Source organism: Phodopus roborovskii, unplaced genomic scaffold, assembly GCF_943737965.1.
Source record: "Phodopus roborovskii unplaced genomic scaffold, PHOROB, whole genome shotgun sequence".
NCBI classification, from domain to species: Eukaryota; Metazoa; Chordata; class Mammalia; order Rodentia; family Cricetidae; genus Phodopus; species Phodopus roborovskii.
Window position 1 is genome coordinate 4,358,509 of NW_026125562.1, and position 65,649 is coordinate 4,424,157.

General features: G+C 42.3%; 1 protein-coding gene across 1 annotated transcript; it reads left to right on the forward strand.

Annotated features, from left to right (window-relative positions):
* The first annotated feature begins 48,444 nt into the window (after positions 1-48,444).
* Rbm15 (RNA binding motif protein 15) lies at positions 48,445-55,893 on the forward strand. The gene is made up of 2 exons (XM_051177766.1): positions 48,445-51,641; positions 55,527-55,893. Exons 1-2 carry the CDS (start codon positions 48,779-48,781, stop codon positions 55,547-55,549), a joined length of 2,886 nt encoding a protein of 961 aa, XP_051033723.1. The 5' UTR covers positions 48,445-48,778; the 3' UTR covers positions 55,550-55,893.
* The last annotated feature ends 9,756 nt before the right edge of the window (positions 55,894-65,649 follow it).

Consider the following 65,649-nt stretch of genomic DNA (forward strand, 5'->3'; position numbering starts at 1 on the left):
GAATGAATAGAGCTGGGAAGCCACAGGCCATTTGGGGGTTTCCAAGACCTTCTTCAGATACAGAGAGATGGAAAAAGGATATAGCCTTTGGTCAAGAGCCTATAAATTGAGGAAGACAGGAAGGAGGCCAGAGGCTAGAAGAGGAAGAGCTCACTCACAAATATATACATGTAATCATGCACATCCATGTGCCTGTCCTCCCTCCCTCTCTCCCTCCCTCTCCTCTTCCTCCATCCCTTTCCTCCCTCCTTCTTTACCTCCCTCCCTTCCGCCCTCCCTCCCTCTCCCTTCCCTCCCTCCCACTTAGGGTCACCATGACTGCCTTCCTGGTCTAGGTATACCAGTCAAGTCCCCTGTCTCAGGCTGTTTCCTCACTTTCAACCTTACATAGAATTGCTGGGATTTCTGAGTCTGATATTTCCACCTATGGACTCCCTGAAGGTAAGGGCATGGCTTCAATCTCATATGTGCCTAATCCTCCTAGAACTCAGCCTCAAGGAGGATCCAGCAACGATGTGTTTTGCTGTTGCTGCTATCCCTAGACCTAGAGGTCAACCACAAAACCAGAGCCCATGAGCTATGGGCTATCCAGCTGCTCTGTACAAAGCTGGATTCCTAAGCAGACATGACCCCCATGACCATGATAGTGCCTTTGGGCCAGCCTGGGAGGCAGGGCAGAGGATGGAAACACATCTGGCAGGTATCTCCCAAGGTCCTACCTTGCCCCTCAAGGCATTCACAGACTCAGAGCCACTGTGAATGTCTTTCAATTGAGCCTAATTAAGCCATCTGCTCACATTAAATGGTAAATTATCTCAATCACTCTCCAGATCCCAGAGGAGAGAAAGATAAAAGGAAAATGTCATCCCATGTGGATCTGGAGGATCCTGCCCTTGCCAGGGATGGATGACTCCTCCCTTGGGGAGAGCCAGCCTCCAGTATTTACAGATTCTTCTTTGTCCTCGAACACTAACTTAGCCCACTGTCTCACTGCTTCCTTCTCTCGCTAGGGGGAGCATCAAGACTCACATTTGGCCATGGGCGGAAAACAGATTCCAGTGTTGGTTTCCTTCTGGGATGCTTACTAACTGTGATGGCAGTCTCTTCCAATGAGCCACCTTTAGTTCTTATGTCTGTGCCCAGGAAGCTGTGCCCTCACTGGCATGCCCAGCAGACCTCGCTCTCCTCTGCAGCTCTGCTGGGCAGTGACAGCAGTGTGACCAGAGGCTGAAGGGTAGAATGATCTTGTTCTTGACATCTGTCAGTGGTAGAGGTAGGAGAATCTCTTTGGCAGGATTGCTGTGGGCCAAGAGATGGCCCTTGCCTGGCTTTGTACTACAAGACATTAACCAGATTAACAAACATGCTTGCAGCGGAAGAGCACGAGGCAAAAGGAAAACAGGTAACAAGTACCGGGTACCTGGTCCTTCTGGGGGGGGGGGACCTAGTCCTGAGAAAGGTGCTTTTGAGTTGAAAACATGGGCTAGAATATGGTGACAAACTGTCCTGGGAATCGTCTCTCTCAGGTAGAGCTGGAGACAGGCTGATTGAATTCTTGGAATGCCCTGTTTACAGATTTTCAGTTGCCATGACCTTCCTTCAGCCTCACAGGAGCTATTGATCATCTTGAAATGTCTAGCTGCCTGTCACTTGCTTTGGACTTGGGTATTTCCCAGTCTCTTCAGTATGCATCCCACAGCATTGTTTACGGTGGCTCTTTTCAAGAAATGACTAAGTACAGCCATTATTCATTAATTCATAGCAGCTTTGCTTTTTTGAAAATGACTTAAGCTGAAAAGTTCTGGGAATGTCTGGAGCTCCCTCTGTACACTGTATCCTAATGAGTCAGGCCACCTGATCCCAGACAGGATTCTTCCATAGGAGGCACTTGGGCCTCCCCTGGAAGCTTAGCTTAGTCACTTGCTAGCTGTGTTGTTACTTCCAGTGTGTCTTGGTGCCCTTGGGAGCTGTGGGTTGCTTATCCTTAGAGGACTTGAAGATCAAAAGAGACTTCCAACAGCCAGTGTTATCTCAAAGCATGTGTCAGAACTCACTGTGGCCTCTTTATGGTGACTATTCGATCTGTCAAGGGAGCTTTCAATCAGTCTTGGGAAAGTGCTTAGTTCACTTATTCAAGTGCCTAATGCATGACAAACATGGGACTCACCCCAGTAGATGAAGTTTTCTTTCAGGAAGGGATGAGAGTTGAGACAAGGTCTCATCTTGTAGTCTAGGGTAGCTTACAAATCACTGTACACCCCAAGCTGGCCTTGAACTTGCAGTCAAACTCCTGTGTCACTCTCCCAAATTCTGGGATGGTAGACATTAGCCATCATGCCAGGCTGTAGAATAAATTATGACATGCTTTTATTTTTTTCTTCAGTACTTCAAATTGAATCTGGGGTCTCACACATGCTGAGCAGGGTCTCACACATGACCCTGTCATGGATATGTGTCCTGTCATGGAGATGCACCCCCAGGCTAATTCCACTTTCTTAAATGCTGAAGTAACTACTTTACCATGGGAGGTGAGGGTAGTGTTGTGAACTTATTGTGCACCAGGCAGAATACTTATTGTAAACATCATTTTATTTAAAGCACACAATGTCTGATGACTTTTGTTTTGTTTTTGTTTGTTTTTCTTATTTGTTTGAGTCAGGGTCTCACTATGTAGCTCTGGCTGTTCTGGAACTCACATGTAGACCAGGCTGGCCTCAAACTCACAGAGATCTGTTTGTCTCTGCCTCCTGAGTGCTGGGATTAAAGGTGTTCACCCTTATGCCTGGCTTCCAATGACTTTTTAAAAATTGTTCTGGCCTTCCAAATTAGCATACCAAGGCTGAGAATCATTAAGGGCAAAGAACTTGTATGTGATATAAATGGAATTCTGGTCTGAGAAGTTACAAAGACCATACCCCTAAGAAGGTTTGTTATGATGTATATAATTCTTCTCTCGTGGTTATTAACTTTAGAGTGCCATATTAAAATATGACAGTGAAGTTGCTGGAGAGATAGCTCATCCATTAAGATCACTTGTTGCTTTTCGAGAGAACCCGAGTTCCACTGCCAGCACCCATGTTGGTCAGCTTGCAACTTCCTGTAAGTCCAGCTCCAAGGGATATGATGTCTTACAGGTTAGAGCTGCAACATTTGGGTGAGTGGACAGCTGAAGAAAACTCCTGTTCATTTATGTAAATAATGAAGAAATTCATAATGGAGACAAAAGGCATTCTCAGAGCAGAGCACAGGAGGAAGGATTCCATGAGTAGGTATGGCCTCCGGGGAGGGAAGGAGGTACAAAGTTAACACCTGCTACTTGGAAGCTAGCAGGAATCAGAAAGGGGGCAGAAATGATGAGCAGAATACCAGCTATTCAGCAAGACCCCAGGACTGCTGGCACAGATCAGAGCTAGAATACTTGCAGTCACGGGGCCCTAGGTTCAGTAGGTGACACTAGAACACAAACAAAAACACAAACAGGCCTCAAAACCACCAGCAATGTGAGAAGTCCTAAGCCTCGCTGCGTCTGTCTCAGGGTTTCTTACTCTTTGGTAATGACTTACTGTCTCTCCCATGAGACTATTCTTAAAAGTGTAGCCCAAGATGGGGCATAGCATCCCATGCTTAAAGCCTATCACCAAGAGGACAGGGTGCCTTGTCATGATGATTTGTGGTCCTATTTCATATGAAGGTTTGTTTATTTTTTTTTATTATTCCAGAGATAGGCAAAGGAGAAGATCTTACATTCAGGACCTACCTGGTATAGTAAAAGAATTGTAGCCTCTCTGAAGCTTTGCTGAGAGAACACTTTCCAGATCTGAATGTTGCCTCTTCAGTAGACACACCGGGATAGCCTCCTGAACATAGTGCAACCAAGAAGGTTGTGAAGTCCTCTCTTCCAATCTCAGACCCACAGCAGCTGCTCCTCTTCTCCAATACCATTGTAATTCTAGCTGAAGACTTTTATCCAGTGCCTTGCTTCCCAACTGCCTACTACTACAGGAACTAGAAGCCCATGATGAGCTTGTAAATGCTGCAATGTCTCAGAACAATGGAAACCTGTAAACTCAAGTGGCATTTCAACCACATTCCCATGTGGTTCATATGTACATTGAAAGGTATTCATATAAGGTAGGAGCTTGTAGCTTGGATCCATTATCACTAGTCACTAATCCCAACCCAGCATTTCCTTCCATTTTGGACCTAGCAACACATATGACCTTGTCACTGGCAGAAATAATGATGTTTTTTATGATGCACTACAGTTGCTTCTTATATCTTGAAATATCATACATCTCTACTTCAAAATTATATATAACACTGTTAGAACTGAAGCTCAATTATATTATTAGGATAATAGTTCTCTATCCCAGCACTTGGGAAGCTAAAGCAGGAAGATCATTGCAAGTTTGAGACAGTGTAATTCAAGGCCAGCCTGGTATATAGCAAAACCCTGTTTCAAAACAACAGCAATAAATATATATACTAATACATGTGTATTACCACATCCCACATTTAAAAAGTTGGTAACTATTTCAAATAAACAAATTTCCTTTTTAATCCTACCAATGTTCCTTTCTGGCCTCACCAAATTGTTGAGTGGCCCATTACACTAAAAAGATAGAATCCTGCCCTAAGGGTCAAAGGCATAGGTAGAGCGGAGTGTCCTTCAAACTAGAAGCCCCAAACTGGAAGTCCCTCACATGCTTCCACATCAGGCAACTTTGGAGGAGAGGTCTGCCCCACATCTTTTTTTATTCTTGTTTTAAAATGTGGGCTAGATGGATTCTAAGTAAAGGGTTGTAGTTACTATCCCAGAAAGACAGCCAGGGGCCCAAATGAAAGAATACATTAACAGTTTTTTGAGCTTTGAAATGTCCACAACACATAACTGTTATCCACCCTTCTCCATGTCCTTTCAGCGAGCTTCGATAAAAAACTTAAAAGGAAAATGGGCTGGAAAGGTTGAGGCCATTGGGACCACTGGTCCCCTTTGCAGCCAGCTCAGTGGATAGGAAAATTCCAGGGGATGAGTAGGTGGTGAGAGTGTTTGATAAAGAGAACCTTTGGAGATAGAGTGTTCCCGTAGCTAGAAGGAATGTGTGTGTGTGTGGGGGGGGGGAGTCATAAGGCCAACAGCAGGACCAGGCAGGTCTCCAGTAGTCTCTGAGCAGAAGGATGTGGCCACCCTTGGAGAAGCACCTCTGGCCTGAGGGTCACAAGGGAAATAGGGCAGAAGCCTAAGTCAGTGTCTCCCCTTGGGTCCTGAGCTTGGCGTGGCAGGTCAAGAAGTAGTTCCATATTCTTCAGCATCATGGAAGCAGTGCCCTATAGAGCTGGTGGTCTCGCTGCTTCCTGACAAGGATCAGCTGAAACCACAGGGTGTCTGAGGATAATGGCATGTTGTGATTCCTGAGTAAAGATAATAATATCACAAACTGCATCTCATACCTTTCAAAACTGACTTAAGGCATCTTGATAGGACTGTGAAAAGAGCCCCAAACTTAGGTTATTTTGCTCATAAAAAATGAAACCAAATCATAAGTGAAATCCCCTTGCCTGTCTTGGGTTTCAGGGTTGTCTTTTTGTTGTTGTTGCTTTGTTTTTGCTTTTTTTTTTTTTTTTTTTTTTTTTTCTGAGACAGTGTTTCTCTTTGTGTCCCTGGCTGTCCCGGAACTCACTCTGTAGGCCAGGCTGGCCTTGAACTCAGAGATCTGCCTGTTTCTGACTCCCTAGTGCAGGGATTAAATGTGTGTGCCACCACCATAGCTGGTTTTCAGTTCTTACCTGTGTGGTAGAGACAAAGGTAACTGAAGAACCTATCTCACTGAGCTGACTGAGGTACTGATGGCACCTAGGTCTGAAAGGGGAGGCCTTTGCAAGGTAATGAAAAATATTTTTTTGTTTGGTACAGTTTTTATTCCCTATATGAGTTTGTTACAGCTGATGTAACAAAATTCTTCAAGCTCAATGGCATAAATAACAGATATTTGTTGTCTCGTCATTCTATAAGCCACGAGCCCTGACTTAAGATGTTTTTTTCCAAAGGCTGTGAGTTAGAATCAACTCCATGCCTCTCTATAGCTCTGGGGTTCTTGCCAAATAGAGGCATCGCCCTGATCTCTGCTTTCCTCTCCATATATATTTTTTTTTTTCCTGTTGGACGTCTTCTACACCCAAACTTCCCCTTTGTTATAAGGACACCAGTCAGATTGCAGTAGAGTGCCATCCTTCTCCAATAGCTGCCCCCTTAACTAATTATATCACATCAACCTTTCTTTCCAAGTAAGGCCTCATTCTGATCATTGTGTATTGGGAGTACAAAATATGAGTCTTGGGGAGAAGTCCACAAAAGAGGAATGTCAAAACTACAATGCCAGTGATAGTATAATACCATCAGGTCTCTTGAAGATGCAGACACTTCCTTAATGCATATGTGTGGAGAAATGCCCTGGTGCCTTAGTTTGGGACACAGCAGGAACAACCTAACTGTAACTTCAAGGTTGTTTAAGTACAAAGGGGGCATTCTGACAACCAGGAGACATAAATATCAAGATCCAACTATAGTTTCCATCAGCTACCTCATATATAGCTTTTTGCCTAACTACTTATCAGATGTAGACGGTGAACCCAGATGCTAGCATCATGCACATAGTAGGCAGTCAATACGTAGTTGATAAATATGTGAATGAAAGAAAGGTTTATAAACAAGGTAGTATCAGTGTGGCTTTCATTCTAGTTTAGGGTGGAGAAGGTGAAAATACGGATATATTTGCATGTATGAGCCTTAAGGATACAATTAAGGGGGCTGCTGCCTATTGACTTTCATCATCTCTGTGGGATGACCTCTGAGGGACAAGGGATGTAGGTGACCCTCTTTGGTTGAGGGACATTATGAACAGCAAAGAGCAGCAATAACACACACACACACACACATACATACATACATACACACACAGAGAGATATACAGACACACACACACACACACACAGAGAGAGAGAGAGAGAGAAAGTGCTGAGCTCATTTATACCAAGGTCAAAGGGCGATGCTCAATTGTGGTTGTGGACCAGCCTTGGGGATTTGGAAGGCAGGCACTATAGGATAATAGGGTCAGCCAAAGAAACACATTCTGGCCCTGAAGCCAGAACCAAAGAAACACACCCTGGCCCTGAAACTAGAATCAAAAGGTTAAAAGGGGCCAGTGAAAGAAACAGGCATCCACCCTGAAACAAGAGCTAAAGAAATACACTCTGTCCCTGACCAACTCAGCACAAAAACCAACCAATCTCTGAGCACAAAATCCAGCTAATCTTATCCAAGCTCAGGGATTGAAATACAACCAATTCCCACCCTGGAAAAACTCTGCCCCTAAGAAGCCCTATATAAGCCCTGTGCCTGTTCAGTTGGGAGCTACCTTTTCCCACCCTGACAGAGGCAGCCACTCTCCCAATAAATATCCTGAATGGGTTTTGGATGAAGACCTTCTTTCACCAGAGCAGAGGGGAGCAGAGAACCAACGGAAGTTTCTGTTGGTTGGAGTGGAGCAGAGCTGAGCTGTAAAGGCTCTCTTGGAGAGGAGAATGATTGCTTTATTCCTGTGGGGAAACCATCCCCCACCCGAACACAGCTATAGGCAGGTGGCTCCCGACAATCGGGATACCTTTCCCTTCAGAGCTGTAACTCTTGCAGGTATATCAGAAGGACAAGGGGAAGGGGGGGTCTGTAATGTGTTATTATTTTATTTTTAGTGTATATATTTGTGTGTGGGCATGTGTGTGTAGGTACCTAATCATGTATGTATCTGGAGGCCAGATGTTGACACTGGATGTCTTTCTTGATCACTCTTGCTGAAGCTAGAATTCATTGACTCTACTTAGTCTAGATATCCAGCTCACTCTGGGGACCTGGTATCTACTTTCCCAGTGCTGGAATTACATACAACATTTATGTGGATGCAGAGGATATGCTTTTTAACTTCTGAGACACCTCCTTAGCCCTTCCACCCAGAACCTCCTATTATAACCTCATTTGGAAATAGAGTCTTTGCAGATATTACTAAAATAAAAATCAAGATGAGATCATAGTGGATTTGAGTAGGCCCAGAATCCAATGATTGATGCAATTGTAAAAGTCAGAAAGGGACATGGACAGAGGGAAGAAGGCCTTGGAAAGATGGCGACAGAGCCTAGACCTGTACTGCCACCAGTCTAGGAATACCAGACGCTACCAGCACCTACAAGAAACAAAGATAGGCTTTCCCTTCAAGACTTCAGAGGAGTGTGATCCTTGAGTTGGCTCCCAGAACTATGAGAGAATAAATCTCCCATCGTGTTAAGCCTCCCAGCTTTGGTATTTATGATGGCAGCCTCAAGAATCTAATCCACAAGAAGCTGGTGAGAGGAGGTCAAAAAGTCAAACTTGGAGAGGAGCCATAAGTAGGAGACCAAGGTGGGGGGGGGGGGCTGGGACTTAAAGTTGACAGTCTTGAGGAGGGATAACAGGTTGAGGGGAAGCTTAAAGGACAAGAACGAGTTTATAAGCAAGTAGTGGCAGGTTTAAGATGAAGATTTCAGAGATGAACAGTTATGGGTGATTGTAGGGAAGTCAGCTGGGTGTCTCTTAAAGGAGAAAAGTTAACTGATACACAGATTCACCCGCAAGTCAATTTCCCCTCCTTGGAGCCTAACTGTGAATGCAAGGGTTAAGAGAAGCCCTTATGCTTCGGGGGAAGTCCTATAGCTCTCTCTACATCTTGTGGCATTTCAGATATGCTGCTGTGAGTTTGCATTCTGGGGAGGCTGGTGAGTAGACTGTGAGAGCAGGGTCCAACCCTATCAGTCTGAAGAGGACAGAGCTCTCCAGTCCTGGCCTCGGCTTTCAGAGAGAAGCCTCCCTGCTCTGGTGATTTTCCAAAAAGCTTCCTTCTCTGGGGACCCTTGGAAACTAGGTAGCAGATAAAGAAAACACACCGAAACGGTGGGGTAAAGCTGGGCCATTTGAGGAAATTCGGAAGGAAAAAGCCCAATCAGAATCTCAAGGCAATTAAGTGCTGCCTCCAGCTCAAGCCAGACAAACTCTCCCCAGTTGCCTCAGGGCCAGGAATTACTCAATTAAATAGCAAAAGCCCAAAGGGAGTTGAGGGGACAGTGTCTCTTCCAGTTCAGCCGCAGGCTCTGCTCCCTGTTCATTTCACCCCACTTGCCCTCTGCAGCGACTGCTCTCCCCAGGCCCCACTCTGCCTCCCAGATGTCTGGAAGAGTCTCCCTCCCTTGCCTGATCGCTCCTGGCCCCTCTGTCTCTGCACTGGCCCTTTCTTCTCACTTCAATCTGGAGCTTTGCAGCTGAGCTGCTGAGGAGCTGGCTCTCGGTTCTTTTTTCCCTTCAAGGCAGCGTCCTGTAAGATTTAAACAAGTAGAGTCTGAGGAGAAAGAGGCAGGCAGGGGGAAGCTAGGTTTCCTCCCGCACACAAAGCCCCTGACATTCCCTCTCCTCACTGTCTCTCTTTAACTTTCACACCCCAGTGTGAGGATCAGCTAAGAGCTATTCCAAGGATGGTGTTTTCCAGAACAGAGTATATTTAATCAACGGAGGTGCTTCTCTCCAAGCAGACACATTCGTCTTCTCTTGGTTTTGACATAGATGGGAGAGGCAGCTCCTCTCTCTCTCTTTCTCTCCTTGCCTGGAGCCCTGTTTTTCCTCTTCCCACCAGATTCCCCAAGCACAACTAGGAACAGGAGCTTGCAGCCAGCTCTCTTGGGTGAGAAAAGCCAGAGGTGGGTGAGAGGATGAGAACTCGGGTAGGCAAAGTGGTAGATATGTCAAAGAGTGGTGACAGTTTCTAGGTTATAAGCTGTCTGTGATGGCACTGGTGGTGGGAATATGTTGAGTTGCACAGATGAAATACTTACTGAGCTGTGGAAGAAAAAAATCCCAAAGCAAAGCTAAAAAAACGATGACTACCTTAAGACGCAAGAGTTCAGGCTCAACCGGTAAAGGCTGACAAGCCTAACAACCCGAGTTCCATCCCCAGAACCCACATAGTGGAGAGAACCAACTCCCAAGTTGTCCTCTGATTTCCACATGTGTGCTGTGACATGGGTGCTCCCATGCATACATACATGCACTCACATAAAAATAGGTAAATAAATATTTTTAAAAATCATACAGGGATTCACGTCTATATCATTGTTACGTTATACACGGGCTGCAAACCCTGTGCCCTCTCTGGGGGCTAGCTTACAGCTTTGGGGCCCTGAAGATAGAAAATTGGGCCTGCAGTGACTAAGATGTTAACAAGTTTCAATCTCAGGTAGACAGATGCAGAGATAGCATCAAGAGCCAACCTCTGGACCTATCTGACCAACAACAAAGCCATGGCCCTTACTTCCAAGTAGCTACAGGAGGGCAGCTTCAGATGACTGTGTAGAGGTATGGTCAGATCCATCTGCTAGGGGATGGATGTTTAGATGGGGCTATGAGGGCAACTGGATATAGGGACCACTTTCATACTATGTCAAGGTTAAAGGACTCAAAAAGGAATGTTGAGACAGCTAATGAGTTATTGACAGCAGGGAGCTATTGTTGCTCCTTAGCCCATGGAAGAAACCAAGTTCCCAGGAATAAATACCCTGAGGACTCTGACCTCCTGTAGAAGTTTACTATTAATCTAGTTCAAGCTAGGAACCAGAGTACAAGAGTGCCCTTGGATGCCATCCACAGAGACCAGTCTCCAGCCGCATGGACTGAGCTCAAAGATGGATGTTGTGCTGGGAGCAAAGTAAAACCACAAAGCTGGCCCAGGGAGCTACAGCCAGTCCTCAGGAGCCATATGATTCCCGAGTCTACTACTTACTAGCTCTTGATCTTACCTATTTATCTACTTACTTATTTACTTACTTTGCCGCTCACTATACCTACTTAGTGGAGTACTTATGAGGATTGATGAAGATGCCAAGGGCTAAGCACATACTAGGTACTTATGAAAGTTCATTTGCCTTCTTTCAGCATCTCCCTTTAAGCTCTACTGAATTGACATGTTTGGGATAGGAAGGAGTATAAGAAATAAATGGGCTTCAGATCATGAACTGCTCAGCTACCACCTGCCCCGGGGAGCCACTCATCCTCTCTAATTCTGTTTTCTTAATGGGAGAAAGAGAATGCCTGCCTCATAAGGTTGTGCAAATTATTATGGCTTAAGGAACGGTACCTAGTAAAGTGAAAGACTCATGGTAGGTAGGGCCTGGAGTCACAATAAGTTCAAATTCCACAACCCTACTTGCTAAGCAGGAGATGTTGGACACTTCTCTTGGGATTATGAGACTAGAATGGAATAATAGATGCAAACATGTCAGACATAAAGATGGCTCAAAAGTTTGTTATTGTTGTTGCTATTATCAGTTTTGTAGTATTTCTTATGTCTCTTTCCCAAATCAGGCATGCTGCCCTCCATCCCAAGCCCGGAATTTTACCTGAGAAAAGCAAGAGGCAAAAGGCTAGGCTTCCTCTAAGGCTAGAGAGAAAGGAAATGGCTCGCCCAGATGTGATGGGTTCCAGGCATCGGGGTGATGCCACCTGTTGGCTGACTCTGGTGCCCAGCACAGGCATAGGGACACTTGACTTGTGATTCCCCCTCTACCAGCCATCCACACAATGGAGAAGACTGTCTTTCAGCTCTGCTATAGCAACCCTGGGTAGCCTCATGACTTGCTGAGGTTTTGGCTGAACACATAGGGGAAAAGGAAGTGCACAGTATAACCAGACCTGACATTGTGTTCTCCCTAGCAAAAATTTACTGAATATTTACTGTGTCCTCACATCAATTTGAACAATATGCTGAAATTAGCTAAATTGAAATAGTGACATTAGTAATATTGGGGGCTGAAGTCCAGAGAAATTTGGGAATGTGGCCAGCACCATATAGACAGTAATTGGCAGAGTCCACGTTTGTGAAATCAGGTCTGATTGTTCTCAAAGCCCAGGCTTGGGCAGCCATGCCAGGTGGCTTCCTGGAAGGTGGATCCACATGTTAAATTTCAGTGGAGGGGACTATGGGTGGGGAGCCCAAATAGACTTGCTGTCATAGATCATCTTTCTGGATGGACTGGATACTGAATATCTCTGGGGGATCGCCCCTCTGACACTCTATGAGCCAGATCTAGGCTGCTAGGCTCCTGGACAAGACAATGAATATTGTCCCTTCCCAGGCCCAAGAGTATGATTCATTTTCTCCTTCCTACTATAGGACCCAAAGACGGAAGTCACTCTGACTATCTGAGCTATAGAAAACCTTGCAGCTGGTGGTATAGTGTGTTCCTCTTCCCAAGGAATGACTCTGTGGGTACCTGGAGAGCAGTGGAGGACTCCCAGACAGTAATGGAAGTGGGGCTTTTCCTTACATTACAGTGCCTGGGTGCATCTGAGCCATGACTCTGCCAGCCTACAGCTGAGCCTGTGATCCCAAAATGCTCTGGACAGTGACAGCTGGCTTCCCATAGTCTCATTTTGCCTTCATAGCTCAGGATCAGTTCTTAGGACAACAGGGCAAAATAAGGTAAAAGGTTCCCACCATGGAGTTGCATGGTAGGGCAGCACTCAGCCCTGGATGTCTCTTGTAACTGGATCCCAGGGACAAACTATTTCTTTGGTTACTTCACAGTTGGAGAGCTTACTTGAGTGTGAACCCTACCTAGACTGAATCTATGGCATCATGCCCTCTCACTGCTTAGATCACATGAAGGGGGGGTCTCTATCTACACAGATATAGCAAAGCCATGGCAAGCTATCCAATCTTCCTTTTGGATTTAATGAGTGCTCCAAGGGAAAGGCAGCCAGTGGGACCCAGTGTACTTACATAGCATTTACTGTGACCCTGTCACACTGCAAGCATAAACTCTCAAGATCTCCACAACCATCTTGTCACAATACAGATCAGTGGATGGGAAGAGAGAGGTTGAATCACTTTCGCAAGGGTCCCCAACAAAGGACGCAGCACTGATAAGTGGAGATGGCACAGGTCATATGGCTTGACCCACAGGTTGTCCCATGTACCCCGGTCCTGCCCTCATGTCTTATCACCTTATTGAGAAAATGAAATTTTAAAAAATTAGCACTACTGTCCCTATTGGTACTATGCTCAGTAGTTAAAAAGCAGTGCATTTGCAACATGATCCTACGTGTTACTGTTAGATTATAAACTACAAAGAAACTCATTCAGCCACACTTATTGAGTGTCTGCCAACAGCCAGATACTGTTGTAATGGTTTTTCGAATATTCTAGGTCAATTTTCTTCTTGCAACAGCCTTGGGAAATAGGTAGCAATTTCCCTTGTGCACTGGAGGAGGGAAATGAGAAACAAGAAAGAGAATTGCTTCACTAGTAACTTGTGGGACTAGGCTTTAGATACCTCGTGTAACACCAGTTACTGATTTTAGTTTTAAAGATTAACAGCAATACTGTTGGTCCTGATTAGGTAGGACAGGGTAGCCTGAAAGGAGTATCTATCTCTTTCTTTCATTTGCTTTTTGAAGTTGGGGACAGGGTCTTTTGTAGCCCAGATTGGCCTAGAACTATGCTGCCAAGTTCCTCCTGCTTCAACCTCCCAAATGCTTGGATTACAGATCTATGCCCCATGCCTGCCTTTTGTTGTAAGGTACGTTTTACTTTTCTTCCTTTTTCTTTTTCTCTTCCTTCTTCCCTACCCCCTCTCTCTTCCTTCTTCCTTTCCTTGCTTCCTCCTTTCCTTCTTTCCTTCCCTTCCTCCCTTCCTCCTCCCTGCCCCTCTCTCGTAATAGTGCCTTTCCTCCTAATGTTAAAAGGCATGGATAATGGACTTTGGATTTAGTTTGAGTTTTCTGACACTGTCAAGTATGTAAAGTTGGGCAAATTCTTCAAACCTCTGCATCCCAGTCTCCTCACCTCACCTATAAAATGGGAACTATACTATCTAACCCCACCAGGCCTACATTAAATGGGGATTACCTTAAATAGCATACAGAAAGTGTCAAACATGGACTCTGGTCCCATCCAGCCTTCTCAGTAAACAGTAGCTTTCTGTATGGAAAGCCACACAGCAAGAGTTCAGTATATGAGTGGGTATGATGGCCTTTGCACAATTACTCTACCACACAACCCCATTTCCCCTTCTGTGTCCTTGGAAGACAGACATTCCCATTTCAGTGGTAAACAGCCACACAAAGTAATTGGCAGAACAGAATCCCAGATGCTGTGTCACACGACTTTCTAAGGCCTTCTCTACCTTCTCTCAGTGGTGCTTTGGGACATTTGAGGGAAGTTGGAGGTATTCAGGATAGAGCAGATGCCCAGAGATGCCTTATGAACAGAAGGACTAGTTGAATGTGGTGGCAGATGCCTAGAATTCCAGCACTTGGAAGGCTGGGACAGAAGGATCATGAGTTCAAGGCTAACATGAGCTACATAGTAAGTTACAAGCTAGCCTGAGTTCGAATTGCAAGATGGTGTCAACAAGCAAATACATCCATACATATTTGTAAAAGTTCTATGGGTGTCTGTTGACTGCATATGGGTGTAATGTGTGTTAAGGTGCAGGCCCATGTGTGGTGGTCAGAGGACAACCTCCAGTGTCCATCCTTGCTTTCCACATTATTTAAGAAAGAGTCTCATTGTTACTCACTGCTGTGTACTCTGGATACATTGACCCTTGAGCGCACAATGATTCTCCTGTCTCTGCCTCTCATCTTAACTGAGCACTGGGATTACAAATACAGACTACCATGTTTGGTAGACCTTAACCTTGCAGAGAAAGTCCTAGGTCTCTAGCTGAGTTAGACACTCAGTGTTTGTGCAATCTGGCGGTTCAGGCCAGGTGTGTGATGGTTTTGGTGAAGCTTCATTGGTTGATACTGGCTGAACAGCCTACCTGGCCCCACCTCCTTTCAAGGAGATAAAACCTGAGAGGCAAGGACCCATGGCAAGAATTAACTCACTTCTCCAGATGAGGTCCCGCAGGGTTAGCTGGGTAGGTTCCCATCCAGTGCACCTTGGTGAGACTGGCTTCACTTGTTGATCATGGCCTAGTCTCTGCCCTAACTTGTTGCCACCTCTTCTTTACCATTTGAGCGCTAATCTTAGGATCCTGTATCTACTGTTTCTGCCCCCACAGGGGTCTTGGGCTCCCACATCTTCCTTCTTAGGAAATCACAGCACACATAAACATATTAGGGCTTTAAGAAGTAGCTTTTAGTTGATCATGAGTCTCTCAACCCTCCAATACCTACACTTTGAGATGTTCTAATGAGAGAGAACCCAAGTTCTCTTGCCTAATGGAACCCAAGCTTCACAAATCCCTAATGATCTTGCACTTGCAAAGAATCAATAAGGAGCCATTAAAGCTTACCTTGAACAAGGGCTTATGGGAGAATGTGGAGAATGTGGGAGGCACAGAGCTGTTCTTAGCCCAAGCCTGCTCTTAAGGAATGCACCACAAACGAGAGGGTGGGGTAAAACACACCCACATAATTGTAGTTCAAGGAGGCTGGGTGTGGTTTAGTGCAGCAGGACAGTGTATGTAGGGCACCAACAAGGGCTCCAGGAGACGCCCTAGGGAGGGGTCAAGGTAAAAGAAAACTTGGGTTAGTGAGTTGGTGATGGCCCTGCTACCATGGGTGTTCTTTCAAACAAGGGAACACAGCCGTGCTTGGAACCACATAAAGCAATCCTGAGTGTGGCTGAGAACCTAGCCAGGTACACCATCAGGTGTGGAGGAGGAGGCTTGGCAGGGCCCTGGCTGAGCAAGCGGTGGAGGAGCAGCCACTGTCAAAGCTCTGCACAGAAGGAGCATCCATGAATAAATGCTTTGGCTGGTGGGCTGCTCATGGGGATGGGAAGGGTCATGGGAGGTGGTCTCAAGAGAGCAGTCCAAAGATGGGAGAGAGCACACTGGCCCCAGTTTTGAAGCCTCTGACTCCAGATTCAGAAAGCACTTGGTGAGCATGGAAAAGCAGTTTCCACGAATTGCTGAGACTGTCTGCATGCTAGAAACCAACAAAGACCGAAACAATAGCAAAGAAACCAAAGTGTTTCCTGTGAGCTGGGTGCTGAAAATGTATCATCCAATCACTAGGTATGCGGCACCAGCTCCTCGAAAAAAACCACACTGGCTGTAACTGGGTCTTTGCTTTTCCATCAAGGGTACCTGTGGGAAACAACTGCCTTCCGCAGCAGACAGTTCATCAAGAGTTCTTGATAGCCTACCCACTGTGGGTCCTAAGTTCATTTTCTCACCTTTTTAAGATGGAAGTAAGCTTTCCAAGTCTTCCATCCATCTAAGCAGCTGGTCTAAATGAGCCCAATGGGATGCTGTGTGCCCAGGTTAAAAAACAAAAACAAAAAACAAAACAACAACAACAAAACTAACATCATGAAACCTCGATGGCTGCTTAAATAGGACTGAGAGGGAACTGTCAGAACTCTTCTGCCTGGCACTGGGAAGAGAAAGAATGTTGTACAGAAGTGGTACCTGAGCCAGGCAGAAGAGTTTTGACAGTGGCTTCTCAGTCCTATTTAAGCAGCCATTGAGGTGATGCAGAGAAAGGGACTTATTTCTTAGGCAGAACAGACATGAGCAGACTTGGACCACATTCATAGGCATTGCAAATGAACTTGGCTTTGTCGGGAGAACCAGGCTTCCAAATGCCCATGAGATCTCCCAAATGAAAAAAGGAAAGTGGTCGGCCTGGCCTAAGGAGGAACAGAGACATGCCTTCCCAGTTGTGCTAAGGCATCTGGCCTCTTGGGAGCCACCGAGGACCCGTTGGAAGATATCACACAGATGGGAGACTGTTAGCTATGTGCTTTAGGGAAGGTTCTCTGGTGCTTGCACTAAGGAACCTGGGAGTCCCACTGAGAGGCAGAGCCATGAGTAAAGCCTGCATGTGGGGCTTGAGGAAATCAGTTCTGATAGAGAGAAACGAGGAGGAAAGTCTGAGTTTAAGGGAAGCCCAGCCCTGCACATAGAAGGTTCCATGACACTGCTCATTCTTACTCCTGTAATGCCCTTTCACCAGCCGACTCTGTCTCCCAGAGAGAACGAAAGCCAGCTTTCCCATAGTGGAAGATAACTGAGAGTAAGGGAGAAATCAGCATATCTCTGCCCTCATGGTGGGTGAGGGGGTTCTGCAGGAAAGAGTAAACTCCAGGGATTTGGGTGTTGGCTCTGGAGCTCTGGTGGGGAGGGGAGTCCCAGGCCTTGGGCCCCAAGGAAAACAAAAATGGAGATTCATGTCTATTGCTCATGCTCTCCTGAAGAGAAAGGGAATGGTCCTGCTCATCTGAGCAGGTAAAAAGATGTTCTATATCCACAGTGATGTTGGGAAAGGGCTGCAGGGATCGCAGACACCAAATGCTCAGCATTTAGACAGTCTGGGCATGGACCAGTGGATTTGACATTGTAGGCATAGAACAGGAGAGTGGCACCTTCCCTGAGCATCCTTCAGAACACTAGCACATCAGCCACACCTCAGTGGCTCAGACCTTCCTTCCAGCAAAGAAACTATGACCTAAGCCCAGTGTTTTGAAGCCAAAGGCAGAGAATGTGAGGTCCAAGCCCCCTTTAGGACTTGAGAACTCATTCAGTTCTGACTGCACACTGCTCCACTTCAGCCTCTCCTCTCCATGTTAATGTGCCTCGGAATTCCTCTGGAAGACAAAGGAATCCCAGAGACCGAGGCCAAAGCATGCCCAAGCCTGAGGGTGAAGCCAGCCTGCCATTTATCTGGGCGTTCCTATAGGGCCAAGGATAATGACAGGCAAATCCTGAGGAACTGTGGCTCACACCCTACCCTCCTTACATGGGGCTGTGCGCGTACTCTGTCCAGCAATCACTAGCCACAGGCGGCGATCTAGGCTTACCTTAATTAAAATGGAATGTGACATAATTCAGTTCCCAAGTCACTCTAGCCACACCTGAGGTGCTCTATAGCCACATGTAGCTAGTGGTTTCCATATTGGGCAGTACAGAGAACATTCCTAGTGCAACAGAAAGTGCTGTTGAATAGGTCTGTAGCACCCAGGATAAACAAACACTAAAATCAGTCTGTCTCTTATGCCATGTGTGGAATGGACTTTGCTCCTGGCTGTTTCTCTCTTTTCCCATAAAACTCACCTCCTTTCTTTGAGCCCCTCCTCCTAGACCCTAGCCCTATAGCCCCTTCTACACAGACGAGCGACAGGAGAAACGCCCACGGGCACTGCAGTATGGGGTATGGGTTCTTGATCGTTGCCTTCCTTCTGACCTGGTGACCTGAGTTGCCTCTAAGTTTCTCTGAGGCTTTCCCACCTGAGTCTAAAGCTTTCCCTGACTGACCAGACCCCCACCCTCTGTTCAGAGCATACTTTAGGCCACCACAGCACCCCAGGCAAGAGCTCCCCCTCCCCAGTTCAGGGAGCTTTCCATTGTGAATCTCGCCTGTTTGTTCCTACCATTTCTTCTCTTCAGCATACCTTTGTCCTGAGGCAAGGAAGTGGGTGCCTCTAGGGCTACCAGGGAGGATGGTATTCAAAGTCTTTCCTGACTTGTCAATCTGCTTAGTTCCCTGTTGCTTCTTTGCAATCACCTATCACCAAACATTCCCCATGCTCTAGACCTGTGGCAGAGATTGCTGACTAGTCACTGTTCATTTCCGTCTCCTTCCTGGATGCTCAGATATACTTGGTTTCCCAGCTTCTTTTCCAATTTGATTGTGTTCTCAGACAGAGTTCTGAGCAGTGGAATGAGGTGATGTGTTCTACTTCTAGTTCTGCCCACAAAAACACCCAGCAGTTGACCCCACATTTTCCCCTACTTGCAAAATATTGAACTTCATTACAGTCTTGATTGGAGATGGCTAAACATGGCCACTTGGACCTTCAGGTAGAGCCTGTCTGCCTAGGTCCTCTGGGTGAAAACAAATATATATATATATATATACATATATATATATATATATGTGTGTGTATATATATGTATGTATGTATGTATGTATGTATGTATGTATGTATGTATGCACACACACACACCAGCTTTTAAGTTAGTCTGCAGATTGCTCTGGATAATCTCACTTAGATCCTAAAGCCAGAAAAGATTCTGTCCCTGTGGGCTGGATAATGGCTGCCCAAGCCCCTTCCTTGGAGCCTATGGAGAAAGGAGTCAGAATTTCAGAAGAGACCAGACAGCTACTTTTACATTATCTCAGCCCCCATCCCAACAGCTTGCAGATAGAAATAACTGTGCCAGTAAGGTTTTGATTTAAGGTGCAGAAATTTTATTTGATGCTCACAGAAGACCTTTCTTGATTTGCTAAAGAGGCCCAGGGCCCTGCAGAAAGAGGCTTCCTCCATATATGGTAGTTTTCTGATGCCCTCCCCCAGGATAAATGGGGCTCACCCCACCCCCACCCCCGCCTGTGTTCAGGGGCCCCGTGTCCTTTCATTGCTCTTGACTCCTCCTGGTTAGTTTTCAGTAATTCCCATGCCCCATCAAGAGACATCTCAGTCTAAACTGCATTCGAAGTGCTTTCTTAAACTGGCTAAGAGCTTTGTCAAGTGCTCATCAAGCCGTAAAAGAACAGCTGCCTCTCTCCTTGAGCCTGATGCCTGGATTATTCATATTTTTTTGGCTTTCAGATCATCCTTTTGGATCTAGGCAGATATTGCTCCTTCCACAGTCACTTTATACTGTAATTCCCTTCTGACCTCTTCCTCCCCACACCCAGTCATTTTCTCGGTTTTGAATGATGAGTCTCTTCTACAGGCCTCTTTCATCCTAAGCATCTGGGATGCTGCTCCAGGCTTCTCTCCTTGTTCAGTCCTCTTCTCTCATGTCCAAGTGGCCTTACACTCATTTTGTTGGCTCTGCTCTGTGTTTTTGAACTTTCTTTAAAACACCTTCTTCATTTTTGTGTACCTCTGTTCCACTATCCCCTAGGACACTAGCAACTCTGGTCCTTAGTTCTGTCCCTGATTCTCCAAGTCTCCCAGAGTAGCTCTTATTTTCCTCATTGTGGCAATCTTGCCTTATCAAGTATATATAAACAGGTCCCACTGTGGCTGAATATATGATCTGTGCCAGGTACTGTGCAAATGCTGTGCCTGGATTTTTCCATTTCTTTTATTTCCTCAAAACAATCCCATGTGGAACATATTGTCATCCCATTTCACAGTGAGTATGCTGAAGGAAAAGGATTAAGCCACTGGCCTAGAGCCCTGAGTCAGTGGAAACAGGAGTTTCAACCTGGTCTTCATGCTCAGTTCACTCTGGCTAACACATGTCTCAAGACAACAGGTGTTGGCCAAAGGCCCACTGTATGCAGAGTCCTGGAAAGAAACTAAAGAGAAGCATAATAAGATTCTGTACATGCCCCCAAAAGAGGATCTGCATAGTGTAGGGAATAGACACACAGAGGTAACACATGGAAAATGAAAGTGAAAAACATAACTATGGTGTTCTTAGGAGATGTGTTACCTAGTAACACAAGGGATACAAAGCTCCCCATAGCCTTCTGACATCATCATCATCCTCGTTGTTGTTGTTATTATTATTATTATTACTTATTATAAACAGAGTTGGGCTGGGCTTGTTACCACAGAACTTGATGCTAAGGCAGAAAAATGGTGAGCCTAGGAAATAATCCTGCTTCATAAAAAAACCAACAAAAAATTAAAAATGGCCTGGGTAAACTCCTGCAGTTATCACAGGAAAGCAAGAATTGTGTAATTTTAAATGTTCAGCTCATGAGTGTAGGGGGTGAGGGAAGCCTTCAGTGTGTGAAATCCTGAATGAATGTGTACTGTTGACATGGGCATTGCCTTATCAAGGACTCAGACCCTCAGACCTTCAGAGGAACGGAAAAACCTTCCCCCAAGGATGAATCTCAGAGGAAAATGGTAAAGCCTTCCTCTAGTCCATGTGTGGATATTGATAGTGTGTGCATATCAAACCATCTACTATAGCTTTCTGCATGCCTCTGCCATGGCCTGAAGACTATTCCCCCATGGAGACTTCTCCTACCAAGACCAGTTAAACCTGTCTCTTTCATCCAGCTGATACCATAAATCATTTTTCATTGTTTATCTGCATATAATAATGCTACTCCTTGTTCAGCTGTATGAAAAACAAAACAAAAAAAAAAAAAAAAAAAAAAAAAAAAAAAAACTGCCTCAAAGTTCAATGCTGAGCTTCTGGGGTCCAGCAATTTCTCCAGCAGAGAGCCCAGACTGCTCAATCCCTGTGTGTCTATGTTTGCTTCTTTTTTCATCCCCTGAACACTCCAGTCAGGTCCAAGTCTCTGGAGCTATGCATGGATCAGGTGCTTCGAGAACCTTGACCTTGAATGACAACCCTAACCATTCAGAGCCTCAGTTTCTTTATCTGCAAAATGGGGAATATATACTACCTGCTCCATAGGAGTTGAGGTTAGTTGAGATCATATAAGAAATAAGGAACTGAAAGCAACCAGCGTATTGTAGGTGTTCAGGTATTATTCTCATATTTTTTCTATGCCATAAAAATAGCATATTGAATATCCTCTAATAGGTATGTGACTTTATATGCATTAACACACTCAATTCTCATAGCAAAACTGTATGCTTTGTTTGATGTGGGTGGTTGTCATTGTTTTGAGAAATGCACATGTCCAGACCCTAAAGGTTTGAAAACTTCCTCAAGGCTATCTGACTGGGAGGATGAAAGGCTTTAGCAGGGTTCCAGGGCAGTACCTATGCAAGGCCAGGATGTCACTTCTTTGTGAGTCCCCAGAAGTTCTGGAGTGACCAAGCAGAAATGGAGACATCAAGTGCCAATATGAAATGTGCAGGAGGAGTCAAATGACACTAAGGGCCACTGGCTACTTGTTTGGAAATCCTATGAACAACCAAAACATCTGGTTTTCCCTAAATGTGTTTACATTTCTGCCAAAATCTGACCATTTTGCATGGGTGGAGTTGGGGTGTTGTCCATCCTTGTAGTGAGGCTATTGAAAAATGTGGGGTTCGCATTCTGTTGGAATGGGTGCAGGACTTAAAGACAGATGGCAGTGGGCCTCTGCTCCAAGCTTCAGCAGCTGGGTGACTATGGGTGTGCACTGATTTTTAACTCTTGGTCTTCTATCTTCAAGCACAGAAGATCATAATCATACCAGCCTCTTCTGGTTGCAGAGGGGTCATTAGATTCAATAAGTTAACAACATTTATGTACACTTCCCAGAGTAAGGATCAGGTATTTGGGAGAGCTCCCTGCCTAATTGAGGAAGACTACACATCCCCTGGCTGACAGACCCAGCTCTAGAACACCTCCTAGGAGCCCTTGCAGCCCTCTGAGGTTAAGTCTTTCCCACTCTTACCTACTTCATATTTACATTCTAAACCACACCATGTTTCATAAGTAATCCTAGCAAGCTTTGCCTGAATTCTCTGATGACACCCAAGCTGTCGCCCAAGGCTACATACCATCACACCTGATACTGATTCACTCCTTATTGACTGACTGAATCAGAGATGGGGTATTTGCTTTCCCTGTAGTAGTCTACCGCTATATCCAAGCGGAATTCATTTCTTACCCAGGTCATTTCAAATGGGAAACTTCCCAGAACATTGTTTCTTTTCAGGGATTCATCATTTCCCAGGTGGCTGAGGTTGGAGGCTTCAGAGCAAGACCACAGAATGTGAGCTCTGGGTTATTTTTCACCACTTTACCAGCCTTATTGTTTGTCCTCATCTTTCCTTGAAAATCTTTGGCTAGAAACACATGCCAAAAGGCCAAAGTTCCTGTTGCCTGGCCCTTTGCAGCTTCAAACCAGTAAACCAGGGGCTTCCCTGGGGCCTGGTGACCACCTCAGGGAAGCAAGCCAGAGCACCATGCAAGTGCTCCCTCCTCAGCTGCTGAGGCCTGGCCAAATCCCAGGAAACAAGAGGCTGGCTCACTAACTGAGTCTTAGCAGGTACAGGCTGTAGGACCTTCAAGGTCAGTGTGCTCTGCTTGTCCATAGAGAACTTGAAGGCACTATGAAGCTCAGTGGCTGGGATATGGTCACATAGCAACCGGGGAGCACAGACCTGCCAGGCTCTGGCCCTGTTTCCCGCGTTCAGATTATTTCTTCTAATCATCAGTTCCCAGAACTTGCATTAGAAGATTACAGGGACTATCTCCATCTCTTACCTTTTGGATCCTGCTGTTTGACTTTTCAAGAGAGAGAGAAAAAAAAGCACTCAACAGTATATACTTGCTTCTAATTTAATTAAGACAGTAGTTTTCAACTTGGGGGACGTGACCCCTTGGGGTCGAACAACCCTTTTACGGGGGTTACATATCAGATATTTACATTGTGATTTGTAACAGTAGCAAAACTATAACTCTCAAAGTTGGTCCTTAAAAAAACTATACATATTTATGAAGTACAATGTGATACTTGTAATACAAGTATACAATGTTTATCGATTGGATTAAGGCAATTAGCGTATCTGTCAACTCAAACGTTCATCACTTCTTTGTGTTGGAAACATTCAAAATCCTTTCTTTTAGCTATTTTGTATTGTATATTGTATACATTGAAATATATTGAAATATACAATAAATTACTGTAAATTATCTTCTCCCTACTGTGATTATAGAACATCAGAATGTTTCCTCCTGCGTAATACTATCCATTGGCCAACTCTTTCCTATGTTCTTTTCCCTCCCCTCCCCAGCGTCTGGTAGTCACTATTCTATTTTCTTTTCCAATGAGATCAACTTTATATCTTCCTCATATGAAAGCACGCAGTATTTGTCTTTCTATGGCTGATGTGTCCCCCTTAACATAATGTCTTCCAGGCTCACTCATATCACCAGTCCTTGACTATGTATTCAGATGGCCCTTCTAACCATCTCAGAGTTCACAAAAAGACCCAGAGTCTGATTCTGTCTCTAAGTTCCCTCTCATTCCAGACCATTCCAACTTACTAATATCTCAGCCCCCAAATATTTTATGATTTGTGGGACCAGAGACACATTCTCCCCAGACTCCCACATCTTTTTGTAGCAGGGTGCTCTGTGCTTAGGTGGAGAGGAGCCCACTGGCTCTACCCTAGCAGTGTTCCTGCAGGATGAGATCACTTGAAGGACTAATAAATAGCCTAGTGGGTATCCCTTCTTCCCGTCCTGCTCAAGAGGTACTGGTCACAGATGTGATTCTAGTACATGGGAGGGCAGAAGGGGAGGAGACCCAACAACACTTTGACACACTGGACATTCCTTCCTCTTCATCTTTTTAACAGCCCTACCAGCTTCCAGAAGAGAAAAATAAGGTCAGAAAATGAAATGACTGGCTCAAGGTTCCATGACATCTGGATGGCAAGCCTAAGAGAAGAAGCCAATCTGACTCCAAGTCTGCCTCTTAACCATTAAGAAATATGATCTGGCACTCACCTATTCACATCCATCCACTTAGCCCTCCCCCAACCTCCAAATGGAAGTTTCCTTCCAGCCTAAAGAGGGCCCTGAAGCTTCTGTAAACTGTCTTGAGGCAATCTGCCCCATCTGTCAGTGATTTGTAGGGTCTGGCCCAGCCTCAGGAGAGCCCAGACCCTACTGCTTGATTGCTGGGAAAGTGCTCGATAGCTTTCTTGCCCCAACCCTGAGCCCCTGTAGTGGTGCACCCCTGTAATCCCAGCATCTCAAGGCAGAAGGACCTTGCTTGGAGTGCATAGTGAGAACTTGTCTTAAACACCAAGCAAGTGCTACAACAAGCTGCTCCAAGCAAAATAAACCAAACAAACCAAGTCTTGCTGTCTGTCTCATCCTCCTGTAAAGGGGGCGATTTCTGCAAGCCCAGAGGTGGGAATGCTCCAGTAGCCTTGGCAGAGTGGTGTGGGAGGCCTCATTGTTCCTGTAGTGAACCCCAATGTGTCCACCCTGACAGTGTTGGCTCTTGGCAGGACCAAGTGACCCAGTTTCCCCACACGGGGAAGCTAGGCCAGGCCGTGGGCCGAGCAAAGTTTGGCATCTGCGTGTCTCTTCTGCCCTCTGCTGGTTGCTAGGCAGGAGGCTCGCCAAGGCTGGTAATCCCACGTGGGTGCACTGCGGGGAATTCACTCTCAGGCCTGCAAATGTTTGCTGAGTTAACTGAGTAAGTGGATTGTGTGTTGTTCTAGGCTCTGGGGCCTGAAGCAGCCAGAGACAAGACTCAGCTACACAAGCTGGTTACATTCAGGCCTCGGGACCCAGCCCACCTCCTGCTTTGCTTTCCTCGTTTTTTTTTTTTTTTTTTTTTATCTCCCCTCAAGCTCCTCCTCTTCCCTCCCTCAAGGCCTGGTGCCTTACAAGGGAGGAGCCTTTCTCAAGCAAGGCCAGCAAATTGTTCCGCCACCTGTGGCCTTACCAGTTCCTCTGATAAGTCCCTAAAAATGATCTGAAGTTCCTTCTAGCAGAGTAGCTGCTTCAATTTTCTGGCGCCATCTTCAAAAGAATACACTCTCTTTTTACTTGATATTGAATCTGTCCCAGACACCTCTGCTAGAAGTCCTGGTTCTTGCCCAGGTAGGTCACCATTCAGAAGTTTGACTGTCTACCTTCCAGACCACCTTTCAGAAGCTTGACTTCAGCTGTCATCTCTCTGAAACTTTCGTTTCCCCAAACACATGTGGAACGCCCACTTTGGGGCCTCTATTTTTTGAGAGATTTGCCTTGCTAAAGAGACCTTGAAATCAGAAGGTTTAGAAGACTCACAAAGGACCTTTTCCAGTTAAAGATTCTGTAAGTCTGAAGGCCTTCCGAGGGAGCCTTGTGAACTGTCTTGGTAATAGAATCAGAAAGGCTTTTAAGTTCTGTGTATACTGTGTATACTGTACACAGCTTTTTCATAGGCTCTATCTCAGGGAGTGAAAGTCTTTTGCACTAATTTTAAGGATGAGGAAAGTGAGGACACAGAGAAGAAAATACTTCTTTTGTGATTGCACAGGAGAGGAAATGCAGTGGTGTTCACACTGGATCTTCTAATCCCCAAATCCTGGATGTTTCCTCCAACACCACTGCTGATCCTACATCTTGAGAAGGTGAAAGAACAGATACAAAGTCAAAATAAAGTGGAGAAAAAGACTCAAACATTTATGCACTGCAGTTTAACTTACTGTACAGCTGTACAAGGCACGGGCCAGTCTTCTTCCCATTTAGCTCTCCACGGTTAGTAAATCAAAACTCCATTTAGGGAAGGGGAAATGGCCTGGTCAGTAAAGTACTTGTGGTGCAAACAAGAGAGCCTGAGTTTAGAGACCCAGGTAAAGTCAGTCATTCATGGCAGCATGTCTGGAAGGGTAGTGTGGGGTGTGTATCAGGGAGTAGATATTGGGTGGATCCCTGGAGATCATTAGCCAGCCAGTCCAGGGGAATCAAGGAGCTCCAGATTCTGTTTCCTATCTATTGCTATGATAATCACTCTGAACATAAAAAACTTACGGAGAGAAGGGTTTGTTTGGCTTACACCTAAATGAACTCACACAACACTACCTAGCTAATAATTCACCATTGAGGGAAGTCAAGACAGGAACCTGAAAGCAGGACTGCATACTATTTTTTGTAGCATTATGTCTAACTGGAGAACTCACTCACAGCCAAGGAAGTATGCCAGAAACCACTGGAGGATGATGTTTGCTAGTTTGCTAGCTCATAGGCTCATGTGTAGGCTTCTTACACAGCCTAAGACTATCTTCCCAGAAAATGGTACTGTCCACACTGGACTGGGCCCTCATACATCAAATCATAATCAAGACAGTCTTAGGCATGCCGGGCTGATCTAGGGAATTCCTCAGTCACAACTGTCCTCCTCAGGCAACCCTGGACTGTATTTAATTAATAATCAAAACTAACTAGGACAGACATCCTGTCCCCAAAATTAAGCTGGAAAACTAATATTGACCTCTGGCTTCCATATCTACACACAAATGCCCATACCTACATGGATATGTATATTACATAACACACATGCACAAGAATACACACACAAAGAAATTCATTCAAGCATAAAACCCTGTGCCTCTCAATTGCAGAGCTGACTCTAGCCGTACCACACTTGCCTGAGTGGAGTGTGTGCACACATCTTTGTGGATGTCTCCATTAGCCTTTCATTTGGTACTGTGAGGGAGCTAAAAGAGACTTTCCTCGAGGAATAGGAGTGGGAGAATGTCCTTCAAAAGCAGTCTAGAGTGATTGTCAAGGGGTAGTCCAGAGGCTAGTTTAAATCCTGGCTCTACTGAGTAACCCTAGACACACTCCTCAACCTCTCTTCTCCCTCAGTTTTGTCTGTAAAATTAAGGTACCAACTTCATTTCATTCTTTTGTGGTGTTGTTGAATGAGACAGAGTTTGCGGTTTTTGTTGTTGTTGATGATGTTGTTTTGTTTGTTTGTTTTCATCTCAGATTGGACATGAATCCTGATCCTCCTGTCCTCACACCCTAAGGATCACAGACATGCACTACAGGGTCTGGCTTTTTAGTGTGACTCAAGTTAACATTGCTATTCCCAGGGAGGTAAATATTATGTGATCTTTGGCCTTTTGAAATAACAGTGACAAACTGGACAGTTAGATACGATGGTGGCCATCCTATGGAGCCACAATATCCAGATGAAGATGGGGATTAAGGTGAAGTTGGGAAGAGCGGAACTAACTGATACAGGACATCAATGACTTGCTGTGGGACTTGGCGTTTGTGTAAAATCAGTTTCTTGGAATCAAAAGGATTTTTCTGGAGCATATAATGCATCCAGGAAGCCAATCAAGCAGGCATTTCACCAGAGGCATCAAAAGACCAGGAGTTCTCTGCTTCCCAAGAGGTTGCATTGCACTGAATGAATGACATTTGGGGGTGGGAAATGGGAAGCCTCTCTGTGGCCTCTTGAGGAAAGTGTACAGCAGAGATATAAGACCTAGAAGTCATCATACCTGACCTTCATTTCCTCTCCTATCCTGTTCTCGGGGACAACAAAAGTCTGTAGCAGACCTGACTGATCCCAAGCTGATAGCACCCTGTTAGGAATAGCCAAGAAATGTGGGGAGATCCTGCAGACCAGATCTAGTTTTGAAGACTCTGGATGACTCATTTGATATTTTACCATTGCTTTGACAATGGGGAAATGAACACACAAGGTTCCAACATTTCACCACCATGCAGCAAGTGTTATAAATTGGAGAGTAAGAACCAACCCAACTCCATACCTTGTATTCTTAACCATGATAGAAACTTAGTCATTACTCTTAGCCCAAAAATTATTAAAATTGTACATTTAAAAATCTTCATTTGAAAATTTAACTGGATGTATAAAGTCTCAGAAAAGCAGATTTATTTTATAGCTTGTGGCAATATTTTATCAGCATGACCAAAGGGTGCAATTTATGGTATACTTTACTTCTCCAGCAGCTATTGGGGACTTGTTCTGTGCTATACATTTTGTGGGGTCCTGGGATGACACAGACTCAGATGTTATCCCAATGAAGCTTTACAACTTGTTGAAGCTGAGAGATACTGGACAAATGCAGCAAGAGCTATGAAGGAAACCTTCAGAATGCTCTAAGAGCACATGGTGGGAACTAGAATTTCCCTGGAGTAGTGGGGAGTAGGGCATGCACTGGAAGAGTACATCTCCCTTTCCTGAGAGAACACAAAAGTCATCTCTGAATTAGTACAATGAACATGAACTCAAATTTCACTCAGGGAATTAGGACTTACTTCTGAATCCTGGACAAAGCTCAGAGGTGGTAGGCACAGAAAAGTTCCAGAAAGGGGCTAGGACTCAGTAGTAGCATATGGCTAGCATACACAAGGCTCTCAGTTCAATCTTCATTACTAGATCTTTAAAAAAAGAAATCAAAGTTTTGCCAAGAAATTTCTGAGTACTTGCTAATGAGGGTAAAACTTCTCTCCCAGTTTCCAGATAAGTGACACAAAGGGCATCCTCATTGAGGACCTTATGATTCCTGGTTCTCCTTTATGGAAGTAAGATGTCCTACATGCTATGGTGTGCTTTAGCTTATAGCAAAGAGCCATTAGGAAGCCTGGCTTCCTAAATTACTTAATCCCTGTGCCTCAGTGTCTACGCTATAAAATGGGTTAACAACAAAAGCTACTTCCAGGGCTAAAGTAAGATGTAATTGAGATAACACATACAAACTTAAAATTGTGCTGGACACATAGTAAGTATTCAGTTGATGTTGAATAGCACAGCTTACACCTTTTACTATGATCAATATGTTATTGAGATGAATCTGGGTTTAACTCCAGATATAACATGAAGGAGGGGAGGGTGGCTGTGTAGCTCAGTAGTGGAATACTTGACTGGTACATGTGAGGCCCTAGGTTGAAATGTGTGTGTGTGTGTGTGTGTGTGTGTGTGTGTGTGTGTTCAATTTTTGTAAACAAACCACTGTTTACATGATCCCCACAACTTTCTTTCCTGCTTGTTTCCTTTCCTGTATATTTACATTATCTAATTCTATAAGCCTTCAGGGAGAAAGGTCACAGATAAAAATTTTCTTGGTGTTTCTTACATGGAAAGAGAAATGGAATCAATATGGAAATTGAATTCTGTTCAGCATTCCCAATGGTTATTTATAAAATTTGCCCAGAGGGAGAAACAGAACTCTAAATATAAAAACCACGTAAAATTTTCCATTTAGGGAGCTCCAGAGTATTTTATTTCTAATGTGTTATTATGATGATGGAGGCTATTATTAAATTTCAGGCACTGTGGAGAGGCAAGAGATACTCCTTGGGACCCAAAGGAGGACAGGTCCCCATGAATGTCAGTCTGTGGCAGTTCAAGCAGTGTGCTTAAGAATCCCTCACCTCTCTCCCAAACAATGAAGGATCTATAAAGAAAAAGATACACCTTTGGCAGGTACAGCCTGGAGTGCCCTATGTATAAGGCCTGCATTCAGGGCCTGACCCTAAGAAAACAGGAAAAGAGGTTCTGCTTGTACAGGCCCAAGAGAACATACTATCTTTTATCATTCATTCTCTCTAAAATAGCTGGAATGGTTCCCTTCTGGGAAAAAATACTTATTCACTATGATTATATTTGGCATTTGGGCAACACTTTATCACCACTAATTAGTTAAACATACACAGCAACCTATTAGACCACAAAGGATCCTGGCTGAGTGCTGTGTAAGGAAAGACAGAGTCAGACGTCAGGCACAGTTCAAATATGATGGGCATCACTTCCAAGCTCCACTCCTATCTTGGTCCTGCACATCTCCTAAGCCCTCACTATTATTAATATGTGTGCCCATCGTCCTAGAATGACCATCATGAAGAAATAGCTCATAATCTAGCTGGAGATGGGAGGAAAACAAGATAATATCCATTAAAAAATCAGAGTTAGGCCAGTTAGTCTGGTGAGATGATCCAGCAGGCAAAATGTTTTTACACAAGGCCACTCGATTTGATCTCTGGAACCAATTGTGGAAGGAAAGAACTGATTAAAAGTTGTCTTCTCACCTCCACACATGTGATATGGGACTTGTGCTCACACATCATTCATGGATACAATACACACCCAACAACTACTACCACTAGTAATAATCATAGTGATAAAATCAGAGAGGAAGTCAAAGCAGAGTCTGAATGGAAGATTGGCTGAAGGGAGGGCTTGTGGCTCTGGCTTCTGAGAGTGGACAGTTAGCCATCATCCTCCATGTATGACTTCTTCAACTGCATAGAGCTACAGCACCAAACAAGGTCATGTCTTTTCCACAGTGGACAAGCTCAAGGTTGAAAAAAGCACAAAGACTCAGCCATCTCAGTCTTCTCATCCTGGGACAACTCTGAAGGGGTGGGTGTTCTACTCTGAGAGCCCCCAACAGACAGGCAGAGTTTGTAATTAGGTTTATATTGCAACTTTATCTTTTCTTCTTGATCCTAGTTCTTTTCCTTTTCTTCTACAGGTGTCCATCTCAAAGACACTTCTTAAGAAACATGGTGTATACTAAACTCTGTTTCAGAGCTCAGTCTCCAGGAGACCCAATAGTGGAAAGATAGAGGAATGGACTTCCATTAGGAATGGTCCAGATGTAGGAAAGTTAGGTGCGGGATTTGGGGACGACTGAATAGATAGAGGTATGTAAAATGAGTTTGGGGTAAGGGGAAAGAGGATGCAAGATTATCACTGGAGAGGCTAAAAGGCAAAAAAGAGTTGTACCAGGGTGATGGCAACCGATGAAGTGAGGCTACCAGCCCATATAAGAATAAAAACTGTAAGTTTCACATATTACTTTTAGAAATGGAAACTCAATGGCAAAAGGTTTTTGTCTATTTTGTTAAGTTATTACATTTCCAAATAAGAAGAGTACTGGGAACAAGTGTTGTTATGATAATTTGTGTTTTAGAATTAAATTTGAGTTGAGAAGACATTCAAGGGGAGACATCTTGTAGGCAGTTGTATATAAAAAACTTAAAAGGAGATAGGTCAGATGGGAAGAGGTCAATGGGGAGCTATGCTAGATTGTGTTTCCCAAAGATGGGCCAAAAATGTCTGTGGTGATGCAATATTCTGAAAATATCTCTTACATTCCAACAGACTAGAAATTTTGCTGGACCACATAGCAAGATTTAATAATACATCTTGAGGTCACAGTAACATTTAAGACTGCTAGCCTCAAACTGTTGAACCTACCTTTAAGAGAAAAAATATAATCTTATATATATAACAAACCTTACTTGCTCTGGATTCCCTATGTAGACAGCTTTTACAACCTGAGCTAATGCATAGCTGTGATCTTAAGTTATGTACTCTTTTGTACCCCTAACCCAGATAATGTATGTGTATCATTTGCTAAAAGCAGCAAATGGGAAGTTGAAGGCAACTTTCTAACTCTACCATAAAGGTAGAAATCATTCTTAAATCTACCATAAAGGTTGAAAGAAACCATTTATGGGTATAGGTTGATAATGATGTTTGTTATCTCATTAGTTAGGATCTTTGGAGAGTGACAATCCTGTGTAAAAAAAAAAAAAAAACTCTGCTAAAGATTTGTGTAAAGTACTCCATTCCTATCATACATGATGCTTTCTATGATGTTCAAAAAATCCTTTGTTAGGTGCACACAGACAGACACACAGGGGCAGGGAAAGACTTCAGGCAGGCACAGATTCAGACTTATACAACAGACAGAGGATGGAAGATACAGAGACTGTGAAGTAGAGAATTCAAATCTGGACTCACTCTTGGCTAAACAATTCCAAGGAGAAGGGTTTTTATTTTTTCCCTTAGTGCAGCACCAAAGCATTTTGGTATCTCAGAGTTAATCACTAATGTCTTATAATGCACAGTGACTACTACCTCACATTCTCCTCTATAGTATGAATTGGATGTTGTCCATCAAGAAGTGGAGCCTCATTTCTACCCTACTGGATCTGAGAGGACTATGACTGCTTCCTCCAAGAGACTTCATACAAGAGACATTGTGTGATTTCTGAGCCTAGGCCAGAAAAGCTGGGCAACTTCTAGTGCCCTTGGAATGAATCCAGAAGTATCTTCAAATGACTGTGCTGAAGAAATTCTGTACATGAGACAACAGCTGGTACTGACAACTATGAGAGAACCATCTTGGATATTCTGCCCAGAGGAGATAAGGAAAGCCCCAGGTAACATCTGTCCTCAATGGCATGGAAGAACTGAAGTGGATGTCCTAGTAGTGTCCTTCTCAAACTCCTGATCCTCAGATAGGGTAGCTAGTTATGTAGCACTGGCAAGGGGAACAGAGCCATCAGCAGGAAAAGAGTAGGATTTCATCACTGTGCCTGTACAGTGACCTCCCATCCTCCCATCTTGCTCTAACCTCCCCTCATTTACCCTACCCCATTGCCTCCTACCTCCTATTTAGTTCTCAGCTAATGTGATCGCATCATTCCCTTCTTGAAAATCTATGGTTACAAGTGGCCTGCAGAGGGCCTCAAATTTCAGTATGTGTTATACCATGGATGCTTAATTTTACTGGGCCACAGGCTATCTAGTCATTAGTCAAATATTATTTGGGATCTACTTTTTAAAAAGATAACATTAACATTTGAATTTTTCTTTGAAAAAAGTTCAAATATTAATTCAATTTTTTAAAAGTGACATTAATATTTGAATTAATTACTGAGTAAGGCAGCCCAGTATATGTATGGATGGGGAGGGGTCAAATCGACAACAGATCTGAGTAGAATAAAAAGGCTAAGAGGGTGCTTCTGCCTAAGTACTTTAGATACACATAAGCTCTTCCCTGCCTTCAGACTCAAGCCAAAACACTAATCTTTGTTGGGTCTCAAATCTGACATCCTTGGCTTCTTGTGCCTCAAGCTTGCTGACTGTAGATCTTAGGACATCTCAATTATTGTAACTATGCCATCAGGTTTTTAGTTTGTTTGGTTTTTGGTTTTGTTTTTCTTTTATTTTTGAGATGGCATTTGGCTATGTAGCCCAGGCTGAACTCTAACTCATGACCCTCCTGCCTCACCCTTCTATGTAAATGAGATTAGAAGCATGTTTCATCAAATTTTCCTGAACAAATTCCTTATAATAAATAATACACAAGTACGGTATATAATAAATGACACATGTCATATAAATTATGTGTATGCATATGCATGTCATAGTAAATCATATACATGGTGTTTCTTTTTTAAGTTGAGAAGTTTATTTAATAAAGTAAAATAAAGCAAATATTCCAAAGAGAGTAGTAGGCTTCTGTTGTAGTTGTCAGCATTTTTATGAATATTTATGAGGTGGGTGGCATATTCACAGAGCAAGGTGACCCTTTCCCCCTCCTAAATCATGATGGACAGGGTCTCCCTTGTAGAGTATATTTTGCTATGATCCTCTAGAGAACCCTACAAAAGGAAGGTGATGGAAAGAAGTACTGAAGCTGAAGTTTTTGAGGATCCAGGCCCTTTGTTAGTGCATGTGTGTGCAAAAATGTTCTTGTGCCTTAGTTTTTGATGTGGTGGGAAAAGTTTATCACGAGTCTCAAGGACACTTAAGTACAATGTGGCATTCTGACCATCAGGAGACAACCACCAAGACACAGCTGCACTTCTCTTGGTTATCTCATAGCTTGTTGCTTTTTGAGACTGCTCTGGATCCCACAGTAAATCTCATTCACTATTCAGAATTTTATTTTTTGAACTTTCTTTTTATTTACTCTTTGTGTCTTTCACATCATGCATCTCCATCCTATTCATTTCCCCGACCCTTCATATCTGCCCTTTGCCCTTGCAACCTCCCCACAAAATAAAATAAAATTTAAGAGAAAAAATAAGAAAAGAAGACAAGCTTGGCGTTGATGGCACACACCTTTAGTTCCAGCACTCAGGAGGCAGAGGCAGGGGAATCTCTGTGAGTTCTACACCAGTCTGTTCTACAAGAGCTAGTTCCAGGACAGGCTCCAAAGCCATAGAGAAACCCTGTCTCAAAAAACCAAAACAAGAAAAAAAAGACAAGGAAACATAATCTCATCATGGAAGCTGTAGCATGACACAGAGAGCCACACAGTAAAACTTTTTTACCTATACATCTTTACTTGCAAGTGTTTATTGCTAAGAGTCACTGGTCTGGTTAGAGGCCTCTGGTTTCTGCCAACACTATCAATACTTGGCCTTCACTGGGACTCTTCTTGGATAGCCTGCTGTTGCTCTGTGTCGTGGAGATCCTACAGCTTTGTGTCTGCAGGACTGGTCCCTTCATGTGCTCCAGCAGATCATATGTAGGTGGATGTCGGGGTGGGCCAACATATAACTGGTTTCTGGGCCTGGGTAGTTACAGGGTTGATCATCCTGACAGCTCTCTCTTTTCGTCACCACCAGGGTGAGCTCTCCTGCATTACTCTGGCTAATTCAACCCTTGCAGCAATGAGCAAGGGGCTGGGCCAGTTCTGCTTTCAAGTCCTCAGGGTTTGCTTTCCCACATCTATAACTCCAGGGCTTGCTCTACTGTGTTGCCCAGGTCTGGTGTAGGGGCCACTCTCCTAAGTGTTGCAACTGATGAGGGCTGTTTTCTTATTGGTTCTAATTTCTCTGAGCCTGGTGACTATAGAGGCTGGGGCCCTGGAATTTCTTTTTTTAAAAAACAAGGCTCCAAGTGATTTTGATTGTAGCTTGGGTGGCAAACTTTAGCCTAAAAAATCCATTCCTTTACAACCCAGCAATTAATTCTCAGTTTTGTTAAATATAAAACTCTCACCACCAGCCTAAAGAGGACATTGGCTTTGCAGAATACTCTGTGGTGTATATATTGATTTATCAGCTTTCCTATTTGAGTTTGTTTCTATATCTTGTATTATGAAAATAATAATTTTATTATCATTAACTTATAAATATGTATTACATTGGTTTTATAAATTAATATTGCTTGTAATATAGCTTCAAATATGAATTTGCACAGAACTTACAAGTGGTAACAACAGAATAATGAATTGTCTGATAAACATTATCTTCATAACCACTGCCTTCCACTCCTAATACACTGCACCTGGCATAATGCTTAGAACTGTGTTCCCTATGGAAAGTAATTGCTTCCTTGTCAGAAGGCTCCAGGCACTGAGTCCCACCCTCTCCTCACTTCATGATACAGTTAGCAGTCTCACTCAGCAGAAGGAGCAGCTTCTCATGCCATAGACCACAGCCTGTTCATTTCTCTATCCCGATCTCTGGCACACTGCCCAAAGCCAGGAGGAACTCAATTAATGTTGATGAATGAGTTAATAAACGAATGATGATAGCCTGGTGTCTGGAACATCAGAGGTGGCCAATAAATATTGGTTGAAATGAAATAAAATTGAAAGTGCAGGTCAAGAAACAAGGGCAAAGAGAGAAGGAAGAAAGAGGGGTTGTTGAACACTGTGGAAAAGATACCAAAGATCAAAGAAGGGGGAAAGGAAAATACTGGATTTGCTACAAAGGAAGTTAATGGGGCCTGGAGGGATAGCTTAGCCATTAAGAGTACTTGTTGCTCTTGCAGAGGACCTGGATTGATTTCCTAGCATGTACATGGTGGCTCATGACCATCTGTAGCTCCAGTTACAAGGGACTGTCACCCTTGTCTGATAAAATAAATAAATCTTTTAAAAAAAGAAGTTAATGTCAAAATCTAAGATAAATAGCCTTTGCAAATGTTTATTACAAAACCAAGAGCATTTACTTACTCTTGAAGTGTTCATGGCAACTCTTAAAGGTCTTGTTTTTAGATTTATTTATTTTATGTGTGTTTCATTTTATGTACCTACAGGTAATATGTGCATCATGTGTTTACTTAGTGCCCACAGAGGTCAGAAGAGGACATGGAATCCCCTGCAAATGGAGTTGCTAACAGTTGTAAGCTGACACGTGGATGTTAGGAACCAAATCTGGGTCCTCTGCAAAAGCATCAAGTACTCTTAGCCACTGAGTGATCTCTCCAGTCCAGTAACTCTTCAAATCTAGTTACTGGGTGAGCTGTGGGAAGAAGGAATGATGGCTTAGTTGGTAGATGTGCTTGCTGCCATGCCTGAAAACCCGAGTTTAATCTCAGACCCATATGGTAGAAGAGAACTGATCCTGCAAGTTATTCCCTCACCTACCACACACACATACACACACACACTTTCAAAAATGTAATAAAGTCTAGTTACTGGGTAAATGATTTTGAACCCTGTATTTGTGTTATGTCACAGTCTTTTCTACCTAGTTAAAATGCCTACACACCAACTACTAAAGTTTAAAGGGCTTAAGCATATCTCATTCACACCTTAATAACAGGTTTAACTGCACGGTTTTCTTCTTATGAAAAAAACGGAGACCATTAGCTAAGGGGTTACCATCATTGCTACTTTCTCCTTCTATTCATTTACTGAGCAAGTATTTAGTGAGTGGCATGTATGCTGCCTATTCTTCAGTCAATGCTCCAGGATCAATTTAAAAAGTTTGCTTTTAAGACGCTTAGCTGTCTGGATTCCCAGGGCAGCTGAATTGAGAACTTCCCTTTAGGAGTCATTTAGAACTCTTGCCACAACTTGCTGCTTCCAGATAGAACATGAATATAGACATCCAGGTCATCTCCTGAGGATAATAGAACTGTTGTCCAGCACACACCCTAGGGAACCCTGGTTTACACCCTGCAGCCAAATGAGTTCAGTTTCCTTACCGCAGAATTTTCTGGGTCTTATATGCAAAACTACATGAGGATTGGGTAGAGATTTGGATGAAAATGATCTAAAATGTTTTCTAAATTTAACTTTTTCTTGGGTTTATCTTGTAAGCTATTGGGAAATATTGTCATTGGATTGGCAACAAAAGTGTTCATGTACCAATGATGTGCCTGGTAGTGTCCTGGGGGTACAATGGCAACTAACTGGATGTGTAGGCCTATTCTCATGAAGTCTTGCGGGAGAGAGACAGGAATTAAATGCACTAAATGGCAAGGCAAATAATCACAGCAAACATATTGTGACAGTTGCAGTGAAGGAGAGACACATAGCCAAATAAGAGCCTCCATTAGCAGGCTTTGGTCTGGGCACAGAGGCTTCTCTGGGGAGCTGATCCCTGAAGTATATGAGTAGGAGTCTACCTTACAATGAGGGTGAAGAACACATGGCCTGAAATAAGAACACTACATTGATGGGAGATGTCATTCTGTAAATATGTTTCTCATACTGGTTAATGAATAAAACACTGTTGGCCAATAGGAAAGCAAGAGAGGAGGGACTAGGAGAGGAGGAGGAAAGTGGAAGAAGGAAGGAGGAGTCAAGATGGAGAGACTGGGGAGAGCACAATGTCAGCCCACTCCCCGGTAAGATAAAACCATGTGGAAATACTTAAATTAACAGAAATGGGCTAATACTCAAGACAGAACTAGCCAATAAGAAACAAGTAACTGGCCAACAGCATTATATCAAATACAGAGTCTCGTGTGTTATTTGGGGCTAGTGCGGCGGCGGGACAAGACCAGCGGCAGGCGGAAAAACTACTCCTTACACTACATGGGACAGGAAGGAGGTCAGCAAGGTAGATGGAGGACATCATGAGGCTGGTCTACAGAGCAAGTTACAGGACAAGCTCCAAAGCAATACAGAGAAACCCTGTCTCAAAAAAACAAAACAAATCAAAACAAAAGCAATTTGACATTGTGTGGTGAAACTGGACATTTAATATTCTGTTTGACTCTGTCTCCCCTGGCCCCAACGTTTCATTATGTGGCCCTGACTAGTGTAGAACTCACTATGTAGACCAGGCTAGACTTGAACTCATATAGATCTACCCACTTCTCCTTCTTGAGTGCTGGGATTAGTCATGTGCTATCACACTTAGCTCAATATACTCTTTAACACAGTAATTCCACTGAGCATCCCCCACCTTTCATCTTGCCAGTCCACTCTAGAGAATACGATTATCTTCATGGCTTCACTGCTCATAATAGAAAATAAAACAAAACCCTGGAAATCATCCCTTTGTCTAACAAAAGAAGGATAGCTATATATATGGCATTGTTTTTTTTCCAGCATAATGGAATATTTTACAGCAGTGTATATAATCTATAGCTATGCATGGTAATATGGAAAAGTCATAGTAAGATGCTGAAATAGTTTTCTTGAATGGTCATTTATATGGCCTAGGGAGTAGTCTAAGCCTGATGACCTGAGTTTGATACCAGGAAAGCACAGGATGGAAGAAGAGAGCCATAAAATGTCCTATGACTCTGCATGTGCATGCACGCGCGTGTGCGTGCGCGCGCACACGCACACACACACACACACACACACACACACAGAGAGAGATAAGGAGGAGGAGGAGGAGGAGGAAGAGGCTACTTTGTGTATAAGAAGTCAAAGACAAGTGCTGGGAATAACTCATGTGGTAGAGTGCTTGCCTGGAATGCATGAATTTCCAACAGTGCATAAACTAAGCTTATTGGTGCAAGCTTGTAATCCCAGCACTAGGGAGGTAGAATCAGGGTGATCAGAATTTCAGGGTTGTCATTGTCTACACAGCAAGTTTGAGGCCAGCCTAAGTTGTATGAGATCCTGTCTCAAGGAAAAAAAATCAGCTATAAGCAAAACTAAGGGAACTTGTTTTTAAGGGACATGTTGCAAGCATATACACAAAACAAATATATGCATAATCATTTAAAATTCCTTAAAAGTAAATACTGTCAATTATATTCATTGTATACACACATATACACATATTATATATAAGTATACACATACACAATCTGAGAAGGAGCATAAAGGTAGATACAATTATTGATACTTTTCTGGGTTTTTTTTTTTTTTTGAGTGCTTGACAGAGTGATGGGCTCATGGGTATTCAGTATATTATTAGCTAAATAATGAAAAATGTGGACCATGGCTGTAGCTAATCTGATTTTAGGTAATCAGGTTTAAAGGGAGAACATACTAGTAATTTCAAGCATTCTATTGTGTAGCAGTTTCCGTGAAACAACAGGATGTTTGATAAAAACATTCTGTCCAATAGGAAAGCCTGTTAAAATAGGAAGTAACAACTCAAAGACTTCAGGAAGTTCCTGAAACTGACCAAATATACTAGGTCCTCCCTTCCCAAACACATATAGGCTATAAGGATCACCAAAAGACACTCACAGATGAGCAAAGCTGCCTGGAAGAAACCATTTGAGCTGCCTAGAAGAGGTTCAAACTAAACTAGCTACCTGGAAAAAAACCCACTCTTTAACCTGTTGAGCTACCCACATGTTGTGTAGTGTGAATGGCTGAGCTTTTGGTGACATGGCTATCTTTGAGTTATTTCTGCTACTATAGTTAACCCTTTACCCATATTTCTGTAAGAAATGTCAATAAACCTTGTTGATTCACCAAATTGGACTTGGGTATTATCTGTACTTTGGTTTGTAATTGGTTCCCTATCTGAAGTAAGTAGACATTTTTTTCATGTCTCCCTAGTAACAGTACCACACAACACATTCATATAGCACTTACCATGTAGCAAATGCTGTTTCTAAACTCCTTATATGGTTTAAGCCAGTGGTTCTCAACTTGAAGGGTGCAACACCTTTAATAGTTGAACTACACTTTCACAGGAGGTTGCATATCAGGTATTTACATTACAATTCATAACAGCAGCAAAATTATACTTATGAAGTAGTAACAAAAATAACTTTATGGTTGGGGTCCCCACAACCTGGGGGACTGTATGAAAGAGTGATAGCATTAGGAAAGTTGAGAGCCTCTGTTCTAACCCATTTAATCTCAATGAGAAGATTCCTTGATAATTACTGTTTAGATACCTTGATAATTCCTATTTGATAGATAATAAAACCAAAGTCCAAAGGGGTTAATAGGCCCACAGCACAGCTGGCATTAATCCAAACTGGCTGGTTTATGTTCTTCATCACCACCTTATAAGGTATATAAATAAAGGATATAATTATGATAGGGCTTAATCATGAATACTTTACAGCATAGTGTTTTTTTTTCAATATATAACAACAGTAAAAGGACACACATACAAAGCTCTCTAAGTATACTAAGCCTTATTAAATTGTATACTTTAAATGAGTGAACTTTGTGCTTTGAATTACCTATTTTGAGACAAGATCTTTCTTTATAGACCAGTCTGACTTGGAACTCATAAACGTAGGCTGGCCTCAAACTTGCAGCAATCCTTCTGTCTCAGCTTCTGATACAGAAATCTGTCTTTAAAACTCCCCACAACCACAAATAAAGTCAAGATTATATAACACAAACTAGGTCTCAACATGATTGATTGCTCATAGGTAAAATATGTATTCTTCATGTGTCAAATAAAACAAACCTCACTGCCAAGAGACCACTCATTTTACTTTAGGATACGAGACAGAAAGTTTTAATCTACTATTATAGACTGGAAAAATGTGTAAAGAGTATGGTTTTTCTGCCTGCCACCTAGTCTTGTCCCGCTGCCGCGCCAGCCCCAAATAATACACAGAGACTCTGTATTTGATATAATTCTGTTGGCCCGTTATTTGTTTCCTATCGGCTAGCTCTGCCTTAATTATTAACCCATTTCTGATGATCTATGTATTTCTCTTACTGGGGAGCCGGCCGGCATACTGCTTCTCCCGACTCTCCATCTTGGCTCTCCTCCCTACTTCTTCTTTTCTCCTTGTCTCTTAGTCCCTCCTATCTCCTTTCCTATTGGTCAACAGTGCTTTATTCATTAACCAGTATGAGAAACATATACAGAATAACATCTCCCATCATTTCCTCTTTTCTGTCTAAATAAAAAAGAAGGGTTTAACCTTAACATAGCAAAATATATAACATAACAGTTATCAAATAAGAATCACAGTTAACAATATTTAGTCCATTAACATTTAGCAAGATTAAAAAACTATTCTATCATCTATCCTATATTTGTGAGTCTAAAGTCCTATATGTAACTTATCTTTAATCCTAACTAAGGAAAACTATAACCATAACTATCTGTCTTCAACTCCATCAAAGACCACAGAAGGATAATATAAAAACTCTAGAAATGACAGAGACAACACACTGCCTGGTCACCCAAAGTTCTTTTGTAATCTTCCATCTTCAGCCCATAGGCCATAGTGTGTCTAGCAGACTCTTCAGCAAAACAGGAAACTTTAAACTGTCTTCTTGTATTGGCAGTGTGTCAATCACTTTTCTCTGTGTCCTGCAGACTGGCAGACTCTTCCATGAAGCAGGAACTCCATCTTGAATCAGCAATCACTTTTCTATGGGTCCTGCATGTCCAGTTTACATAGCACAAAGTCAAACAGTCCAGACAAGAACAGAATCTTGTCCACATGGCTAGTCTTGCCATATTGAATGCAAACTCTATAACGCGTTTCTTCAAGGTCCATCTTCCTTTCTGACGCAGGTGGTGTTGCCAGGAGCAATTATGTCTCATTGTCAAGAAAAACCCTAAAACATTTTAAATGCCATATTCTGTAGGTCTTTGAAAGGTTTGAAGAATGCCTATCTATCTCAAATACATCTCTATATATCTAGAAAACCTAACTTAACTATAAGTTTTGACTATTATGGGTAGCTATCTAAAATCTGTACTAAATTATACATTACATTTCTAAGTTATATAAACACAACATCTAAACAAAAGGAGAAATATACTTGATCATAAAATTGACCTTAAATTGTATCAATAAATGAAAATCCATTCCAAAACAAAGTATTCATATCTATACCATAATCCCCTTTTTACTTTTAAAAAGATATTGGTTATAATCATTAACCATTTATAACTAACCCCATTTAAATGAAAACAAACATTTTATAAACAATATTTGGGAATTTGGGTGTCGTTCTTTCCAAACTACTTCCTGCTGATAGGGGATGCTGTCATGGGGATCCTAAGAAGATGCAGAAATCCTGGCTGTAGTCTGCAAGGCTGCTTTTTCCAAGCTGTTTTGAATGTTGGATCACCAGTGACTCTTTCAGGGGGCCTGCCTTGATCAAACCACATTAGTCTGAAAGGAATCCACAGCTTTTTATTTTCTGTGGAAACAAAAATAGAAATCCTTTTCCCCAGTAACTTGTCCTTAGACTTAAATTTAAAATATATAAATTAATTCAGCAGCATTTGTTTTAACAGTTGTTTCCTCAGCAGTCAAATGATATAAAGACAATATAATGCCATTCAGTACACAGATTCTCTCTGAGCTTTTCATTTTTACGTGGCTTTATTATTACTCAGTTTCTTTTACTTTTTATTTTTTGAGACAGGGTTTCTCTGTGTAATTCTTATCTGTCCTGGAATTCACTCTGCATACCAGGTTTAATTTGAAATCACAGAGAGCTGCTTGCCTCTGTCTCCCGAGTGCTGGGATTAAGTCATGTGCCACCACACCCAGTTCCTGTCTTTTTAAAACCATTTTATTTCTTTTCTCTCCCAAGCCTACGTATATTTTAAAACACACTGTAAACCTTTAGAGGTTTTTCTTAATATGAATCTGTCTTTACTGTAAATCTTTATCTTTTATCTGGTAAACAACAACATTGCTAAAATGAAAGTCATTGTTGTTTCTGCTGTGATTTACCAAAGATGGCTGCATCTATTTCACGGCCAGCACTGAGAACTGTTCTCACTGCCTTGGTCTGCATGCTGCCGGCTTGGAGATGTGGTCACTGCCATTGCAAGTTCTCGTACACACCAATAAATTGTTAGCAGAGTTTCTTTAAAGCCTTGAGGTTTTTTGCGGCTTATGCTGAGTCAGGAAACCTCTCTTAAAGGAGCCGCGCAATCTGCTTGTCTCTCGCAATGCAGAGTTGCAGAGTTCAACCAAGAAAAATGCTGCTACCAAGAAACCTTGCTTGTCTCTGTTCTTTTGTTTCTAAAACCCTTTTTTTAAAGCTTTCGTTAAATTTTAAGTAGAAGTTCTTATTAGCCACATGGGCACCATTTGTAAAGAGTACGGTTTTTCTGCCTGCCACCTAGTCTTGTCCCACCGCAGCGCCAGCCCCAAATAATACACAGAGACTCTGTATTTGATATAATTCTGTTGGCCCGTTATTTGTTTCCTATGGGCTAGCTCTGCCTTAATTATTAACCCATTTCTGATGATCTATGTATTCCTCTTACTGGGGAGCCGGCCGGCATACTGCTTTCTCCCAACTCTCCATCTTGGCTCTCCTCCCTACTTCCTCTTTCCTCCTTGTCTCTTAGTCCCTCCTATCTCCTTTCCTATTGGCCAACAGTGCTTTATTCATTAATCAGTATGAGCAACATATACAGAATAGCATCTCCCATCAAAAAATGTTCTGTCCCAAGCTTTAGTTCTGTTTGTATATACCAGGAAATTAACACAGCTTTCAGCTTCTAAGCTAAGTTCATATTGTAGTCATAATTATGTGTGCACTAAGGATTTTTTTAAAGTTGTGCATAAATTTCTGCTTTTTTTTCATGTTTAAAACTGATTTTAAAGGAGGTGGAAAAAACAATTTATAGAGAAAACTAGTAGCAACTTTTCCTTAAGGCATTGAGTAGTATAACTCCAATGGGCCAACACTGTAGCAAAAGTGGGCCAACTCGGAGGCTTTTCCTCAACACTATTTCTTGGGTTTTGGAAGAACACTAAAGGAAGAGATTGACTGATGTACTACTATGGTGCTAGGAGAATTTGTTGCTAGCTTAACTGTGGTCATAAACATTGAAAGATTCTCCCCATCCAGGGCAGTTGCCCTCATGGACCTGGAGACAGGAAGAAAGCTTGAACTGCATCTCAACAACTCCACTGACAACATCCAAAGAAGAGTTCCAAGTCCTTGCCCTTTAAACCGTGTGTCACTTTAGTCCTTTCTCAGCCCTCTGCAAAACACATGTGTAAATACAGGGGGCTAAAACCTCACTGACGTGGCTGCATGCTTCAAAGAACACAAAGGAAATGAAAATGATATAAATCACCTAATCACAGCATGGTTTCTAAATGATTGCTTTCTATTTCAGTGAACATTATTTTAAAGTCAAATACACGCAGAGTAAAAAAAAAATGATACGTTTAAGAAGCACGTGTGTGTTTCTTAGGTCATTACTCTGTTCTGTCATGGGCAAACATATGTAACAGGCTATATTTTGACTCTTGCTGGTGATGGCCTTTTACTGTTAACTTTAAACTTACCTGTCCTCTTGGCTCCAGGTAGGCTATTGGGTCCTTTGGAAGCCTTCTTACTGCTGTCAGATGTGGGGAAAGTTTTACCCAAGGACAACGCACTAAGCCTGGCATGCCTCAAGCACTGTCACACATATTGTCCCTTTTCATCTCCTTCATTTTTCTCAGTTTGTGCCTTCAAACTCCTATACTGATTGGTTCTTATCTTTCCTTTGGATCAGTGAGTCACTTATGTTAATCAATTTAGGCTAAAAATAGCCACTTCTCAGTTTTTATGGATTGGCTATTACAGATGAGTAATCTGGGTAAGGCTTAATTTCAATTCCTTTTGTAGTATTCATATATTCTTGAGATAGATTAACATATCTATGAAAATCTTTTACTTTATGTTTTGTTATAGATTATGTGTATGAATATTTTATCTCCCAGTAGGAATGCTGGATTCTACATCTGAGGCAGAAAATGCATCAAGTATGCCTGGAACAAAATAATGGAACAGGGGAGAATAGGAATAGGATTGTAGACGTAAAGAAAAATGATTGAGCCAGGTGTTGGTGGCACACGCCTTTGATTCCAGCACTCGGGAGGCAGAGGCAGGCGGATCTCTGTGAGTTTGAGACCAGCCTGGTCTACAGAGTGCTAGCACAGCCTCCAAAACAATACAGAGAAACCCTGTCTCAAAAAAAAAAAATTGACCTGATCTTACAATTGTTGAGACTGTGCGCTCAGTACATGGATGGTCTTCAAAATATATTCTACTACTGTATATTTTTAAACCAAAATTATAGAAGGAAATTTTTCATTTATAATATCAAAAGTCTCTTGCTAATTCCAGATCCCTAGATCCTCAGCTCTGTCCCTGAGAGCAATCTCTGTAACTATCTATTAAAAATACAAGCATATGTATACAATACACATACAATTTTTTTAAAAACCGCAATTGGTAGTTTATCAGACACAATTTTCTCTAACTGGTGGTATTTTGTGTTAACAGCCTTTTTAAAAATCATTTTTGCCAGCCTGGAGAGATGGCTCAGGGGTTAAAATTACTTGCTGTTCTTACAGAAGACTGCAGTTTGTTCCCCAGTGCCCAGGTTGTCACACAACTCCCTCTAACTCCAGTTTCCAGGGATCTGTCACCCTCTTTTGGCTTCTCTGGGCACCAAAATAACTAGCAAACATGCAAACACACACAGACACACACAGACACACACACACACACACACACACACACACACATGCACGCATGAGCATGGTCTCAATATGTTGTCCTGGCTGGTGTAGAGCTCACTATGTAGAGTAGACTGGTCTTGAACTCAGAGATCTGCCTGCTTCTGACTTTCAAGTGCTGGGATTAAATGAGTACATCACGTCCTGCTAAAAAAATAGTCTTTTGTTGTTGCCACTTTTTTTTTCCCCCTGAGAAGGGAAGGTTTCTCTGTGTAACAGCCCTAGCTGGAACTTGCTTTGTAGATAACGTGACCTTCAACTCACAGAGACCCATCCACCTTCCTTGCCTCCTGAGAGCTGGGATTAAAGATATAAGCTACCTTGCCTGGAAAAAACAAGACTTTTAAATCCCTTCCTCCCCCAGTACTGGGGTTTGAACCTAGAGCTTCATACATGGTGCCCAAGTTTCTAGACTTATTTTGTGTGTGAATGGTTTGGGGACAGCAATCCCACTAAATTGCTCAGGCTAATGAGCTGGAATTACAGCTATTCCACAAAGCCCCACAGTTATTTTTAATACAAGTATGTATTAGCATAAAGTTCCAGGGGAGTCCCTGGGTGAGGGTATGACAGATTCCATGGCCTGCTATGGTGACTGAGGTGAGGGATAAACAGGCCAGGCAGACAGAGCTTAGTGAGAAATGTTATTAGCGGGCGGGGGGGGGGGGGGGGGGGGGAAGAAAAGATAAAAAGACACAAAGGCATAGAGAAAGGACAGAAGAGAAGAGACAGGCAAAGTCCTATCTGCCCCAGGGGAACAGGGCGAAGAGAGAGCTGGGAGGGCAGGAAGTGAAGAGAGTGGAGAGGGAGAAGAGCCTGAGAGCAGAGAGTATAAGTAAGTGGACCGGGTCTGTCTTTCAAAGTGGTCCTTTGCAGCCTTGTGCTGACTAGTACTGATGGAGCCCTGGGCTGACCAGGGTGCATTCTGCCAGGTGACAGGGGCAGGCCAGCATAATGACTGAATACTTACAGTATGTCTATGCATTATAGACATATATATTTGGAGGCTTATAGTTAACATATTGAGTGGACTTCTTTCAAATCCCTTTGATATAATCAAGACATTTTGGCCGGAATGTTCACCAATTTCAGGATTGGTGAACAAAACAGTTGAAATAGGGCCAACCAACCAGGTTGCTGTGTCTAATATTTAAGCAATTTAAAAGTTTAGATTTCAGTTCGTTGTGGGGGGAGGGCATTATTGTTATCTTGTAAAATGTCTTGTTTTAAAACATATTCTCTATTCAAGAGTCTTGGAAGATGAGAATACCAAAATCTTCCCGGGACTGCAGGAAGCCTATTTCTCTTAACCTGAAGGTAAATGCCTGTGCAACAGACTACCCGTCTAATCTTATGATCACCAATTAATTAAGGTACCTGCTTAGGGTCCGGGGAGTTGAGTTTAGAAGTGGGTCATGATTAAAAGATTTAAAGGGCCGCGCGGAGGTGGCACACACTTTTAATCCCAGCGCTCAGGAGGCAGAGGCAGGCGGGTCTCTGTGAGTTAGAGGCCAGCCTGATCTACAGAGAGAGTGTCAGGATAGGCTTCAAAGCTACCCAGAGAAACCTTGTCTCCAAACACCAAAAAAAAAAAAAAAAAAAAAAAAAAAAAAAAAAAATTAAAGGAGGTGGATCTAAGGAGTTAGCAGGGTGCTGGTGCTACTGGATCCTAGTATGAATTAATCGGAGAAACCGGAGGAAATGTAATGTGTCCGCACAGCGAGAAGCAGTACACATTAAAGGCAAGCACAGATATTACGTTCCACAGCTTTTTATAAATGCAAAGCCTACAGGGATTCACGGCCTAAAACAGGCGCCAGGGAAGGTCAGCAGTGGCCCCGCAGGTCGGACCAGTAGGCCTGGAGGCGGAGCACAGGTCACCGCGAGCCCTCGGGCGGCCAGGTCTCCGCGGCGCCGTTTCCTGTGTCCGCGGGCGGGCAGTGACTCGGCACCGCCCAGGGCGTCAGCGTGACCCGAGGCTCAGTGAACCCTGAACTCACCGCCCCGGCCAGCTGCACAGACCGGGGCAGGCGCTTTCTCGCGCACGGGGGTGGGGCTTTTTCAGGCGGCTAACTAAGATGGTGTCGGCTGCACTTCCCGGGACAGCTGCCTGAGGGGATCGAGGGCCCACAGCCGGAAGGAAGGATCGCCCAGCCCATTGTCCGGCCCAGACAGGGCCGTGCGGAGCCCGCAGGTTCCAGACTCGAAGGACCGAAGCACAGCCCAGCGCGCCGTAGGACCTAACAAGTGTTTAAGAGAACGCCGAAAGCGCGGGGAGGCGGGCCCGACTCCCTGTCACCATCTCGCGACAGCTAAGTGACGTCGCGCAGCAAGCGCGTGTTCCAGGCTTTTCACCTTCAGATGCCTCGGTCTACGGGCCTACTCCTTTAAGTAAGTGACTGACAGCGCTTTTACCCAATCGATTTCCTCGTCAGCATCCAATCAGATTTAAACTCCCTCCAGCCGCCGGAGAAGTTGGAAGACTGGGGTCGAAAGAGAGCGAGAGGGCGAGCGAGCGAGCTCCTTGTGTCTCGCGAGATTGGGGAGAGCCAAGTTTTCAGGAAAAGAAAAAAAAAAAAGGAAAACGCCAGAACTGATGTCCACACTTCCCAAGTAGTGCTTTAAAGGACGTGGCCACAAGCCAATGAAAGCGGAGAGAAGGTGGGCTCACTGCTTTCGCCGTGCTAGAAGTACCGTTACAGGGCAGACTTTTTGTCCAATCAACGCCGCTAGGCTCTGGGTCAGGTGACCATGAAGTGCGAGGGGCGGAGCTACGGCTGGCGCGAGGAACCGTTAAGATAGACAACGCATATAACCAATGAGGTACTCCGATTAGGGCGTTGGGAACCCAATACCAGCGTCGAGGCGGGCGCCTTCCCGGAGCGCGGGGAGATGTGAAGACGGACAAATAGTTTTTCCAATGAGAAGGCTGGAGAGTGAACGAATTGACCAATGAGGTCTGCGGGGCGGGAGCCTTTGCCGCGGCGGAGTCCAAGATGGCGGCGTGCGAGTCCGCTGTGTGAAACGAGCGCGGGGTGGCGGGTTAGTCAGCTCCGCAGAGACGACCTCCGGCGACCCTCAACAATGAAGGGAAAGGAGCGCTCGCCAGTGAAGCCCAAGCGCTCCCGTGGTGGCGAGGACTCCAGTTCTCGTGGAGAACGGAGCAAGAAGTTAGGGGGCTCCGGCGGCAGCAATGGGAGCAGCGGCGGCAAGACGGACAGCGGCGGGTCGCGGCGGAGCCTTCACCTGGACAAGTCCAGCAGCCGAGGCGGCAGCCGCGAGTACGACACCGGTGGGGGCAGCTCCAGTAGCCGCCTGCACAGTTACAGCTCCCCGAGCACCAAAAATTCCTCAGGCGGGGGCGAGTCGCGCAGCAGCTCCCGGGGTGGAGGCGGGGAGTCACGTTCCTCTGGGGCCGCCTCCTCAGCGCCTGGCGGCGGGGACGGCGTGGAGTACAAGACCCTGAAGATAAGCGAGTTGGGGTCCCAGCTGAGTGACGAGGCGGTGGAGGACGGACTGTTTCACGAGTTCAAACGCTTCGGTGATGTAAGTGTCAAAATCAGTCATCTCTCGGGCTCCGGCAGCGGGGATGAGCGGGTAGCCTTTGTGAACTTCCGGAGGTCAGAGGACGCGAGGGCGGCCAAGCATGCCAGAGGCCGCCTGGTGCTCTACGACCGGCCTCTGAAGATAGAGGCCGTGTACGTGAGCCGGCGCCGCAGCCGCTCCCCGTTAGACAAAGATACTTACCCTCCGTCGTCCAGCGTGGTCGGGACCTCTGTAGGGAGCCACAGGCACGCCCCTGGAGGAGGTGGAGGGCAGAGATCGCTCTCGCCTGGCGGTGCTGCTTTGGGATACAGAGACTACCGGTTGCAGCAGTTGGCTCTCGGCCGCCTGCCTCCTCCGCCCCCACCACCATTGCCCCGGGAGCTGGAAAGAGAACGAGACTATCCGTTCTATGACAGAGTGCGCCCGGCTTACAGTCTTGAGCCAAGGGTGGGAGCTGGAGCAGGTGCTGCTCCCTTCCGAGAAGTGGATGAGATCTCGCCCGAGGATGATCAGCGTGCCAACCGGACACTTTTCTTGGGCAACTTAGACATCACTGTGACAGAAAATGACCTAAGAAGGGCTTTTGATCGTTTTGGAGTCATTACAGAAGTGGACATTAAGAGGCCTTCTCGTGGCCAGACCAGTACCTATGGCTTTCTCAAATTTGAGAATCTAGACATGTCTCACAGGGCCAAACTAGCAATGTCTGGCAAAATTATAATTCGGAATCCAATCAAGATTGGTTATGGTAAAGCCACACCCACTACCCGACTTTGGGTGGGTGGCCTGGGACCTTGGGTGCCTCTTGCTGCCTTGGCACGAGAATTTGACCGATTTGGCACCATACGAACCATTGACTACCGAAAAGGTGATAGTTGGGCATATATACAGTATGAAAGCTTGGATGCAGCTCATGCTGCTTGGACCCATATGCGTGGATTCCCACTTGGTGGTCCAGATCGTCGCCTTAGAGTAGACTTTGCAGACACAGAACATCGATACCAGCAGCAGTATCTTCAGCCTCTGCCCTTGACTCATTATGAACTAGTGACAGATACTTTTGGACATCGAGCACCTGACCCTTTGAGGAGTGCTCGGGATAGGACACCACCCTTATTATACAGAGATCGTGATCGGGACCTTTATACTGATTCTGATTGGGTGCCACCCCCACCACCAGTTCGAGAACGCAGTGCTCGTGCTGCTGCTAGTGCTGTGACTGCTTATGAGCCACTGGATAGCTTGGATCGAAGGAGGGATGGCTGGTCATTGGACAGGGACAGAGGTGATCGGGATTTGCCCAGCAGCAGGGACCAGCCAAGGAAGCGAAGGCTGCCTGAGGATAGTGGAGGACGGCATCTGGATAGATCACCTGAGAGTGACCGGCCACGAAAACGTCACTGCACTCCTTCTCCTGACCGAAGTCCAGAACTGAGCAGTAACAGAGATCGCTACAACAGTGACAATGATCGGTCTTCTCGTCTTCTTCTTTTGGAAAGGCCCTCTCCAATCAGAGATAGACGGGGCAGTTTGGAGAAGAGCCAGAGTGACAAGCGAGACCGTAAAAACTCTGCATCAGCTGAACGGGATAGGAAGCACCGGACAGCTGCTCCCACAGAGGGAAAAAACACTCTGAAAAAGGAAGAACGTTCTGATGGCAATGCACCCAGTGCTAGCACATCATCATCAAAGCAGAAACCTCCTTCGCAGAAACAGGATGGAGGGACAGCTCCTGTGGCAGCATCCTCTCCCAAACTCTGTTTGGCTTGGCAGGGCATGCTTCTGCTGAAGAACAGCAACTTTCCTTCCAACATGCATCTATTGCAGGGTGACCTCCAAGTTGCTAGCAGTCTTCTTGTGGAGGGTTCAACTGGAGGCAAAGTAGCCCAGCTCAAGATCACTCAGCGTCTCCGTTTGGACCAGCCCAAGTTGGATGAAGTAACTCGGCGCATCAAAGTGGCAGGGCCCAATGGTTATGCCATACTTCTGGCTGTACCTGGAAGTTCTGACAGCCGATCCTCCTCTTCATCAGCCACATCAGACACTGCCACCTCTACACAGAGGCCACTTAGGAACCTTGTGTCCTATTTAAAGCAAAAGCAGGCAGCTGGGGTGATTAGCCTCCCTGTGGGAGGCAACAAAGACAAGGAGAACACAGGGGTTCTTCATGCCTTCCCACCTTGTGAGTTCTCTCAGCAGTTCCTGGATTCCCCTGCCAAGGCACTGGCCAAATCTGAAGAAGATTACCTGGTCATGATCATTGTTCGTGGTGCGTCCTAAAGTCCATGTGTAACTTGTATTTACTACTTTGACATGGTTCCTTGTTTTGTGATATGTAATGGGATACAGCATCAGATAAATTTCTTTCAATTAGTTTAGTTGGTTTTTTTTAATATATATATTTTTGTAAACCTCCTTAAAATAGGTTTTGGGGCAATTTAGCTATTATTTTAAGTGAAAGGGATGCCCTGAAGGTAGCAAGAAGATGGATTTGCTTTAATTAGGAACTACTTTTCTTCTTTTTTTTTTTTTCAGTCTCTTGAGTTTAAAAAAAAAATCCTCAAAATGATAAAACTCACAATTTTTAGAATCATAATTTGGAGAAAAGAGCCTTTGTACTGAAAAAAAAAGTGTGATTGGTGCATAGATAGTTCCTATACTAGAAGCATTGATCAGGTATTGCAAAGTTCAATTATTTTAATCAGGTATTTGAGTATTTTTCTTTAAATAGTTTATTCCCAGAAAGTTTGCTTTAACATTTATGTCATTAGTTTTTGAGTTTTGTGTCCTGTGTATGTAGCAGTAATTGGTAAAAATTGAGGCTTGTGTTACAAACCATTTACATCTTAAGCTGGTCTGCAAGAAGTGAGTAAGTGCTTTTACAATGAGACGTTTTGGTTAAGTTAGGTGCACAGTGGTGTTTTTATTGACTTTGAGGGGTGTAGCAAATACAGATTTAATTGTGTATACTTCAAAACCAAAAATGAAGATTTTTGTATTCATTTAAGAAAATTTTCATTCCAGTAATAGAAAGAACAGTTGTCTGCAGGCTTATAAGTAACCCCCCCCCCCTTCAGTGGACATTAATCAAACATCTGAATTACAGGTTGTTTTTTTTTTTTTTTTTTTTTTAAGGTTATTGTAAAATGCCCTTGATATAGTTGAAGAAAATTCCTTCAGGTTTTATCTTCATATTTAAACCAGAGTAGTGGCATTACATTGTTGACAGTATTTTGAATATCTTTGAAATTTAATGTCTAATGTTTTTGACTGCTGTCTCGCTGTAGAGATTTGAAGTGTCAGTACCCCCCCTTTTTTTTAATTTTGATTTCTTAGGTACCTGTAATTAAAAAATTAAGCACCTGCTCAGAACTCCCCCACCCAAAATAAAAAGCTGAGGATGACATGACATCTGGTACTTAATAAGGGTTCAGCTACTTTATAATAGTATTGCTTTTTGTTTGTTTTATGTGTTTTTCTGCCACTACTTGTGATGTCTATGGTCATTATTAAATATGATTTTCTTCCTCAGTGTAAGTACTGAGGATTTTAGTTACGATTAGAAACTTGAGTTTTTGGATCATGGTTGTTTTTATATTCTGTGAAAGTGACTTACTCAAAGCCTTGCAGATACCAACTGTTTTCTTTCTGTTATCAAAGCTGGTAGATTTGAAATAGCATCAATAATAACCCAGAGAAATGTTACATGATTTTTATTTTTCATTATAACAGGTGTGTAATTCATGTCAGTCTGAGAGCCTCATCACCTACTACATCATACTTTTGTTTTTCACTGTTTATAATTTTTACTTTAATTTGGAGGCTTTTGAGGAAAAGAATGTACGAGGCTTATGAGCACAAAGGCCCTTGGTGTGCCTGTAGGAAAAATACCTGAAATCTACAATGAAGACTTTGGGTGTCTTTTGTTTCCCAAAACAATAATTGGCATGAAATAGTCATCTATTCAGAAACTGATGCAAATGAGTTTAAGTACAGTTTTTAGTTAGGTAGATAGATTTTTCTAGTTTAAATAATTTCACTAGCTATTAACCTTTTAATATTTTTTGGTAAGATAGTTGGGCAAATGATTTTCCTGTTAGAGAGTGAAGTCTGACATCTAATTTTACTTTTAATCAAATGTGTTATGATGGTTTCCTTTTTTTAAAACATAGTTGGTTAACACCTTACTCAAGAGTACCGATTTTTGCTCCATGTTTGAACCCTTATCTGACACTGCTACGTTGTTTTGTTAGATCTGATCAATTAGTGCTTCAGTGTTTTTGAAACAGTGGCTTGATGCCATTTCCAAATATATGTATTATGTAAATTAGTTTTGTGCTTACCTACAAAGTGCCATCAGCTTATTTGTTGCCCACTCTTGTTGTGCAGGTTCTTATCTGTCAATTAGCACTTAAACCCTTCAAATTTTGATTGAAAGCAGCTTAAAACTGTTTCTAAATCTCATTAGCTGTATCAGAATACCATGTTGGATATTCTTTTAAAAATTTTTAAACATTGTTTTATGCATATGGGTGTTTTGCCTGCATGTATGTCTATGCACCACATGCTGGCTGCTCTTCCAGAGGACCCAGGTTTGGTTCCCAGCACCTAGTTCCAGGGGATCCAACACCCTCAACACCTTCTTCTGGTCTCTGGATACTCATTTTAACAACCCCATTTTTTTTTTTTTTTTTTTTTTTTTTTTCCTTTTAACTGGGGTTTTTTTTTTTTTTTTCTAAAATGAACAGAAAGAAAATTTCTTAAGTATGTTATTTATTAAATAGACTGGTAAAAATAAAATTAAGACTTTATGATCACAGCTTCAAAGTTTATGGAAAGTTAAGCAATCACTCAACTTCTAGCAAATGGCTCTACTAAATTGTGGAGTAGTATTTTGCTGGTTTTAATAGGGATTCCTTCAAAAAATTTTTCATACAGAAACCTAAATTTTTAATGTGTACTCGTACTCTTATCAAACTGAAGATGATTTTCCTTTTAGAATTAACTTAAATGTACATCTTCTGGCTTAAATAAGCTTTTCTTATATTTTGAAGGTGATAGACTTACTCTCTTTGTGACTGATTCACTTAGATATTTGATACAAAGAGGTAAAAAGGTGTTTTTCACAGTCAGACATTTCCAGGTTTATTTTAAAACTATGTTCACTGACTACTTTTTCTTTCCTGTTTTTTTTTTCCCCCCCTCTCTTGCCTGGTAAAATTGTTCATTTTGCAGGCATAGCTTGAACTTTGTATCCATAAGAACAATTTACCAAAACTTCTGTAGTAACAGAAAATCATAAGATCCTCTATGGAAAAGGGCCTTAATGACTTATGTGGAGAAAATATGGAGACTGTTTTTGGACTTTTTTTCCTGTGTTTGTCACAAAGTCTGATTTTTGAAAAGTAAGGTATGAGAACAAAAACCGGAGTAAGGCCTATTAACTTTGTAGTGATATCATTAAAGGTGGGAAATGATTTCAGGTAACTACAGTAAAATGTTAAGTTTGATGAAGAGTTCTTATGTGTATGATTTGAACAGAATTGAAAAGTATGAGTACTGAAGTGTTTTCTGACTATTTAGCAAATTGTATGTGTGTTTCCTTAACAGAAAGTAACACCTACTGTCTTTGTGACATGGGTAAAGGTGGTTTGTAAATGACTTTGTAGCTTTGACCCCTTTCTGCAGTCATGGAGTAGTAATTTTTGTCTCCATATAAATGACAGAATAAGCATAGGGGTTTGAAAGATTGTCTAAACTCCATCTTTCTTTTGTTACACTTTTTTTTAGTTATAATTAGAAGATGTTGGTTAATTATAATTTGGTCATAAAATTGCTTTTCCTGGACATTTGGCCATGTGTTTAGTCAGTTACTTGAGGTTAAAGGATATTTTAGTCCTATAATCCTTGATGACAGTCTTTTAAAAAATACAAATCAAATCTCCTGTTCTACCTGTTATTTGTGTATTCATATAGTAAATTCATTTCAAGGTTTGTGCCAGTGGATATTATTGGTGCTTTTTGAAGTTAAAGTGGACTATTCAGGAAGGTCTTGTTAATACTATGTTCATCTATAATGGCATAGGGGAAATATATATATTTTTAATACTGTAAACGTTTGTACTGAATAACCTTTTTTTCCCCCTCCCGCAAGCAAAACTGGTGAACAGCGGATGAAGATACGGAATTCAAAGCTCTAATGGACCTTTTTGAAGAGAAGTTGTGGCTTATGTGGAGTTTACATGGGCCTCTGATGGAAGAAAGCTAATCTGTTTAGTATTTTGTGCATTTTACTAAAATGGCAGCTTAACATTGTGTATCTGCTATTGTGATGCCAATGCCGGTGTTTTAAGTGGAAAAATGACCTCTTTGCTTTGTGCTGTGTACACAAGATTTCTGGAAAAGTAAAGAAAAACCCTTTTTATGGCTCACACAGCTTAAAAGTAGCTGTCACTCAAACATGGGCTCACAGTTGAGCTGCTTTTGTTTTATTCTAAATAAATTGTTTCTTTTGAGGAAAATGTTTTTCTGCCTGGAAGTGAATTGACGGCAAACCTTGACCCCTTTGTTTGCAGCGGAGGGGGTACTTGCTGCTGCTCAGATCTTGTATGTCTTGAGCAAGAAGCAGGGAGACCATCAATTTCATTTTGACTATCACGGTGTGTCAATTCTGAAGGATCATAGTGTTACAGTGACCCCCTTTGTTTGCAGTGAAGGGGATCCTTTGCTTCTCGGTCCTCAACATGATGAGGGTGCTGTTTGCCGGCGTGCAAGAAGCCGGGGCAAGCACTCTAAGCCTCACCACAGTGCTCGAGTCGGGGGCTTTGCTGGTTTGAAGAGCCGGAGTTCCTGAAATTTAAGTTTTGATTTATTTTGTTCACCCATCACGTTTGGCTTTAGTTTCATTTTTTAATTTGAAGAAAAGTTTGAAATTGCATTATCTTGCACTTTTAACATTTGCACCAAATTGCCAAAAGAAGGAGAAATGCTCCGGTTGCTTTTTAAATGTTAATGATGATGTTAATAAAGCCTTTCCTGACACATTTGAGGAGCTCCTCCATCTCCAGGGGCTTCTTACCAGATTTATGCAGTGATGATGGGTTTAGTTCTGAATGGATGAAGAGTTCCTGAGAGCTAGCGTTTGTAATTAGAACCGTTACTTGGTATCTGTGCCTTATTTGACCTGTGGTTCCACATGCCTTGGATGTGCATGCATCGTGACGGTTTCATAGGTACGAACGCACACTCAGGCCCAGTCACTTCGGTTGGTAGTACAGATTGTGAGGAAAAAAATGGAGGCATCCTTAAGGAGGAGAAAGTGTTTGCCTTTAGTTCCTGCATTATCCTGTACAGGGGCTCTTGAGCTTTGGAAGCCTGTTCCCAGTACAGGAGAAAAACTCCCCCGTTTGCAGCAGAATACTTCAGTGCACAATGACAACGCTGGAGTTCAAGAGGAAGCCAACAGTTCTGCACCTTTGGCTTCAGACACCATGGTTGTTTGCCAGTTGTAAACTTAACTAGTTGCAGACGAAGACCACCTTGACATGCAGGCTTGTTTGGGCTTGTTTTGAATTTTAACCTCGGATGGAAGAGCCCTAATGCTGTCTTGTCTCCATGCGGGATGATGATTGCTAGGCAACAGGTGATTATCAACCAAGGATGCCACGGTTATACTCTGCAAGGTGGTGTTCCAGTGGTAAACAGCTGTATAAACTTGTAACAGGTAAGAGGTTTTTTAGAGGTCAAAAATACAATTCCTAGGGTGAGGGTGTTTAATGTTTTGGTTATGTTTCTCTGCTTAGAAGTCTCTAGACACTACACTGCTGCTAACAAGTGCCTTCCCCTCACTTGGGCGTTTACAAAATTCTGCAACTTTGTTCTTGATAATTATTTTGTAATTTACTTTTGAGTATATTTTATCATCTGAAAAAAAATATTTTAACGTGGGAGCCAAAGTGCTAACATTTTGATTATGGACTTGAGCCTTAGTGCCTTAAATTTTTTGCAGTTGCTATTAACTTTGGTGTTCACCTTCTATTGTGATTAGTGGTGCAAGAGGACTTACTGCTGTCAAAATGCTCAACAATAATTTTAATGGAAATTACAGATATTATATCAAATGGTTTTATGTATTTTTTTGTCCTGCCTTTCAAAGAGATTGACTATGAAATTGAGGCAGCTGCAACTTGAGGGGAATGAATAGGCAGTGTTGAAAAGTCTGACTTTAGTCTTAACCATTTTCATTGTCCAGTTATCCTAGTAGCCTGAGGATCTTCTGTGCACATATTCAAATGAGGGCAAGCACAGCTTTCTTTGTATATCATACAACTTCTTCACTTTGCTTTAAATGGGATCAGAAATTTTGAATTAGAGAATATCTTGTAACTACAGTAGCTAGTCTGTACTGGCTTACTTTCCTCCATTGGTTTGCTTGGGCTCCATGGATGGTTTAGGAGCACAGCTTAAATATCTGATTTAAAAAAAAAAAAAAAAAAAAAAAAAAAAACTGCTTAAAACACTGATGGTGAGAAGGACAAAATAAGAAAACCAGGCCTTTTCAGATTCTTTGTGTGTTACTACAATTGTTTTTAACCTGTTTGTATATGAGATGGTTTAGTTTAGGCTTTGCTAATTGAGCTCTTCCTAGTACATTGGAAATGCCAATTTTCGTTGCGTTTTCTCTCTTGCCAGTCTTTTAAATAGTTTATCAATAGTCAAATATTTTAAATAACTGTGGATAGTTAGGAAGATTATGTTGCATTGCTTATGCACTTTTACGTGTTTAACTTTCTGAAGTCTCAGACTTCATCTCAAGAAGGAAGGGAAAGTGTTTCAGATCAGCATTTTTTTTATGTATTGTATAAAACCATATGCAAAATGGGAAGGTACACAGTGTTTTGAAACTATGGTATCCATGAAATTATTCTTATCTGCACTGAAGGAAAATTAACTGATGGAATGTTCTGATTTTAAAATGTGGAAACTGCTCTTTTAATTTATTTGTATGGTTTTCCAGTGTCTTTAGAATAATCTAGATGTAGCATATTGTCCTAGGACACTTCTGAATTAATTTGAATTATTTATTTTTAATTATTTTTAAAAAGCTTAGCAATGAAGGTTAAATTGAAAATAAGTATTGCCTTAAGTAAAACAACCTAGATTTTATAAATTTCAGTTTCCATAGCTTAAATCAGTTGGTTACAAACTTTTTGTTTACTTGGTCTGTTTTGAGGTGGATTTGCTTATGAAGCCCGGACTGGTCTAAAACTCGAGAGCCTCCTGCCTCTGCTTCTCTAAGTGCTAAGATTACAGGCATGTGGCACCACATCTGGCTTCACACCATCTTATTAATAACTTGGGTCTGTTTAATTTTTTTTAGATTCTTTTTTATATGCATTGGTGTTTTTGCCTGCATGTATGTATGTCTGTGTAAGGTTGTCGGGTAACTGACGTTACATACAGTTAGTTGTGAGCTGTCATGTGGGTGCTGGGAATTGAAACCCTGTCCTCTGGAGGAGGTCAGTGCTCTTAACAGCCTCCCTAGTTTTAAGTTCTTAACAGGGATTTATTGAATGACAAATTATCTTCAAACTTCAGTCTTGGCAGAAAAAAGGGTTCTAAGCTTCAACTATGTTTCAACTCAAGTGAATGTAATATTCATCTTCCCACTGAAGTTTCTAATAGTTTGAATATTGACTGTATATTAGGAACCAAGAGTCTGAGAGTAGAAAATGAAGAAAGGATCAGGTAGTTTCTACCACTGTAACAGTTTATTCACTAATAAAGGAACGAGGTATAAAGAGATAAATAGTCAACCACCAGTGAAAAGTTTAGTAGATTTTAAGATAATAGGAAGATGTAACAGATGAGTTGCTGGGGATTTTATTTTTTGTGGGTGATAGTGGATATATATATATATACACACACACACATACACATCACAGTATGAATAGGTTTCTGAAGTTAGGATGGTTAAGAAAAACTTAACAAAAGAGTTGAAAGAGAATGTGGAATGGTAGGGGGAGTTTGTGATGGACAAGTTAGGCAGACAAATGAATAATATAGTAATTTGGTGAATGGAAAAGATAAAACAGACTAAATCCTGGAAAAGTAGTGTGATGATTGGGTCAACAGAAATAGGAAATTCCAAAGAGCAAACAAATTTGAGGAAGTAGGAGTGGAGATGGATAATCAGTTGCATGTTATTGATGGCAACCACTTACTAAATACTTAAAGCCGAGCATTCTGCAGAGTGCTGTACACATATTGCCTCATTTAAGTTTTCTACATTCTAATCTGGTACTGCGGGCCCAGGATTCTAACCAGGCCTTTAGGGCTCAAGATCATTAATTTTGCCTCACTACTCTTCCCTCCCCAGAGGCCAAGGATAGGATTAAAGCTGTAAACGTGAGAAAATGTGTTGGCAGTTAATTGCAAATGATACTGTACTAACATTTGCAATATTTGTGAAATAGGCTCTTTGTTCCTCCCTTCTATCTACTTTGGGATTTGTTGGGACAGCATGATCTGAGAGTTTATTCCTTTACAGGTTCCTCAGATAATTTTGCTGTGTTCACTGGTCAGTGGGCTCTGTATTGAATAACACTATACTGAGATGAGAGCACAGAGTCCTGAGCTATAAACCAGGGGCCATATGTTTGAGGAATGAGAAAAGAAGATGGTACTTGAAAAGAAGTTGGTAGGAGATCAAAAAATAATTTGTTTCAGAGCTATGAAGAGGAGCTTCTAGAAGATAAGCTCAAAATTGTATGAGTAAACAGAACAAAACTAAATACTCTAACTTAAAGTTGTTACCTAGGTGCTGGATGCTGTTGCACATGCCTCTAATCTCAGGACTTAAGAGGCAGGATAGAGTTCAAGACCAGTCTGCAATATTATATGAAATAACAAAAAATTTGTCATTAAGTATCAGTTTTATAGCCTTTTATTTCTTCAAGGTACTCATTCTTGCTTAGTATTTAATTTTGCCTCATCATCAAGGACTGGGGATGTAGCCCAGTGGCTGAGCACTTGCCACAGAGTGCATAAGGCCCTAGGTTTGATCCTCAGACACTAAACCCAACACACATGAACCTGCATATAGAGATGGCAGGGAAGAAATTCTAAATTGACATCAGGAAAGTTGTATGTCTTGACAAATGAGACATAAAAAAAAACTTACTGAGGTATCTTGAGTTATATACTAATATGAAAATAATATGACTGAAGTCTGAAGATTGGGAGCATTTCTCTGCATGTATATGTGTGCGAGTGTACATATGCATGCATTAATGGGCCCAGGGAAATTAGCATTTCAGATTCCCTATAAAGATTACAAATATATTCTTTTGGTGTTTGTTTAATATTTGTTTGTTTTGGTTGTTGTTTGTTTTTAAAATTGGGATTGAAGAGAAAGAAAAGCTCAGTGGTTAAGGGCACTGGTTGCTCTTCCAGAGGACACAATTTCTATTCCCAGCACTCACATGGCGGCTCACAGCTATCTGTAACTCCAGTTCCTGTGGATCTGATTCCTTCTTCTGGCCTTGGGCACAAGGCACACACATGGTGCCAGACCTCAAAACAGAACATCCATCACATAAAAATGTGTGTACATGGTATGTGTGAGGGTGAGAGGACAACTTTGTGGCGTAGTTTTTCTTTGTCTACCTTCATGTGGATTCTTACGACTGAACTCAGGTTGCCAGACTTTCATAGCAAATGCCTTTACCCCCTGAGCCAATCTTGATGGTCCTCTTTAGTATGTTTTAAATTTTACTTTGTGATGATCAGACCAAGGCTTCTTGCATGCTTAATATGTCTATACCATTGAAGTTTCACTTAGTGTTCATTATAGTCATACAGGTCTTACTCTCCGCCCCCCCCCCCCCAGGTTTTATTTCTTAATGGCTTTTTAACTGTTGACCATCCTGTGGGTTCAGATTTGTGGTCCTCCTGGTACATCATCATTCGCTGCTTGATAGTCTTTCTGTTTTATTAAAACGTCATGGCAATTTTCATTGTTCCTAAAATATGCTTTCTGTTTTTACAATTTGCAATTTTTTAATGGTATCAAACTAAAGTTTCATTCTAAAATTTAAAGGGTCTAATTGGACATGGTAGCACAGACCTTTAGTTCTTGTACTCCAGAGGCAAAGGCAGGTGGCTCTCTGAGTTTGACACTAGCCTGATTTACATAGTAAGTTCCAGGACATCCAGGAATATGTAATGAGACTAGCTTTAAAAAGAAAAAACATAGTCTTTTCATTAAATGACTGTTATCTCTGCAAAACAGATTTTTTAATTGTATAAATTGTGTAAATCTGTTGTATGATTTTTACACTGGAAAGGGACTTTTTTTTTTTTTGGTATAAATGAGCCTATTAATGTACCTGTGTTAACATTACAACTATCATAAGCAAAATTTAATGGTGAGGTGATTTGTATTTTTATTACAGATTTTAACACATTGAAAAATCAGTATCCCATCTAATTACATTTTAATGTGTAGAAATTGAATATTAACAGTTTTACTTGTCTCCCAGGATGAGTATATTATAGTTTAGTGTGGATTTTTTGTTTGTTTTTAGGCAGAATCCTTTGTAGCCCATGCTGGCCTAGAATTCTTCATGTAGCCGTATACAACATCTCTCTTCATGTCTCTACCGCCCATGTGCTGGGATATGCCATCATTTCTTTGTTTGTAGAAACACACCAATAAATTGTACTCCTTAAGGTATGTCTGCATTCTATAGCAGAGTTCTCAACCCTGATTATACGTAAGAACCCCTTGAGGAACTTTGGGACTTTTAATACCAAAAGTGAAGGTTCTTCCTCAGATTGGAATTGGGGTAGATAGAAGTGACTACAAAGCCTCAGGGATTGTTTCTCCTTTGTTGTTAAGTGTACAGGTGATGTCTGCTGTGCTACTATTGCTGAAAGCTGTTGCTCTAGAGACAAAGTTTATACCTTTTAAGAAAATTGTTGGAAAATTAAAAAAAAAAGATTCAGTACAATTATGGTTCAGTACAATATGTATATTGCTTAACTTCTAGGATCCCTGCTGCCAAAATTGGTCACAGCCCAGTAGCATTACATTAGTATCACTTGGAAGATTGTTAGAAATGTAGAATTGTAGTGTCCCACCTTACCTTGGTGGATGAGGTAGAAATCTGCAGGTAACTCTTGGGTACATTAAAATTTGGCAGGTGCTAGCATGTGGGGGAGGCACTAGGTTTGAGCCCTGACTCCATGTACAAACACAGAAGTTTAAGAAACTGCTTTTGATCTAGATACATTTATGATATAGATTGATTTACCCTCAGAGATTGGTTTTTAGTGGAGAATTAAGTAGATCAGGGATTTTGTTTGTTGTAGGTTGTTTGTTGATGTTTTGAGACACCTGTTTTTGGTTTGCTTTCCTTTAGGGATGACTAAAGGGCATATATGTATATAAACTTGTAAACAGAATATTGAATTCCTCTCTTTACTTTTTTAACTGCCAAGTTTAAAAGTAGCCTTTTAAGTATAGTAATTGGTTAAACATCTTTCTTTTTCCTCCTGGGTTTCTTTTTAGGAACTACTGACAAAACCTATAGCTGACTTTTGGATATGGCTGTATTACTCAGCAACTAAAAGATGAGTTCTAATTGCCAGACTTCTGATACTGGCATTGTCTTCCTGTTTTTATAGAAACTGGGTTGGAAGTCAGAGCTGCACAGTGGGAAAGGGTAAGTTTCTTTTAATTCCATATTATAAACCCATATCTTACCAGCTATGGCCTGCTATCAGTTTCCACGTAAGAGTGAGTGGTATTCTCAAATAGGAACTACTAATTTTCACTTGAAAGGAAACTGACATCAAGTCATTAAACATAATGAGGGTTTAAATATGGATTTTTCTAGTGACTCTGACTTCACATTTCTTAAAGGAATGAACTCAACAGAATTTTCAGTCAGTTTAGTTTTTATTCAAGGGGGTCACAATATTGGTTATTTTGTTTTGTATCCTATTCTGTTATACCTTTCTGGTAAATGAAAAGTAGCAAATAGAGTATGTATGAGGGCATTGTAAAAATCTGCATGGATTATGTCTCTTTGTAGACATCCAGTGTCCTTTTTCCATTGTAAAACAAGTTCTGTTCTACTGACCAGTTCTTAGCTTTTTTTTTTCTTTTAGCTAAAGGAAGAGTGCCTCTCTTGGGGCATATGCATGTGTTCTCATCTAGGCTTGGACCTATTTGTAGATTTGTAGTCATCCTGTTGCTGTGACTTCAGAGCTCTTTACTAGACAGCTGTAGAATGTAGACATGAAGTTTACTTGATAATACAAACTACTATTTACAGGTTGGTGTGTTTAAATAACATCTAGCTAGCTTTGAAGTAGAAATAAAGACATTCTGCGCTCTTTAAATAATGGTATTAAAGGATATATTATTACATTCCATTAAAGGAATATAGTGACCTTTTCCCCACTAAAAGAACATAAGTGTTAGTTATGCAGACCAAAGAGAAGCACACCTTGGCTTTATTTCCATTTGGATTTGTAACTTGTAAAAATAGTATGCTGTGCCTAGTGGTGGATTGGGCATGCCTTTAGTCCCAGCACTCAGGAGGCATAGAAAAAGGTGAATATTTGTGAGTTTGAGGCCAGCCTGGTCTATAGTGAGTTCCAGCAGAGCCAAGACTGTGAAACCTTGTCTCAAAAAAAAAAAAAAAAAAAAAAAAAAACAAAAAAAAACAAAAAAAAACTACACTTAATTAAAAAAAAAAATAGTATGCTCTAAAAGTTGATCAAGTATGGTGGCACAGCATTTGGAGAATAAGGTTGGAGGATTGTGAAATTGAGGACAGCTTAGACTACATAGTAAGATCCTGCCTGGAAAGAAGTTGGAAGCTTGTCAATGAGAAAAGTAAACTCCTATTAAACATGTCCTTAGTTTATGTTTGAAAGTGGGTTATTATTAAAATTTTTATATGACTTTCTTAGTTTTTGTTAATGCTAGCTGGGGCTTGTATAAGGTAGAAAGAATTGAATCTGATTTTAGTAGGAAGCAAGAGTAGTAAGATCACTAGAAAGTTTGGCACATTGCTTACTGTCAAGCATTCAGACACATATATTTCCTTAGGAGTAGTCAGTTTGTCCTGGTTTTAAAATAAAGAATCCAGGATCTCATCAAGCTGGAGAGGTAGTTCAGTGGTTAAGAGCATTTGCTGTTCTCCCAGAGGATCCAGGTTCCATTCTCAGCACCCATATGGCAGCTCACAACCATTTGTAACTTCAGTCCTAAGGGATCTGTTACCCTCTTCTGGCCTCCATGGGCACCACATGCATGTGGTGAAGAGACGTGTGTAGGCAGAACACTCTCATAGACATAAAAATAAATAAATCTTTAAAAATCTAGGAAACTCCTTTCTGACCAGCCTAGACAGTCACTCTGATTCTATTTCATTCTCTACAAATCCTAAAAAGTCCTCACTAGAGTTTAGGGTATTGTAGTGTAGACTTTGAGCTTTGTTTTGTTTTCTAGACAAGATCTTACTATGAAATCTAAACTAGTCTCAAGTTGTTGACAGTCCTGCCTCATTCTTCTGAAAGCTGAGGTTGTAGGCAGTGTATCACCACCCCCTACTACTGAGTTGTTACTGCTCATTATTTTGTACTGAAAGATTTCACAGTACAGTAGCTTCTGCTGGAGTGGATCAAGGTATGGGAGTGTCATTATGTGTACTCAGGCTGGTGTGGAACTCGGCAAGATCCTCCTGTGTCAGAGAGTACATGAATTCCAGGTACTACCATAGGTTTGTGTTACTGTTTTGTTTTAATTTGTTTTCTGTGTATGCGTGTCTGGGTTTGTTTGTTTGTTTGTTTTTGCTGTTTGTGTGTCTATGGCTAAGGAAGCCAGAATGATGGCATCAGATCTTCTGGGACTAGAATTACAGATAGTTATAAACTTCCATGTAGATGCTAGGAATTGAACTTCTGTCCTTGGAAGTACAGCCAGTGTTCTTAACCCTCCAGCCTCGAGAGATTCATCTTTTTAAACAAATAATTTGTCCTCTATTCCTTAAGTGATTCTAGGTAATGCTAGTGCCCCCACCCTCAGTAATAAAATAATAACTTTAAACATTCTAAAAGTTGATTCCATGTAACTTGGTAATTTTTTATTGCTATTTTTAAGAACACAAGTGTTAAGGGTGCATCAACCTGAGTGAATATTTGTGGCAAAATGGATTCAGCCTATGGCTCAAGGGCATTTGCCACTGGGAGACTAGAAAACT

What these genes read in the sequence shown, in the direction of transcription:
- Rbm15 (XM_051177766.1), top strand. Translation starts at nt 48,779, where the DNA reads ATGAGGTCTGCGGGGCGGGAGCCTTTGCCGCGGCGGAGTCCAAGATGG. An exon ending in GGTCATGATCATTGTTCGTG is followed by an intron (nt 51,642 to 55,526) that starts GTGCGTCCTAAA and finishes CCCTCCCGCAAG; the next exon opens with CAAAACTGGTGAACAGCGGA.